The 72,089-nt window shown below is 38.2% G+C and overlaps 4 gene segments (V, D, J or C); all 4 read left to right on the top strand.

Moving 5' to 3' along the window:
• The first annotated feature begins 17,579 nt into the window (after window positions 1–17,579).
• On the top strand, window positions 17,580–18,306 carry LOC131405312 (T cell receptor alpha variable 3-like). The segment is given in 2 exon segments: window positions 17,580–17,818; window positions 17,909–18,306. Coding segments are annotated over 2 exon segments (366 nt in total).
• Window positions 18,307–26,055: 7,749 nt separating this feature from the next.
• Window positions 26,056–26,872, top strand: LOC131405486 (T cell receptor alpha variable 4-like). The segment is given in 2 exon segments: window positions 26,056–26,135; window positions 26,577–26,872. Coding segments are annotated over 2 exon segments (336 nt in total).
• A 16,923-nt stretch (window positions 26,873–43,795) lies between these two features.
• On the top strand, window positions 43,796–44,338 carry LOC131405484 (T cell receptor alpha variable 5-like). The segment is given in 2 exon segments: window positions 43,796–43,910; window positions 44,040–44,338. Coding segments are annotated over 2 exon segments (351 nt in total).
• Window positions 44,339–51,972: 7,634 nt separating this feature from the next.
• On the top strand, window positions 51,973–52,275 carry LOC131405483 (T cell receptor alpha variable 6-like). The segment is given in 1 exon segment: window positions 51,973–52,275. A coding segment is annotated over 1 exon segment (303 nt).
• Window positions 52,276–72,089: the final 19,814 nt, after the last annotated feature.

The following is a 72,089-nucleotide window of genomic DNA, read 5'->3' as shown; positions in this document are numbered from 1 at the left end:
ATGCAGAGTTATCATGTGATCCAGCAAGTTTACTCCTAGGTACATATCCAAGAGAAATGAAAACATATGTCCACACAAAAACGTATCCATGAATATTTATAAGCAAAAAGCGGAAACAAACATAATTCCATCAACTGATAAACTGGAAAATAAAATATGGTACATCCATTCAATGGAATATTATTGGGCAATAAAAAATAATGAAGTACTGATACATGCAACAACATGGATGAGCCTTGAACACATAATGGTAAATGAAAAAAGCCAGCGCCAAGAGGCCATATATTGTATCATTCCTTTCATATGAAATGTCCAGAATGAGAAATCTATAGATACTGCTATGGTCTGAATGTTTGTGTCTCTTAAAAATTCATAAATTGAATCTTAATCCCCAAAGGTGATGGTATTAAGAGGTGGGACCTTTGGGATTAATGATCGTATAAAAGAAGCTCCCAAGAGATTCCTGCCCCTTCCACCATGTGAGGACACAGCAGGAAGGCACCGTCTATGAACCAGAATGTGGGCCTTCACTAGACGTCAAATCTGCTGGTGCTGATCTTGGACTTCCCAGTCTCTAGAACTGTGAGAAGCAAATTTCTGTTGTTTATAAGCTACCCAGTATGTGATAATTTGTTATAGCAGACCGAATGAACTAAGACAGAAACAAAGTAGATTCGTGGTTGCCCAGAAGGAGTTTCACAGGGGGACATGACGAGTGACTGCTAATGGGTATGGGTTCCTTTTTGAGATTATGTAATGTTCTAGAATTGATTGTGGCGATGGTTTCACAATTCTGTGAATATACCAAAAATCATTGAACACTTTTACTATTGTAACTTTAAATGGGTGAATTGCATGGTAGCTTCACCTCAATGAAGCTGTTATATAAAAACAAACAAACAAAAACAAAAAGTACCACAGTATTTATTTTCTTTAGACTCAGTCTGGATTCTCCATACCATCTGAACATGGCAGTAATGAACTGCCATTATGATACTGCCATTAGATAAAAAGTTGTAATGTTGGTCTGACTTTTGTGTTATATAACTAGATAACATAATGACTCTTACCTTTTGTATTTCTTTTAGCAATCTTAATATTTCTTTCATTTATATATTTACACCAGCCTTGAATTACTGTTGTTACTTTATAATCTGACACATTAATAGATGCATGTTGAATACACACTAAATCAATTATGACTACATGACCACCATGCCATAGATTGTCATATTACTCATTACCAGGCTTTCCCTACTCTAGATTCATGATTTTTGTTTTTGAGGATGAGGAGTGAGAATTGGTTTATCTGAATTTTTCCCACAGGTCTAATGTTGCATTTACCTTCACTGCTGGAAACTTTTGTTCAAAATGTTTTCCAGAAAATTAGAAGCTTTTATTCAGAATAATTTTGAAAGTTATTTCATATAACTTCTCCCAGGAAATATTAATTAATACATTCATCCAACACATTATTATTAAGTGCCTAGTCTCTGCAAAATTCCATGCTAAACAATGAACAACATGGGCTTTGGGAACTGCCTTTAAACACGGGACGTGCAAGACACTAAGGAAAATAAAATGAATTTTATTGAAGGAGATTTTAGAACTATTTCTGTGAGAAAAACGTCACAAGAATCGTTCTAAAATCCTCAAGTGACTGCACATAATTCAATCTTTAATCTTAGAATATTGTGGAGGGAAGCTTTTCACTGAGCCTTCCCGCTACAGGGAGGTAGCATATTTGAGACATTTATCTTGAGACCTGAAACAGAAACCTTGAAAGATTACTGACTGACTTGGTTCCTGGTTCTAAGTAAAGGAATTCATAAGTACAGTCACAAGAGGGGGCTGTTAGAGCTGCAAGCAGATGCTCCTTCTGGGGTGAGGGAGAGGTTATCATTGTTGTGCAATGAATTTACTTTCATCCCTTTCCTAAGCATGTTCCTCATAATCTCACCTTGAGTGTATGCACAGCTTCAAGGACATGGGTAAGCCTCTTCCCAAATACAGAACAAAGAGCTGACCCCTCATGGGAAGAAAAGAGAGAGATGATTAATAGTTTCATTTTAAATGGCCAATATTTGTTCCTATAGAGGAGTAATAAGCTTAGTTATTGTAGCAGAAAAGGAGGAATAATTTTAATTCTATTTTATCCCATTTTATTAATAATAAACACTTTCGGGAATAACCAGAGAAATTCCTTTATGTGTATTTCCACCTCTCTTGGAAAATGGCTTCATTTCATTTTGCTTTCCAAATCTTCTCTTCCCCTCTCTTCCTCCTCTTCTTTTCTCCTTATTCTCTTCAATGCATGCTACCCCTAGGCATGGGCATGGAGATGAGAAAATGTGTCTTAAAATGGGCTCAAATGGAAGAGGAATAAGCACCATCCAAGTTATTGGGTCCTGAATCAAGACCAGAGGCATCCAACAGTGCCCATCTAAAGATGCTTAAAACATCATTCCAAGTCTTTAATACACTTTGAATTAATTTTTGAGTATGGTTAAGGTAATGGACTACTTTCATTCTTTTGCATGTCGCTGTCCAGTTTTCCCAACACCATTTATTGAATAGACTATCCATTCTCCATTATATGTTCTTGGATCCCTTGTCAAAAATTAGCTGTCCATAGATGTGTGGGTTTATTTCTGGGCTCTCAATTCTGTTCCATTGATCTGTGTGTCTGTTTTCGTGCTCGTACCATGCTGTTTTGAATACTACAGCTTTGTAGTATATTTTGAAATCAGGGAGTGTGATATTTCCAGTGTTGTTCTATTTTCTCAGGATACTTTTGGCCTTTCAGGGTCTTTTGATGTTCCATATAAATTTTAGGATTCTTTATCCTACTTCTGTGAAAAATGTCATTGAGACTTTGATAGGGATTGCACTGAATCTGTAGATTGCTTTAGGAAGCATGGACATTTTAACTATGTTAAATCTTCCAATCTGTGAGCACAGAATATCTTTCCATTTCTCTGTTTTCTTCAATTAATTTCTTTCAACAATGTTTTATAGTTTTGAGTGTACAGGTGTTTCACCTCTTTGGTTAAATTTATTCCTAAGTATTTTATTCTTTTTTTTTTGCAATTGTAAATGGACGTGTATTCTTAATTTCTCTTTCTGCTATTTTGTTGTTAGTGTATAGAAACACAACTGATTTTTGTATGTTGATTTTGTATCCTGCAATTTTAGTGTATCCATTTATTATCTCTAATAGTTTTTTATGAATTCTTTAGGGCTTTCTATATATATAACCATGTCATCCACAAAGCGTGACAGGTTTACTTCTTTTTTTCCAATTTGGATAGATTTTATTTCTTTTTCTTCCCTGATTGCTCTGGCTAGGACATCTAATTCTATGTTAAATAAGAGTGGTGAAAGTGAGCATCCTTGCCTGGTTCCTGTTCTTAAATGGATAGCTTGCAACTTTTCACCATTGAATACGATATTAGATGTAGGTTTGTCATATATGGCCTTCATTATGTTGAAGCATTTTCCTTCTATACCAATTTTATTGAGATTTTTTAATCATAAATGGATGTTGGATCTTGTTTAATGCTTTCTCTGCATCTATTAAGATTATCATATGATTTTTATTCTTCATTTTGTTAATATGGTGTATAATTCTGATTGATTTGCAGATGTTGAACCATCCCTCCATTCCTAAGAAATCTCGCTTTATCATGGTGTATGATTTTTTTTTTAAATTTTTTGTTTATTGCAGTAACATTGGTTTATGACATTGTAAAACTTTCAGGTGTACATCATTGTACTTCTATTTCTGCATAGATTACATCGTGTTCACCACCAAAATACTAATTACAACCCATCACCACACACATGTACCGAATTATCCCTTTCACCCTCCTCCCTCCCCCCTTCCCCTCTGGTAACTACCATATGATCCAGCTATTCCACTATTGGGTATTTATCCAAAGAACTTGAAAACACCAGTTTGTAAAGGTACATGCACCCCTGTGTTCATTGCAGCGTTATTCACAATAGCCAAGACTTGGAAGCAACCTAAGCGCCCATCAAGGGACGAATGGATAAAGAAGCTGTGGTATATATACACAATGGAATACTACTCAGCCATAAGAAACGATGAAATCCAGCCATTTGTGACAACATGGATGGACATGGTGTATGATATTTTTAATGTATTGTTGTATTCAATTTGCTAGTATTTTGCTGAGGATTTTCACATCTACATTCAACAGCTATATTGGCCTGTAATTTTCTTTTTTTCTGTTGTCCTTGTCTGGTTTTGGTATCAGGATAATGTTAGCTTTGAAGAATGAGTTAAAAAGCATCTCATCCTCTTCAATATTTTGGGATAATTTGAGAAAGATACATATTATTTTTTCTTTGAATGTATGGTAGAATTCACCAGAGAAGCCATCTCATCCTGGACTTTTATTTCTTGGGAGGTTTTTATTACTGTTTCAATCACTTTATGTGTGATTGGTTTATTCAGATTATCTATTTCTTCTTGATTCAATTTTGGGAGGTTGTATGAGTCTAAGAGTTTATCCATTTCTTCTAGGTTATTCAATTTGTTGGCATATAGCTTTTCATAGTATTCTCCTATAATCCTTTGTATTTCTGTGGTATCCATTGTAATTTCTCCTCTTTCATTTCTGATTTTATTTATGTGAGTCTTTTTTTTTTTTTTTCTTAATGAGTCTGGCTAAAAATGACAAACATCAATTTCATTTATCTTCTCAGGAAACTAGCTCTTAGTTTCATTGATCCTTTCTATTGTTCTTTTAGTCTCTATTTTGTTAATTTAGGTTGTGATTTTTATTATTTCTTTCCTTCCACTGACTTTGGGCTTTATTTGTTCTTCTTTTTCTAGTTCTTTTAGTATAGTGTAAGATTGCTTATTTGAGATTTTTCTTGTTTCTTGAGGTAGGCCTGTATTGCTTTAAAATTCCCTCTTAGTACCAGTTTGCTGCAGCCCATAAGAGTTGGTATGTTGTGTTTTCATTTTCGTTTGTCTCTAGGTATTTTTTTATTTCTCTGTTGATCCAATGGTTGTTCAGGAGAATGTTGTTTAGTCTCCACATATTTGTTGCATTCCCAGCTTTTTTCTTGTCGTTGATTTCTACTTTAATACCATGGTTATTGGAAAAGATGCTTGATGTAATTTCAATCTCCTTAAATTTATTTAGGCTTGCTTTGTTTCCCAACATCTGATCTGCCTTTGAGAATGTCTCATGTGCACTTGAGAAGATTGTGTATTCCACTGTCTTTGGATAGAATGTTCTCTATATATATATCTATTAAGTACATCTGGCCTAGTATTTCATTTAAGTCTACTGTTTCCTTGTTGACTTTCTATCTGGATGCTCTATCCATTGATGTAACAGGGTGTTAGGTGCCCTACTGTTATTGTGTTGCTGTCAATTTCTCATTTAAGGACTGTTAATAGTTGCTTTATTTACTTTGGTGCTCTTGTGTTAGGTGCATATATATTAATGCGTTATGTCTTCTTTTTAGAATGTCTTTTTTATGATTCAATGCATTGAATCCTCACTACCTACCTCTTCAGTAGAGTCTATGAGCTACTTAATATTTTTTAACATATTATTTTTCTGGTTAAACTAGCCAGAGTGAGTTTTATTGAATTGCATCTAAAACTCTGAATGATTAAAGGGGGATCTTCATAAGGTATATTACTTGATAAAGACAACATAATAAAAGCAGTACAGTCATGTTTAATAAACAACTAGATCAATGAAACAAAATATAAAACTCAGGAAAAGACTAAGTCTGTAGATAACTTTATGTGTAATAGAGGTAGTACCACAAATCCATGGGGGAAAGGTGGATTATTTAGCAGATAGTCCTTGGAAAACTGTCCTGGCCTATGGAGAAAAATAAAGTTGCATATATAAATGCAAATTTCAGATGAATTAAAACCTGAACATAAAATAAAAACCTATAAAGATAATAAAATACAATGTGAGAAAATACATTTGTGGCCTTGGGGTGGGGGAATGATTTCTAAGTCAAGATCCCTGAAACTCAAATCACAAGCTGAAAAAAAAAAGTGATAACTTTGACTCCATAAACATGAAGGATTTCCATTTAAAAAAAAGGACACCATAGACAAAGTTAACAGATTAGAGGTATACTGCAGGGAGGTATTTGTGATGTTGAACACATTCAGGAATCAATATATGAGAAACTCCTGCAATTCACTGAGCAAAAGAGTAGAGACTTAATTTAAAAATGGGCAAATCATTTGAATAGGTAATATGTAACATCAGAAATTAAAACATGAATGGCTCAATTTCACTAATAATCAGAGCAATACAAATTAAAATGAGACTTCATGATCAGCATGTTGGTATAATTTAGATAGTTTTATAATTTTTACAATACCAAGTGTTGTTGAGGATTTGGAGAGTCTGGAACGCTCATGCACTGCTGCTAGGAGTGTAAATGGCTATTGCTACTTTGAATGATTAACTGGTGAAATTGAGTATATGTATATACTATGATTGGACAATCCTTGCTGGAAACATACCCCAAAGATATTCCCACATAGTTCATAAGGGAGAATATAAAAATATGTTCATCACTGTGTTGATGGAAAATAGAAGGAGCCTCTGAGTCACTAGGTATTGCATAAGTAAATGTGGAGAAAGCACATGCTAAAATACTGTGCAGTAGTTAGAAACTTGGAATCAGAACTACATAACCAGTAATCTAAGAAGCTTTAAGTTATCTAAAGCTGTATACCATTTGGCATCAGGAAGAAGTTGCTTGAACACTTAATCAGCTTATATGTATAATTGTATTCCCTTTGTGTTTCCTTTCATGTTTCAGTTGTCAGAAATTTCAGAGCTCAAATTATTCAGAGTAGCTATATTAGTCCTTCCACTGAATGAATCTGTGCCCACTTGTCTTTGATTTTTCCATCCTAATTTTACATCCATAATGGAATTCTGCACTTTATTTGGAAGACTTTTGGGGTCATAAATATAAATAAAATGTCTCTGTTAGACCAAAACAATCATCTTATCATTATTAAGGAATCTGTCAGTAAAAAAAGAGAAAATATTAAGGAATAAACTAGTTTATCCTGACCTAGGACACTATTGAAAAAGGAAAGGAAATGAATCAAGCAACCATTTTAGGACAAGAAAGAAAAATATTTCACTCCATGGAAGTATATGTTTAAATAACTACTCACCTGAAGGAAGAACATCTTTCGGTAACTAGAAGGATTTCCAAGAAGGCAGTTATTTCCTCTGGATAGGCCTTCATATCCCTGTGTAAACTGAATGAGGATGAGGAATTTGAACGAAAGCAAAGGGCATGAAATCTCTTCAAGACGTGAGAAGCTACCAAGACTGTCTCAGGTTGTGAGTGGAAGTGATTTTCCATCAGTTCCCATGTTGCCACTAGGTGGCAGTAGTGCACATCAAAACTCTTCACTCCATAGACATTGAATTGCCTTGAACCTTGTTTACTCTTTTTTCAAATAAAATCACAAGAAAATCTATATAAAACAATAAAACCCAGAGAGAGAATGATTAAGCCCTCCATTAATAACAGAAGATACAGCCTCAGGGTACAAAATGAGGATAGGTACCACCCAAAAGAGATCATCTCCAAATGCAACTTTTTAGTCTTCCTTGTTCCAGTTTCTTTTGGTTACAGAAAAACATAACTGAGATTTTATTTCCATACTTGTTCCAGAGACCACCTCGGATGCAAGCAGCCAAATTTTGCTGATATGTTTACATAGAAATTTTTGTGCCTTAAAAAAACCCATCTCTCATCTACGACAGTTACTAAGATTTCTTGCTCATTATTTTTAACATGTTAATGTGTCATCATTTAACATATGATAAGCTCACTTTTTGTGGGAATACATAACTTTAATTTGAACGATGAAGCAGTCTCCCAGCAATTGTGTGAGTCCTTCTAACAACCTTAGAGAAGGGATCAAGCTTCTTGAATGATTAAATTTTTACAGTGTGGTGACGTCAGAAAGGACACGTTCCCTTTAAGACTACCTTCACAGAACAAAGCACGGTTGAAGTCACTATTAAGCAGCCTCACAACTGTAGTCACTCTGCTGTAGCTCACGGATTCTGGCTGTGATGTCAGTGACACAAACAAGAAAATGTAAAATAGGTGGCCTTAAATCAGCTTCCTGGTGAGCATCGTAGTTACAGCTAAGGCCTGAGACTGGCTGCATTTTGTCCATGGCTTTACAGAGCACTCTGGAAGCAGTGTGGCTGGGGCTCCTCCTCAGTGTCTCTGAAAGGGTGAGTAGGCTTCTTCACCATCTGGTCTTGGAAAAGCATATGCCATTGTTTTAAAATTTAGACTCATTTTTTTTTTTGAAAAACAAAAAAGCCAGATTTATTAATATTGATTGTACCTAAGGGGTGATCAGCAAGCCAAATAGCAGCATAAAATCACGATCTTCTTTATTTGTTTCCTGCAGCTACAGAGAGCAAGGACCAAGTATTTCAGCCTTTCACCGTGGTATCTTCAGAGGGAACTGTGGTGGAAATCTCCTGTAATCACTCTACATCCAGTGCTTACAACTTCTTCTGGTACCTTCACTTCCCAGGATGTGCACCAAGACTCCTTGTTAAGGGCTGGATACAAATATATATTGGTATATGTTTGTACCACTTCTTTAGGCAGGTTCTATTCTGGATTATTGCTTGTTTAAAAGTTTGTTAGTATTATCTTTTTAACTAAATGAAATATTTGAGAAGGTGAACCTGAACATGTGTGCTTCTACTTTAAGAGACCTGCACAATGCCACGTATGCCATTGTTGCTCAATAAAGAGTGAACAAGTGTGTAGCCCTCTCATTGCCTTGACAAGCAAGAAAAGAGACAGAAAATTCCATTACTAGGAAGTTCTTTTCAGTTCACTGAGGAGTACATGTGTGGTGTATTGAAAACCTTACCTTCTACATTAGTGTTTTGATTCTATTGTTTAAATTGTCAATAACCAGACTTCCTACCAGATATTTTCCAGCTCACACGTGGAACACTAAAGGCATTATTACCCAAAAGGGAAAGTGGAAAAATAATAAAATAAAAGGAGAGGAAAATGCAGTTGATGGGACAGGAATTACAAAGAAGAGTGGCAGTGATAGCTCCACCTTAAAGGTAGCTTGAAGCTCTCGGTTCAATGGTGACAAGGAGAGAGAAATCTACAGCAGAGTACAATTCCCTGTACTCTCAAATCCTGGGAGTTTGTATGTATATAAATATTGTCATCTCTCTTTATGGTTTACTTCCCATAAAAAAAATAAAATAAAAAATTCCTAGGTGAAAAAGCTATTGTAGGGATCCTGAGAATAAAGATGGAGGGCAGAGCTGGAGATCTTATCTAAGAGGCCAATGCAGATGGCATGGAGCTGTCCGAGGTCTCTCTCTGGATTGGTCTGCTCTGTCAGCTGCTGATTGTGTCGCATTGATGGTAAAGTTTCCTTGGGGGCAGCATCTAGGTGCACCCAGGCTCCTCAAATGTCTGAGGACCTCCTCAGAAGGCTATGTGCATCTGTCATTGGCTCCATGAGAGATTTAAGAGCCCAACTCACTCTCAGGGAAGGGCTTATTTTGCCTTGCTTCTATGGGCCCTGCCTTCTCTAACCTCACTGCTTTTTTGAGAGGGGTGCCGCGGAGTACCATGGCAGGGGTGTCATGGAGAGTACCATGGGGTATTCTTCTGCACCTTTTGAGAATCAGGGCACCAGAGAATGGGTGGGATTGGAATGCTGTGTTGCTTTCATTTTCTTCCAAGGGTTAGTGTTATGGGTTGAGTTGTGTCCAACTGAAAAAGATACGTTGAAGTTGTAGACCCCAGTACCTCAGAATGTGACCTTATTTGGAAATAGGATCTTGAGGTCATAAAGTTAAAATGAAGTCATTAGGATGGGCCTTAATCCAATATGACTGATGTCCTGAGAAAAAGGGGGGGTATTTGGACACAGAGACAGACAAGTATAGAAGGAAGACACTGTGAAGAGACACAGGGAGAAGATGGCCATGTGACTGGAGTGATCCATCGATAAGCCAAGGAACACCAAGGATGGCCCACAAACACCAGAAACTCAAGGGAGCAAGGAAGGATTCTCTCCTAGAGCTGTCAGAGAAAGCTTTGCCCTGCTGACAGCTTGATTTTGGACTTATAGCTTCTAGAACTGTAAGACAATAAATTTCTGTTGTTTTAAGCTACCCAGCTTTTATTACTCTGGTCTCCTTGCTTCAGAAATCTCTAGACCAGAGATGAACCTCAATTTCCATGTTAAAGAACACCCTGTACTCCACGGGATACAGGGAGTTATTTTGAGAGCTCCACCACCTCTCTCTGTTTGGCTCCATTGACAGCAATGGGACATAAAGAGAAAGTGGCAAAGGAAGGTGTTTCGAAATATTTTGAACTCCAGGATTCAAGTAGCTTTATAGTTCATAAAGAGTTCTAAGGGAAAAGAGCAAAACTGAAAATCATATCCTTGAAGCTCTGTTAACTGCTTGGATTGCAGAAAATGAAGTGAACAGTCGGGACCAGGCCATTAAGGCAGCATTGCAGCAGCACTGTGGAAGGCCCGGGTCCCATGAATCACATCCTTCAGGGCTTTGTCATGTTATATATATAGAAAAAGAAAACAAAACCAACAAATCTAAGTAGTAGTACTCTCTGCTCAGAAAAACTCCCATATTATAAACCCAATGAAAATTTCCTGCTTTTCTTTCTGCCAGCACACCCCATTATCCCTTTGAGTCATTTAATAAATATACTCTCTAACCCTCATGATCTGTTGGCATTCTCCCCTGTATGACTCACATCAGTTTGTTTGTTTGTTTATTTATTTACTTATTTATTTTTTTGGTAAGGAAGATTAGCCTTGAGCTAGCATCTGTTGCCAATCCTCTTCTTTTTCCTAACATTCGTGCCCATCTTCCTCCACTTTGTATGTGGGATGTCTGCCACAGCATGGCTTGATAAGCCGGTCATAGTTCTGCTCCCCGGATCTGAACCTGCAAACCCTGAGCCACCGAAGCGGAGATCATGAACTTAACCACTACGCCACCAGGCCGGCCCCATCATATCAATTTATTTTTTCTTCCTGAAATGCCCTCTTCCTCCTCATGAGATCAGAGAAAATATGTATATGCATCTGTGCCCCCTGTTTCTGGCACAGAGCTTTTAAAACCCTTGTAATTTCTTAAGTGATAAGAGTACTAGGAGCATCTTTTTTTCTCATATTTGGTCTTTGACCCTGGTTCCTGGCACAGAGGTCCTAACTCCCTTGCAATTTCCTGGGTGATAGCAGTGTCTTTTGTTCTAACAAGGCAACTCCTGGTGGGCTCCTGGCTGGGGGCTGGTTGACAGAAAGATGAAGTCATCATTAGAAGCTTGAAATTTTCAACCCCACCCCCAATTATCCAGACAGAGGAGAAGGGCTGGAAATGGAGTTAATGATCAATCATGCCTACACGATGAGACCTTCATAACAATCCCAAAAGTATGGGGTTCAGAGAGCTTCTGGGTTGGTGAACAGCTGGAGGTGCTGGGAGAGTGGAGCACCAGGGGAGGGTGAGGAAGCTCCTCTGTCCCTTCCTACATACTTTGCCCTATGTGTCTCTTCCATGTGGTTGTTCATCTGTATCTTGTATCATATGTTTTTGTAATAAACCAGTAAATTTAAGTAAACTGTTTCTCTGAGTTCTGTGAGCCACTCTAGGCAATTAATGAAACCCAAGGAGGGCGTCATGGGAACCTCCAATTTATAACTGATTGGTCAAAAGCACAGCAACAACCTGCACTTGTGATTGGCATCTGAAGTTAGGGGGGGACAGTTTTTTGGGACTGAGTCCTTAACCTGTGGGATGATGCTCTCTCCAAGTAGCTAGCGTCAGAATTAAGCTAAATTGTAGGACACCCTGTTGGTGTTGCAGAATTGCCTGGTATGGGGAAAAAACCCTGCACATCTTGTGTCACAAGGGTTGTGAGTGTGATAGTAGTGTGAGAGTAAAGGAGAAACACAGGAGGAGGACTGAAGTTTTTTCTTCTCCTTCCCCATATTCCGAGTCAGGCTCAAACCCCATACTACCTGTACTGAGGGCCGTGTCCCTTCTCTGTGCTACTGCAGTACAATGATTTCCAATTAATTGTGTATTCCTATCAGCAAAATATGTACTCTTCCAATATATGCATATTTATATGCTTGTAGATTATTACCATGCATGTGACAAACAAAAATAGAAATTAGGACAAACAAAAATAGGTTGAGATAAATACAAATACTAATTCACATGGTTTTCGTCTTGCACTCAAGAGGAACATCTTGCAAAGCACATCCCTGTCCCTACTATAGAATGAACTAGAATAATTCTGTCTTTCACTAATTGGTTAAATTCTTTACGTTTTCTGAGAGCCTTTCTTTTCTCATTTGGGTAGAACATCCCTAACGATTTCTCCATTGCTACAATCCTAGCATATTTTACTTTAGTTTGTTAATGGTTTATCTCCTGAATAAGTGAGATAAATCATCTACCAAAATGGGTGGTAAGTTCTCAAGGCCAAGGACTATATCTTGTTCTTCTGCTAATTTCTCAATGAAAATGGTATCTTGCATATAACAGATACTCAATAGTAATTTGTGAGGATCACCAACTTGCAAGGTTTTCTCCTGGAATTATCAGGATGCCAAGGCAGTTCCTAGATGAATCCCTAGAAGAAGGGATGTCCGTGAAGGCAGTTCATTAGTGATGAATGAAGGGAAACAGAGCTCTTACTCCATTGATTGACGTCCAGCGTGTAAAATGGCTTCTTATTACACGGATTTCTGCTAGCTCTGTGTACTTATTTAAAGTTTCAATCATTTGAAAAACATTTATTGAACACCTGTGATTTGCTGTCACATGATTTTTCCCTTTGCTCTTGTCTCAGTAAGAGAAAATAAAACAAACAAACAAAAAATCAACCTCAGAGCTTCTCTATAAAACAGAAAGACACTAAACTGAAAAATAAAGCTTGAATCTCAGGAAGTGAAATTCTAAAAGGCAATCTAGACCCTCTGTCCACGAGATGCTTAGATCCCGTAACAGAGTCACCAAGGGAATTACTAGTGTTTTCTTGACAGCTTCTTGAAATAGAGTCCTTGCTGTCCCCATATTGTCTATTCAAACTTCAGGCAGCTGTGAATTAAAAAGCAATTATCTTTATATTGAGGCAGCACCTGTGTTCCAGCGGCTCCTACACCTTTGGGAACCTAGAGTAGTTCACATATCTCCTTTACACATTTTGGATCAGATCTGACATTCCCATACTACAGATTTATGTTTTTCTAACCACTTATTATATGTGTGCCACAATTTTGATTTCCCCGTCTATTGTTCACTTCAAACAGTTTCCAGTTGGCTTATATTTATCTAAAAAATGTAATTCCTAGAAATTAACAACACACCTCAGATGCAGCTTGGCCTATTATTAAACAGCAAGGTAACAATGAGGAAACTGGGTCTGGGTGAAGGAAGGTATTTGGCTCAGAGAAACTGGAAAATCTCTTCAGTCCATGGAGATATTAAGGGCATTGATTTATGGTCTCCTTTATTGGAGGTAGGATAGCAGAATGATAAATCATGGATTTCCCTTTTTTCTTTTGAGAGTTCCCTAATTTATGTGGAAAAAGTATGATTTTCTTAGTTGTACTGTGTTCTTTGTCAGGGTATTATATAAAAAGTCATGATTTTCTTCCTTGCTCCAAAAACTTTATTTTGTGCTGATTTTTCTAAAATGAATATAATCTACATTTCAGAGTCTGATGTTTGCAAAGAGCTTTGTCATTATTTTTCATGAGTCGTGATGTCTCCTGGGAAATCAGGGACATTTACAGAGTTCTGACGTTTATAAACAGTTTATTGGGAAGGGCAGGAGGCAGTCTTACAGAAGTACTTGGAGTCTCACATTGAAGCTCCTTGACATCATTGTGGCCACATCTTCCACATCTTCAGTGTTGTTGTGTTTTGATGTCCATGTCTCAATGGTAGTCACAGAAGAAGGAGTGAAGAGAGGCACCTCTTGGAGGGCAGGGACCCTGGAGGAGAGCAGGGACTTCCACCTGCAGCATTTTGGGAATATTCCCTGGTGGCTGACACATCTCACATTTGACTGATCTCCAAATAGACAGCACTGCACTCAGGCGACAACGGGTTGTCAAAACAGTTCACATCAATTTTCTGTGAACTTGATGGTTCTTTCAATAGAAATTGGAGAGTTAGACAGAATAGAATGTGGTACATACTAGGCACATATAATAAGTTGGTAGGAAAAAAACGTCAAGTTTTCATCAGATTATCTGCACATAAACCTGTAATGGCATACAAATGAGAAAAGAGGTGCTGGAGAAGGGGGGTGATGATTTCATGTAAGAGGTGGTTTAGAAGCAATTATCTAGGGGCTGTTTTGGTTAAGTGGCACATACATGTGGGGTCAGCATTTGGGATACATTCAGTTACAAGATGACCTCTAAAGCTCTACTTGGCCCATTCAAAGTCTGTGATTGTATACTTTTGTTGATAATCAGGCTACTTTCCAGTATTATAAGGTTTTTAAAAAGTAAATGATTAAAATTGATATTCTCAGTGTGATATAGTGAAAAGAATGCCTTTGAAGTCAGAAGACTTAACAATCTTCATTCTATTTCTTTAGGTTTGACTTGAGCAAATTATTTAATTTTCCTAAACTCTGGTGTCCTCATCTCTAAAATGTGGAATATTAGGAAGAGTAAATGTGACAAGGAATGAAAAGGGCTTAACATTATGCTCACAGTAGATATTTGATTCTTCATTAATCCCATACATCAAAGCACATACGCAGAATAGATATTGAACCTATGTTGTTAAACTCTGAAAGCTCAGTTGATGCTCTAGGAATCCTTTGAGTATGCTGGATATTCTGTGGAGGTCCTTGAATTCTTCCCTACCTCCTCGCGAGTTAAAGACAAATTCTTTAACTGGAAGCAAACACGGAGACTGAATTTTTCTGCTTTTCAAGGGGAAGAGTAAGGCTTCTGCATCAGTCTCGTCATTGAAAATTGATGCCTATAAGTTCTAACCATAGCATAAATTCAGAGGAAGACTCTCCTCTTTTCATAACTAAGCAACCTCAATTAATACGGTCAGTTCCTCCCATGAACACCCTTTGAGGGGAACTAGTAAACAATCAGTCACTTCTAGTATAAGACTAAAAATGTCTCTCCTAAAGTTTTACTTCATTTGTAGCTCTTGAGATTAATTATTAAATGGTTGAAGGCAAACAATACCTGAGCCACTTGCACTATCTAGGCATAATCTTGTGTGCTGTGTGTGCTGCATCTGTAGAGGATAGAAGAAGTAGAGAATGAGAAATTGCCTGGAAAATTTAATTAAGGCACTAAAGTCTATACTGGACTATTGTTTTAATTTGACTTATTTGTCTTTCTACATTGATCAAAAGACAGTATAGATACACCCATATGTACATTTAGGACAGACATGCATCTTTTCCTGAATGGCAAGGCAGCAGTAAACCCCAGTGTCAGGGGCCTGGATGTTCAGTTTCCCCTTCAGGTCTCCTCTCCATCCTGCTCTATGCCCAGCAGGCTGACTTCTATCCACTGCATCCACTGGTCTTCCTTATCCTTTTGCTTCTGGTTGGATTTGGACCAGTGAGAGGCATTGACAGAAGAAAGCGGTCAAGATATTTGCATTCCAGGATCCTTTCTTTTCTGTACTGAAGTCCACAGGTCCTGTTGGGTGGTAATGTTGTTCAGTTACAGGTCTCTCCAGGCTAGGATAATTAATTCCTCCTCCGCCCTTTCTGGCCTAGGAGTGGTAAATCTTCTTTACCACTGGCTGTTGCTAGCCCCCAGGTGCTTCACCTTCTCTTGTAGACTTCCCTTAATTCTGCCCACAAATTTAAAATATTCCTTTCATTCAGCTTTTTTCCAATCATCCTCTTCAGATGATGGCCAGAACCCTCAAAGTACAACATTAACACTCGTCTTGGGCTCTAGGCAGATAGAGAAGAAATTTATTATATGTTCCCACTCATCACAGGTGTTTTGGGGCTTGAAGTTTAGTACTTAAAGATAATTTATGTATTCCAAAGAAAGACATTATCATAGGGTCAAAGTTTCAATTATTATAGTATGAGATCCTTAGCAAAGCTTGCAGAAGCAGCTATGTTCTGCTTTTTTTCTGATTCAAAGTGAGGAGATTTTCTATCTTTCTTCCAAAATATATGGTTAATTTGGACGTTATTTAAAGGAAAAATAAGGCAAATCAGAGGAACAATGTCTTTACATTGATACTTGCTTCTTTCCTTTAAATTCAAATCTATTGAAGAATCACTCTGCCACTATTGTGGCATTTTCTAGCACAAAACTTATACCTGTCCTCCTCTAAAAATGAGCCCTTTGTCACCATAATACTACCTCAAAATTAGTTAACCATCAATTTTTTACTTAATATGGACTTCGTTTGAATTCTTTCTTTTTTTTTGGAGGAGAAGATTTGCCTTAAGCTAACATCTGTTGTCAATCTTCCTACTTTTTATTTCTTTCCCCCACAAAACCACAGTACATAGTCGTGTATAGCTGTAAGTTGTTCTGGCTCTTCTATGTGAGATGCCACCACAGCATGGCTACTGACAGATGAGTAGTTCCATGCCCGGGGACCAAACCTGGGTTGCTGAAGCAGAACACACTAAACTTGAACCGCTAAACAATCAGGGCTGGCTCTGAATTCTTTTTTAAGTAACTTATCTATGTGGCAAATATCTATTTCTGCAACTCCTTTACAGAGGATTTTTTTTTTTTTTTGCTTTATAATCTACTGTTTAACAGGGCAAATTTGCCAGGAGATGTTTATAATACCATCCCTTCCTTTCTCTCTCTCAAAATGTTTCAAGAGAAGTTTCAAGTTCTTTTTATATGAATCTTTAACTGAAGATCATTGTGGGGAAGGGTCCCAACAGGCCCAACCTAGAGAGAAACCTGAGTTATCTTTTGGTCAAAGAGGTTTACACGGAAGCCAGCTATAAATTATTTCTAAAGAGAAGAACAAGGTTCTCATTCTTTCTTATCATTTCTCTTTTCTTGTCTTACTCTTTTCTCTTATTTTGCCTTTTATCATCTCTCATTTTTATTTTTCTTTCTCTCTTCACCAAAATTATGCTTTCCCTTCTTTTTTCTATTTATTTTCACATCCTATAAAAAAATTCTATTTCCCTACTTTCTGTCTCTGTGCTATCTTAAAAGAGCACAAATCAGTTAAAGCTTAATCCACTCAACATGTATTTTTTCTACTTTGATTCTCAAACTCCTGTTTCTTCTCCTTGGCATCAAATTTCTCCTCTGTCCCTCATGGAAAATGTAAACATGCAGAGGTCTGGTCCTGTGACAGGACCTGGAAGCACTGGCTACTTGACAGTAAAGTCACGCAGTTCTGTGTGTGGCCTCTAGGGGGTGTTGCAGCGTGAGGCTTGTCCCGGGTGCAGGAGGAGCAGCAGTCTTGCTCCCCACAGAGCTCTGAGGAGCCTGAACCAAGAGCTTGCTCAACAGAGAGGAGACACAGCTGCCAGGAAGCACCAGGTTCCCTGAAGAAGGGCCATTTCTAAAAATACCTGCTGACACAGGAGTGCTGGTCCCTCTTTGAGAACCCAGTCTCTGGGCTGGGGCCATATCTCCAGCTGAGGTGGGCTGGAAAGGAGCCCCCAGACAGCTCAGCTTAAGCCATGGCCTCTGCACGCATCTCAATGCTTGCAATTCTCTTCACACTGAGTGAGTAATATTCCCTTCCCATTTTCCACGTGTATTATTCACTTATGTTTTTTTTAGCAGCATCACTGATGCAGGTGGATTAATTTACAGGTGGGCTGAGAGCTCAGTCGGTGACTCAGCCAGAAGATCAGGTCACTGTGACCGAAGGGGATCCAATGACTGTGAAGTGCACCTATTCAATTTCTGGGAGCCCTTATCTCTTTTGGTACGTCCAGTTTCCCAACCAAGGCCTCCAGTTCCTTCTGAAATACTTTACAGGGGACAGCCTGGTTAAAGGCAGCAATGGTTTTGTGGCTGAATTTAATAAGAGCCAAACCTCTTTCCACCTGAAGAAATCATCTGCCCTCGGGAGTGACTCTGCTGTGTACTTCTGTGCTGGGAGTGACACAGTGGTGGGGGCTGCAGGGTGAGCTGAACACAAACCCCTGAGAACAGTAAAAACCATTTCCCTGAAGCCTTTATGTCCCTCCACAAGAGGGTGGTGTGGTTCCAGGTCACATCACTTATTATAACTAAATTATAACTTAAAGTCACAGAATTTGTTCATTTGATAAATATTTATTGAATCTTTATGTGCCAGGTACTGTGTTAAGCACTGATCATAAAAAGGTGAAAGAAGCAATCCTTGATCTCTATGTGCCAAGCGTGATCCCAAACATTCATGAACCCGTTAAATTCTCACAGCTATTGTCATGAACTTCACTTTACAGATGAAGGAACTAAGGCACAGAGAATTAATTATCTCACTCAAGTCACAAAACTATTAAATGGCAAATTGAAACCCCAGGCAGTCTTCCTCTCGGGTGCATGGTCTACCCACTCCACTTCCCTGCCAGCCTATAGGCTTGCAGAGGGATGAGACTGTGGTTTCAGTGACGGTGTAGCCCTAACTCCTGAAATGGTCCCTGCCAAAAAAAGTGTGCTTGTAGGAAGGAACAGTAAACTAACAACTTAAAACGGTTTGGTAAGTGTTAAGATACAGGATTACACACAATCCCATGTGAGATGAGGAAGTAGAGGTAGCTTTGCTGTGAAGGGAGGGGAGAGAGAGAGAATGCATAATGGCAGGAGAATTTGAATCAAGGGAGGATTTAAACATGGAGTTCTAAATGTGGCTGCTTACAGCTCCTATGCCCACATCTTCTTATGCACACCCTTGAGAGGGACTGGATTTGATGCTCCTCCTCCTCCTGCCTCACTCCTCCCTTCCTTTCCTCTCCATGTTTCTCTCTCTCCCTCCCTCCCTTCTTCTCTGTCTCTCCCTCCAATTTAGAATATCCTGGGAAGGGATCTGGTTGACTCAATGTGGGTCAGGTGCTCTTCCCTGGACTAACCTGTGGTGGCCGTGGGTGTGGGCTGCTAGGATTAGCCCAGTTTGACTTGAGCATTTGGCCAATTAATGGTGGCTGGGGAGATGATTCTGCAAGAAGTTACAGTTTCGTTGTGAACCACACGATTCAAAGGAGTATGTCCCCAAACATTAATTTTTAAGTAAAGACTTAGATTTATTTATTTTTTCCAAATGGGTAGCCAATAGTAGGAATACCACTTATTGAAAAATTCACTTGCCCCATAGATTTGGAATGCTACATTTACAATATACTAAATTTCCGTATATACCCAGATCTATTTTTGAACTCTCTATTCTTGTAGTTCTGTGGTGGAATGTGCTGCTTCGGGGAGAGTCACCTTCCAGCCTCTGGCTTACCTCTTATGGTCTACTCCCCTTATTTTCCTGTCCCTAAGTCCATCACTTACCAGAGGGGCTTTACATACAAAGATGTGGACACCTTAGTCTACATGCCTAAGATCCCTGCAAACATCCATCTCTTGGCCACTCCTTGGGCCTAGGGTTTATGTGCACTGGTGGGAAAATGGGCCATGGAAGAGGCCCATGCTGATTGTAAAAGTGGATCTGGGGACATGTGTGCAGGGAATTTAGGGATCTTGGGCACCCAGAGCACAATCTAGAAAAGGTATTTAGACTCCAGAGGGCCATGCCCCCTGGCCCTGTCGACTTCTTATAGGGAGTAGGGTGAAAACAGCTGGAGAAAGGCCAGGGTGGAGCCTTTTAAAGTGCACAACTATACCAGGGACATTGCTTGCTCAGGTCTAACAGTGGCAGTGTTGTATACCATTATTGCCCCAAATATACTTGTGTTCATAAAACCATGGGCCCTATTTTAGATTTAAATATATAGTTGACATACCTCTAGGTAAGCCCTCAGTCTCCATCACTGTTTCACTCCAAAGGGAGTTCATGCCTAAGAGGATATTCTTAGCATTCTACACCGTCAACCTTGTTCCATAGTCTGTTTCTGCCTTCAGCTCATTCATTCATTTACCTGTTCATATAACAATTATTTGTAGCATTCCCACTATGTGCCAGGCATTGTTCTTGGGAGCACAATGGTGAACAAAAGCTTCCCATCCAGTCATTGCTCAGACTTGAAGAGTGTTGATACCATTTCCCTACCCAAATGGAACTATTTGTTAGTCAAAGACACACACCTCTCAAGAATATTTCCTTCTCAGGAAGACTTTCTAAGGTCAGACTATCCCTCAAAAGTTTGTTTTCGTCATGTGGTGTGGTGTGATGGGAGTCGTGTAGGGAAATGGGAATCTATATTTTCCCCATTTTTTGAAGTATCTGGGAGGGAGCAACTGTGTTTCTTTAGAAGTTCTGTTTTGTCATTTGGTCCTGGTGATTGGCTTGTTTTACTTTGAGGAGGAAAGTTAACCTGGTGTTCTTTTTTGCCTATGCTTATTGGAAAATATTCCTTATAACTAGGTACACTTAGGCAAAACTAGATATTCAGTAGAGTTTCTCTTCATAATAATAATTTTTTTATCCCCTCTTTTATCTCACTTCAAGAACTCTGTGGAAAGAGGACTAAATTAAGAATTAAAAAGTGTCAGTTGTGTTTCCTGACTCTTCTTCTAGGTAACTATGTGCCATTGGATAAGACATTTTTACTCTAGGTGCCTCATCTCCTAATTCATAAAAGTGAGATAATTGGAAGGATTGTTGTGAGGATTGTATATGTAAAACTATGTCTTAGATTCTAAATAAAAGTGGGCATTGAGGACAGCACAGCAACCAGATACTTAGGTCACTGCTGTAGACTGAATGTTTATGTCCCCCTAAAATTCATATGCTGAATCCTAATCCCCAGTGTGATGGCATTTGGAGGAGGGGCCTTTGGGAGCTGATTAGGTCATGAGAGTGGAGCCCTCATGAATGGGATTAGTGTCCTCATAAAAGGGCCTCCAGAGAGCTCCCTTACCCCTTCCTCCACGTGAGGACACAGCAGGAAGATGGTGGTCTATGAACCAGCAAGTGGACTCTCACCAGACACTGAATCTGCTGGGACCTTAATCTTGGACTTTCCAACCTCCAGAACTGTGAGAAATAAATGTTTGTTGTTTAAGCCACCCAGTCTATGGTATTTTTATTATAGCAGCCTGAGTGGACTAAGATAGTCATCAACACTAAGAGCTCCCATATCTGCTCTGAGCCGCTTATATTTAGACTGAACATGAGAAGGAAATAAACTGCCATCTTGTTTAAGCTACTTTACTTTGGCCTTTGTCACATCAGTTGGACCTGTATTCTAATACCATCTTCTATACCTGAAAACCTGTTGTTAGGAAAGAAGCTATTATCTATTTACATTGTGGTTAAATTGCATTTAAAAAACAAGATTTTTTAACATTAATTGTGGAATCACAGTTTTTGTCCCTAACATGTAATTTTAAGCACATTAGAGAAGATAGGGGTAGAGAAACATTTTTGGGGGCAGAAAAGTTGTCGTGGTTTTCCTGAGAACATTGGGTGTAGACAGCCACCTGCTCCATCCACGTGAGAACTTGCCCTTGCCAGGATGCTAGGGGGACACCTCCCCTCAGGAGGAACCACTCTGCACAGAACCATCTTATGCTCCATCCAGTCTTCCCTCCTCTGATCTTTCCCTGATTGCATAGTGGGTTTCACTGGGTTCTTTGGAAGAATCAAGAAGCACCTCAAATTAAATGGTGCAGAGCTTAGCTCTTCATCTTTTCCCCTTCTCAAAACAAAAGGAAACAAAGCAAGACAAGACATACTCACTCTTTCTTTTTTTGTTTTCTGTATCAAACAATGGCACCACCATCTACCCAAGTGCCATCCACCCTCTTGACTCCAGGTCTGTCCAGATGCTGTTCCTCCTGCCTTCCTACTTCCTACTTCTTCCTACTTGGCCCAGTCTTTACCAGGTTCGTTCCTCCTCTTCCCTTAGGTTTCAGTTCAAGTGTCACCCCTGCTGGGAAATCTTCCTGGAATCCCAGAACCAAAGCAGTTTCACTTCCTGTATGTTCCTATAGTACTCAGTACTTTCCCTATCACAGCAGTTATCAGGGACTATTGCTGCTTTTGAAAATCTCTTCCTTGTCACTAGACTGCTGGGTCATTCTCATCTTTGAATGTCCAGTGTCTAGCTCAGTGCCTGACCCAGCTAGGGACTCCACAAACGTTGTTTGATTGCGTAAATTGATACTTATCAAGAGTCTTAAAATGTTCTTAATCTTTAATCCAGGAAATCCCCTTTGTAGAAGCTATTCTAAAGAAATAATTGAAAGTTTAGACAAAGGCTTATGTACAAAGGTGTTTATCATAGTATTTTTTCTAAAATTCAAATATTTAACATTAGGAAAATTGGTAAATAAATTATAGTACATCTCTATCGTGGAATATTTTAAGGCCATTAGAATTGAAATTTTGTGTATATTTATTGATAAGCAAAAATGTTTGGGAAATAACGTTAAGTTAAACAAAACGCAGTGTACCCAAATGTGTGTGTGTGTGTATGCGTGTGCACATGCATGCAATCCAGTTTAGTTAAAAATATTTATGCATAGATAAAGCACTGAAAAGAAATATATCTAAATATTATTCAATGATATATCTGGGATATGATATTATACATGATTTCTATTTTTTGTACTTTTTCATGTCTTCCAAATTCTGTATTTGGAATTCATTATTTGAATAACCAGAAAAAAATACTTAAAAAAATTTAAAATAGTCCTTTGGTTGGTGGCTCTTGCTATAGGGCATGTTTTTCTTTCTTAACCTCAGGAACTTTCTAAAATTTAAAAATGGTTTTAATTTTTTTTTTTATATATATACACACGCACAACAAAGAACGTTAATATATCTGATACACTCCTGTGTTTACCCAGATCTTGTGACCACGGAAAATGTTTTTCAAAGGAGCACATTAATATATGATATATGATATATGATATATAATATATGATATACAATATATAATATATAATTATTGGCACCACATATTAGTTTGCTGGGGGCTACCATAACAAAAGACTACTAACTGGGTGGCTTAAACAACAGAAATGTATTGTCTAACAGTTCTGGAGGCTTGAAGTCCAAGATCAAGGTATCAGCAGGACTGCATCCTTCCGGGATCTGTGAAGGAAAGATCTCCTCCAGGCCTCTCTCCTTGGCTCATAGATGGCCTTTTTGTTCCCGTGTCTCTTTTATTTATTTATTTATTTTAATTTTTTGTTTATTGCAGTAACAGTGGTTTATAACATTGTAAAAATTTCAGGTGTACATCATTATACTTCTATTTCTGCGTAGATTACATCATGTTCACCACCAAAATACTAATTACAACCCATCACCACACACATGTACCAAATTATCCCTTTCACCCTCCTCCCTCCCCCCTTCTCTTCTGGTAACCACCAATCCAGTCTCTGTCCCTATGTGTTTGTTTATTGTTGTTATTATCTACTACTTAATGAAGGAAATCTTACGGTATTTGACCTTCTCCCTCTGACTTCTTTCACTTTGCTTTATACCCTCAATGTCCATCCATGTTGTCACAAATGGCTGGATTTCATCATTTCTTATGGCTGAGTAGTATTCCATTGTGTATATATACCACATCTTCTTTATCCATTCGTCCCTTGATGGAAGCAACCGTGTCTCTTCACATTGTTTTCCCTTTATTCGTGTCGGTCTCTGTGTCCAAATTTCCCTTTTTTATAAGAACACCAGTTATATTGGATTAAAGTTCCCCAAGTAACCTCATTTTAACTTGATTACTTCTGTAAAGACTTGTCTCTAAATTCTGAGGTACCAGGGATTAGGACTCCAACATATCTTTTTGGGAGGCAGGAGGAGAGACACAATTCAACCTGTAACACCACAACTATTAATGATTGCTTTCATTCCAAAGGCTGAGACATAGAAAAACTTTTGGCGTTTCTTCCACTTAGTTGCTTGATATCTAATAATATTCTCCTAAGTGAGATAATAGATGGTGATACAGAAACATCAAATTTCATTTGTTGTTCTGAAAAGGTAAGATCATTCTGATCTTGTGGTATTTCCTGTTAAACATAGTTTGTGTCTGTATAGAACACCATGTTTTAGAAAGAACTTTCTTATGTTCATTTAATTGATCACATAATCTCTCTTACAGAGGTGAAGAAACTGTGCCTTTCAGAGGGTAAGTGATTTTCATAAAATTGCGCAACTAACAAGTCCAGAGAATTGCTTACAATCCATTTTGTCTAACTCCTCATTCAGTGTTTGTTCCATCCCGTAAAATAAACTCCATACTTCACATGATGAAGCCAAACTACCTGATACTGCATTTAAAAAAGAAATGTAATATTCCATAAGTTACAGGGTGTGAGACTTATTGACTTTTGTGAAACAAGTATATTTACCACAAGGGGTCGCTGTTGCAGTGAGTTGGGTAAAGCATAATCTTTTTATGTTTTATTTCTGTAGAAAGCATCCTAGCATCTTCATCTCCCTCATAAATACTTCCTTTCTCCTCCACTTGACACTGAGGGAAAGCTGGTTGTTTATTCCATGCCTTGTGACATCTACTCTGTCAAATTATTACTAGATACCATCAGCTCTCACTGATCCTTTGCGTGGGAAGACAAAAAAAGGCTCACTCACAATACCTTATGTAATTCTAGACCTGGAAGAGGCACCTCTTAAATATTTTCTTGTGATTTTCCATTCCTATATTATTGAACAAAGAACTCAAACAACACACTACTATCTTTTCCATGTTAATGTGAGTATCTAACATGTTTTGATTACTGCACATGGCTGACTCAATGAACATTATGGTGTCTTTGGATTTGACTGTTTTCCTGAATGGCTGTTATTAAAATAATTTTCCGTGTTATTGTTATTGAGTTTATATTGGATATTTCTTGAAGGAAGAGTGAATCAAATTTAAAAAAAAAATCATATATGTACTCCTACATAACTGCTTTCTACTGACCATGGTAAACTGCCAGTGATTCAGATCAGAAGGAAGGGGATGGGAAGGAACTACAATTTACTGTTTACTAAATGCCAATAGGCTGACTCTGAAGTAGGTAATATTGTTCCTGTTTTACGGATGAAGAAACTGAGGCTCAGAGGAGTGAGTTGCCCAAAGTCACAAGATGGCAGAGCTGGGATTTGGGTTTAGGTCTGTCTGACTGTGAACTTGTGCCTTTTCTTCTTCTTCGCCTCACTTCTTCCCTGGTTAGGGGAATGATTCCACCTCAAATGTCCTTCCCTAGGTGGTCAGTAGGGACTAGTGAAGGGTCTGCTCCCCTTTTTAACGTTTGTTAAGTGAGATCCAAGAAGCCGATGTTAGATGTGGACTGAGAGAGATTATAAAAGGACACCAGGGTGTCAGGGGATGAAAGGTCCAGTTCAGAAGGTCTCATTTGCTCTTTTGTGGAGTAAGATTAGGATTCTCTGTTTCATCTGGCTACATGTGGGTCAATGGGGGATTTCTGGGCATAAAGTACCAGGTCAGAGGGGTTATTCTCAGAGCTCCGTGAGTCTCAGACTGACCAAAGTAGATGATCATCTTCTGGGACTGTGGAAAAGTGATGGGAATAAGGAGCCTGATGGAGTCTACCTTTCATGTATTTGCTTCATTCAGACCAAGTCTATAAAGGGCTAGAGCTTGGCAAAGATCTAAAAGGAAATCGAGGCTGCTACACTGTTGTGCTGAAAGTTTTTGCCCCCTACTCTTCCTGAGTGCTCAGGTGAACCTTGAGGGGAAACCCATTCTGAGGAGTCGCCGCCCTGCTATTGGCTGGCTCCTGGGGACAGCCCCAGTGAGAGCTGCTGGTGTGGGCTCTGGCAGGAGCTGCTATGTCTCTTTCTTCCCTGGTTCGTATCCTGGTCCAGGCTCAGACTCAGCAACAGAGCCTAGATCCTGGGTCCTGGTTTACACCTAGAATATGAGGCAGGTGACAATATTGACAGTGCTCCTGATCTTGGGTGAGTTATTTGGGGATTAAGAAGAATGGGATCTGGCCTGGACAGGGATTTGGAACCTCGCCTGCTACCGTTGCTCTTTATCCAAGATGTTGAGGGCTGGCTTTGAGATCTTGTTTTCTCCAGGCAGTTATGTGCATTATGTGAGGGATATCTCAGGGCAATAAAGATGTTCTGGGTTACTGAGCCCCAGATCCATCTATAGGAGGGAGAAATTAGAGCTGTCCCCCTGTACATGTGTTCCTGGGATTCCTTGAAATAAATATTTTAAAAAAATGTGTCCCAAAACACAAATAAGAAGTAAATTGGATGTGTCTGTATATGGTGGGGAAGTAGGGTGGGGGGTGGATTTGACTGTGAGAGAGAAGCTGGAGGGAGCTGAGTTGGACCTTCCATTCACCTCAGTTTCAGGATAGGACTAGTTTTGTGTTTTTATTCCCACAGGTACTTTGAGCCTTGCTAAGACCACCCAGCCCCTCCTCACTGACGCATATGAAGGACAAGAGGTGAACATACCCTGTAACCACACCGACATTGCTACAAGTGACTATATCTTCTGGTACCGACAGTTCCCCAACAAGGGACCACAACTTATTATTCGAGGATTTAAGACAAACGAGACAAATGAAGTGGCGTCTCTGTTCATCCCTGCAGACAGAAAGTCCAGCACTCTGAGCCTGCCCCAGGCTGCCCTGAGAGACACTGCTGTGTACTACTGCATCGTGAGTGATACACAGTGAGACAGACAGGGCTGCACCTGTGCGGTATCCCCATGGGGTGGGCACCACAGCCCAGGGGGAAGCTGAAAAGTAGTGCTTTCTAAAATGCTTGTTTTATTTTCAGAAGGTATTAGCAAATCCATGTGTTCTTTTACTATTTAAAATGTTTTTGATATTATTTATTTCTAAATAGGTATTCCACTTACATGATCTAAAATTCAAAAACTATAAAAAGGCATACGGTGCAATGTCTCCATGTCACCATTGTCCCTGAGCTGCCCAATTCTTCAAAATGAGGCAATCTTGATATTGATACTATTGTTGCTTAGCTCACTGGTGTCCCTCATCGTTTGTGTACACACATGCACACACACATTATGCACGCACACACGTTATGCACACACACATTATGCACACACACACTACACATGCTTACGTGCACACTGCACACGGTCAATGTGAACACATGTTTCTCAGCTTTTGAAGAATTTAGCCCAAGTGTCAGATTATTTTTCATTGTTGTACAAATTTTGAGCATTTCTTTGGCTATTTTCAAGCACCTACAAGATGGTTTCCAAGTCTCCTTGGAGTTTAGAACTCTCACTCTCTCTCTCTGTTCTCCCTCTTTCTCTTTCCTTTCGTCACATTCCCCTGTTGTGGATGGTATGGCAAGGAGAATGCAGATGATGGTAGAGGAGGGGATGGAGAGAGTTTTTGTTTCTGATCGGTGTGATAGACTATATTTGCAGTATCTGAAGAAACAGAGGTTCTGGGTCATTATCACTTTTCAGAGTTGGGTCCTTTGGGAGCCCAAAGGAGACAGGAATAATGGCAAAGTTCCTGGCAATCTTGCTAGTGCTCCTGTGGCTTCATCAGGACTATGAGGGTATTATTGTTGTTCTTATTGTTATTATTTTGATGGGAGGTTGTCTTTGATTTTGGGAACAGGGAAAGCAATATTTGATATTTTCCTTTCAGACTGATAGGGCTAGACCATGGGATGGGAGGGTGTTTCCCCTCAGATCTAGCTCATCTTTGGTTTAGGTGGGGAGTAGTATTACGGAAAAACAAATAATCCTGGAGCATTAGGGCCCATAAACTCATCTCCTTTGGCTGATGTCTTTCTAAACTGGGATGAGGAGCCTGCTGAAGGTGGAGCAGAGTGCTGAGTCACTGAATGTTCAGGACAGAGCCAGCTCTTCTCTCAACTGCACTTAAGAAGACCGCTGTTTCCAGTACTTCATGGGGTACAGATAGTGTCCTGGAAAAAGCCTAGGGTTTCTGATTCCCAGACTCTCAAATGGAGAAAATGAGGAAAGGAGATTCACAGCATTTGAACAAAGACGAGATATACACCTCCCTGCACATCACAGATTTAAAGCCTGGAGATTCAGACACCTACATCTGCGTAGCAAGTTCACAGTGATCCCTAAGTCCTTGGAGCCTCTGCCCAAACCAACGGTGGAGGGTACAGCCACACTCCTGACATGAGAGTTGAGAGGGTGGGGTAGAGGGGAATCTCTGTAATATTTTTATCTACTTATGATAATAAATACTCATATCTGAGAGGCATGTGTGTTTATCTAAGGAAGACATTGGACTACTCTATCCAAAGGAATTTCCACATAAAGGAAATTGTAGGTGGAATACTGGTGTGGGTAAATGTTCAAAATGTTCTCTATCCTCATTGGAGTTTCATCCCACTCTTGTTCATGGTATCTCAGTTGGAGGATGTCTTCGTTGTAGTCCAGAGGAAAAGAGCTCTGTCTTAAAGATGGGGGCACCAGGAGTACAGTCCACGTTCTTTCAAGGAGTCACTGACAATGGGGAAACAACACAACTAGGTTTAATTTTAGGTTCTGGTTTTACAAACAGGAATCTGCATGTTGAGCACTTTGAATGACAGCCACTGAGGGACGGTAGAAAGAACACTGGGATTAGAAGCAGTAAATTCTAATTCTAGTTGTATTTCATCTTTGCTACTTGTCCTTGGGTAGCAGAACAGAGTGGAAAAAGAATAAGCTTCGGAGTCAGGCTTTCGTGGGTTTGAATTTGAGATCTGATACTCTTAAGAGTTTGACTTTTGTTAAATAGTTATGGGATCTGAGCTTCAATAACTCCTCTATAAAATAGGGATCATAATACTATCTTACAGCATTACTATGAGGTTAAAATAACATTACACCAAAGGTCCTGCACTTAAACAGCACTTATCAGACAAATGCTATCAATGTCCTGCATTATCACTTCTGATAAAGAAGTTGTTAAGCTTGATCTGCCAACTCTACAAAGCTATTTGAAGGACGACATAATATCTTGTGTGTTCAGACTCTTCATAAATGGAAGAAGAACTAAATAAATATAAGAACTTTTTTGGGAGATAAAAATTTTGGTCTTATTTCTGTACAAAAAAATCCATAAATTTATCAGCTGTTTCTCTGTATAAAAATCACATGAGTTTTTTGCCAAATGATCCCCAGGGCAAGGCTTTCAAGGTTCAAGTAGATAAATGATGGCTCATGGAATGATTGATGGCTCTGGGTTCCCAGGAGTGGATGGGCAACTCTCTGCCTCTAGGCTAAAGACAGCCTGTAAGAAGGAATTATTACAAAATGTGCAGAGCTTTGTGGAATTACAGAGATCAGGATGAGTTTTCCTCTGGGTTTCCAGCAATCAACAGTTTACGAAGACTGATAGCTCTATTCTTATTTAGTGATAAGATTTCCATCATAGTAATCAGAAGCAGAAGTATTTATCAAGTACTCATTAGAGTAGGGCTCTAGCTTAGATCACACCACAACGCTGAGCACATTACAGGCACATACCCTGCCTTATTCGGATGTATTCTCAGACTCACATGTGCACACACACAAGTGTGTGTTTGTGTGTACATGTGTGTGTGATTTTAAAAGTATAGAATATGTTTGATCATTCCAAATGGTCTCTGCACATGGTATCTCCAACATGGTAGTTGAATTTTTTACATGGCAGCTCCTAAGAGTGCAAAAGGAGAACTGCTCTCTTAAGCCTAAGCTCAGGACTGGGACAGCATCACTCTTCCTGAATTCTATTGGCTATAAGAATCACGGGGCCAGCCCAGATTCATGAGGAGGGGACTATACAAGGTTGTGATTCATCAAGAGTCTCCAAAGTAACAGAGTATTACAATAGTCATTATAGAAAATCTAGAAGACAATGATAAATAAAGTAGAGAAATAAAAATGCCCCCATATATCAATATCCTTAGATAACCATAATTTACATTTTAGTATATATATTTTTGGAATTGTTCCATAAAATATAAGAAAAGTAATTATATATAAGTAATAAATTGACTATGTGTGAGATAAGAATTAGAGACCCTGTAATCCAATACTTTGAAAAATATTGGTGATTGTCTTTTTAAGGTTAGATCACATCCTCTGGATGAGTTGATTCTTAAAGTTGAAAATCAATAATTGGGTAGGTATAATGCTATAACCACACATGAACAGTATTCTGTAATTACGTATTCTTTCTTGTACAGATTTACCTTTTTCATGGAGCTTCTAGTTGCCTCTTTTTCCCCATACTTTTTATCTTAATATCAACCTCTTTTCAAATTCCTGGATATAATTTATTCTATCAAATTCCATGTCTTCCTAGAGACCATTATTCTCCTCTTCCAATATGATCCGGTTGTTTAGTTACATTTCTTTGAGACTGTTAATTAGAATTTATGAAAAGTTTTTTTCTGTTTACTGAATTATCTCTGTGTTTTTTAGGGTCATTTTACATTTATCTTGACATTCATTGTTCATATTGCAGACTTTCTCTAAATTTATGCTGATCCTTGGCTTACTTTATTATTTAAGAATGAAGTAATTAAGAAAAGCTAATTGGTGGCCCATGTAGGTGGCAAGGGCTTGTAAGCAGGCAGGATTTGCCTGAAAGCAATTGGGTAAAAAGGCAGCTATTTTTCTGAAAACTCTAAATACCAGCATGCTGAAGTGTTTGCTCTGAGAGTACTCATACCCATTCCAGTGTAATTTCACTTCTTTTTACATTTTACTAATTTTTTTTTAGAAGTTTATCTTTCTTGCCTGGCAGGTAAAGCTTGGATACAGAACATTCATCATTTATGTATGTCAAAATGTGTGGGAAGGACAGAAGCTTTCAACTGAATGAATTATTAAAGTTTTGATTTAAACAAGATGAGGCTTGGGGTGACATCAGCAAAATGGTGTCATAAGAATTTCTACCACTCATCTCCCCCAGAAACATATTTGAACAATTATCTGCCTACATAAGGGCCTTTACCAGAGCCAAGGATTACAGGTGAGGGATTACAGTAATTGGGTGAAGCACAGAAAAAAGAAAAGATGCATTGAGGAGGGTAAGGAAAGATAGATTCACATTACCCTCATCAATCCTTCCCCAAGCCCAGGCAGCCCAGTGTGGAGAGAGACAGCTTCCCTGTGGAAGGAGAGTGAAGTGAATGCCTGAATTCACTGCACCTCGGAGCTGGCCTGTCCCAGCACCAGATGGACTCTCAAAGCCCTAGGTGGTTCCTGAGGGCTCCTGCTAACCTAGGCCTCCCCTGCTCATCCCTGCATTGGCCAGCTCCAGTGGCTGCAGGCACCTCCTGCAGCCCCAGGTAGCTCCTGTGGCACCAGGTTCCCCGAGGACCTCTGTGAACCAAGGCCCTTGATGTACACTAGTATCTGCCAGCTCCTGTGGCCCCAGGTGGCTCCTGTGGCACCAGGTTCCCAGTGGACTCCTGCAAACCCAGGCCCGCTGGCTCACCTTGGCACCTACCAGCTCCAGTGACCACAGGCAGCTCCCAGTGCTCCAGGAAGCCTTCTTGGCTCCAGGTTCCCAGAAGGCCTCTGTGAACTGAGACCCTTGATCCGCACCAGTATCTGCCAGCTCCTGTGGCCCCAGGTAGCTCCTATTGCCCCAACCTCACATAGGCTCCTTGTGGGGTCCTATGAACCTAGCCTCCCAGCTCACCCAAGCACCAGCCAGCTCTCATGGCCCTGGGCAGCTCCTGTGTCCCCAAGCTCCCAACTGGCACCTGCAAACCCAGAATCCTGACTGGGCCCAGTGCCAGGCTGACTACTTCAGACCCAATCTTTTGATCCACTCCAACAGTAAGCCTGCCCCCACACACCCCACCAGATGGCCCATCCAGGATCTCTGACTGGTAAATTTGACTGCCAAAGCCAGTCTGTAAAGCCTGGTGAATTTGACTGCCAAAGCCAGTCTGTAAAGCCTGGAAGAGATTCCTACTTCTTTAAATGTGCAGACGCCAATGCAAGGACACAAGGATCAAGAATAATCAATGACCATGAATAACCAACCAAGAATTTATGTTTAAATAAGAATTAACATGAATACTTCTAAAACTCATCCAAAACCTGTGGTTTCTGGGAGGCAACACTCCCAAACTCGTTTTATGAGGCCAGGATGACTCTGATACCAAAAACAGATAAGCACACTATGAGAAAAGAAAACTATGGAACAATATCCCTAATGAATATAGATGCAAAAATTCTCAACAAAATAACAAGTAAACATAATACAACACATTAAAAGGATCATATACCATGATCAAGTGGAAATTACCCCTTGGATGCAAGGATGGTTCAACATGTGCAAATCAATCAATTTGATACACCACATCAATAGAATGAAAGATAAAATCACACGATTACCTCGACAGTTGCAGAAAAAGCAAGTGACAAAATATAGCATCCTTTCATGATACAAACTCTCCGCAAATTGACTATAGAAAGAACATACCTCAACATAATGAAGGCTGTACGTGACAAACCCATAGCAATTGTCATACTCAACTTTAGAAGATTGAAAGCTTTTCCTCTAGGATCAGGAACAAGACAAAGGTGCTCAGTCTCACCACTCCTGTGTAACATAGTACTGAAAGTCCTAGCCACAGCAATTAGGCAAGAAAAAGATATAAAAGACATCCAAATTGGAAAGGAAGAAGTAAAATTGTGTCTGTTTTCAGATGATTTGATCTTTTATATAGAAAATCCTAAAGACTCCATCAAAAACCTGTTAGACTAATAAAAAAAAATTAGTAAAGTTGCAGGATATAAAATCAACATATATAACTCATTTGCATTTCTATACACTGACAATGAACTAACTGAAAATAAATAAAGAAAACAAGCTCATTTAAAAATTCATCAAAAATATTAAAATAAATATGAACAAATTTAATAAAGGAGGTAAAAGATCACTACACTGAAAATTACAAGACATTGATGAAAAAAATGAGGAAGACAAATAAATGGAAATGTATCCCATGTTCATGGATCAGAAGAATTAATATTGTTAAGATGTCCATACTACCCAAAGCAATCTGCAGAGTCATTAAAATCTCCATCGAAATTCCAATGGTATTTTTCATAGAGATGGAAAAAACAATCCTAAAGTTTGCATGGAACTACGAAAGACCCAAATAGCAAAAGCAATCTTGAAGAAGAACAAAGTTGGAAGCATCACAGTTTCTCATGTCAAACTACAGTTCAAAGCTATAGTGATCAAAGTGGTATGGTACTGGCATAAAAACAGACACATAGACCAATAGAACAGAATTGAGAGCCAAGAAATAAACCTTCACATATACAGCCAACTAATATTTGACAAGGGAGCCAAGAATACTCAATGGGGAAAGGATAGTCTCTTCAATAAATGGTGTTGGAAAAACTGGACAGCCACATGTAAAAGAATGAAACTGGACCCCTATCTTACAACATATACAAAAATCAACTCAAAATGGATTAAAGGCTTGAACATAATACCTGAAACCATAAAGCTCCTAGAAGACAATAAAAGGGGTAGATCCTTGACATCTGTGGGGGCAGTGATGTTTTTTTTTGATTTGACACCAAAAACAAAGGCAATACAAACAAAAATAAACAAATAGGAGTACATCAAACTAAAAAGCTTCTGTACAGCAAATGAAATCATCAACAGAATGAAAAGTTAACCTACTGAATGGCAGAAAATATATGCAAAATATATATCCAATAAGGGTATATTGTATATCTAAAATACTTAGATATGTACTTGTATATCTAAAATATACAAGTAACTCATAGAACTCAATAGCAAAAACATACCCAATTGGATTAACAAATGGGCAGAGGATCTGAATAGACATTTTTCCAAAGAAGATATACAAATGGGCAACAGGTACACGAAAAGATGCTCAATGTCACTAATCATCAGGGAAGTGCAAATTGAAACTACAATGAGATGTCACCTCACACCCATTAGAATGTCAAAAGACAAGAGATAACAAGTGTTAATGAGGCTGTGGAGCAAAGGGAACACTTGTACTCTGTTGATGGGAATATAAACTAGTATAGTCACTATAGAAAACTTAATGAACATTTCTCAAAAAATTAAAAATCAAATTACCATATGATCCAGAAATCCCACATCTAGGTTTATATCTGAAGGAAATGAAATCAGCATCTCAGAGATATCTACACTCCCGTGTTCACTGCAGCATTATTCACAATAACAAAGACATGGAAACACCTAAATGCCCATGGATGCATGAGTGGATAAAGAAAATGATATATATATACATATATATATGAATATATATATGTATATATATATGAATATATATATTTAATATATGCTAAATGAAATAATTCAGAGAAAGACATACTGCATGTTTTCATTTATATGTATAATCTAAAAAAAGCTGAACTCAAAGTAGAGAGTAGAATAGTGGTTGTCAGAGGGTGCGGGTGGTGGGTGAGAATTGGGAAGATGTCTGTCAAAGGGTGCAAACATCCGGCTATGAGATGAATAAAGTCTGGGGATCTAATGTACCGGATGATGCCTATAATTAACAGTACTGTATTATACGTGTTAGTTATTAATAGAGTAGATCTTAAAAGTTATCTCCACAAAATATGGTAATTATGTGTGGGGATGGAGGTGTTAACTAACCTTACTGTGAAAATCATTTCACAATACATACATGCATCAAATCATCAAGTTGTACATCTTAAACTTACATATGTTATATTTCAATAATATCTCAATAAAGCTGGAAAAAAGTAAAGGGAATAGCAAGCAAAAAAAAAAGTAGATAGGATGAGGCTTTTAATACCAGAGGGGAAGGGGGGAGGGAGGAGGGTGAAAAGGATAATTCGGTACATGTGTGTGGTGATGGGTTGTAATTAGTATTTGGGTGGTGAACATGATGTAATCTATGCAGAAATGGAAGTATAATGATGTACACCTGAAATTTTTACGTTATAAACCACTGTTACTGCAATAAACAAAAAATTAAAAAAAATACATGAAAATTAGACGGTTTTAATACTTGAAATTGATTGTAAAAGCTATGGGATCCGCCGAGATACTAGAGAAGAGAGTGAGAGGAAAATTGGACAGGGAGTGATGGAGAAAATTAAGCTATGTTCTGCTTTTCCCCCATTGAGTCTAGTCCATTTAATAAACCAGTTTACTAATAAATAAGAAATATAAGTATACTTCTTCTGATCAAAGATGGTAGACTGACCATGAAGTTTTTTCACCTCACACTCCCAAGACTACAGATTGAAGGGCTCTCTGTGCGAGCAAGCATCCAGCTGCTGTAGCCTGGCTTCCCTCTGCAGGGTTCTTTCCCCAGCAAACCAAGCGAGGCTCAGTCTCACTGCTGCTCTCTCCTCCCTTTGCCAACAGAGGTGGTCTTGACAGGCCTCTTCCCACAGATCTTTCCAGGCAAGAGTCAGATATCAGTCTCTGTCTCCACCGACTCCAGGGGACACATATCAGATTCTCCTAGCAACCGTCTTCTGCTCTTTTCTGTTTGCAGGGCAGGACAGGCGTCTCCTGCAAAGTTTCTGCATTGCAGAAAGCTTTCAGGTGAGCAGAAATATGTCTCAGTCTCACCTTCTGGCAAGTACTTCCCAGTTTTCTGAGAGATTCTGGTGTTACCCCTACTTAGCTTGAAGGAGCGGACAAACGTTCTCAGGAGGAAGACAGAGGAAATGCCACAGAGCCCTGTCTAGGAATACTTTGCAAAGAATTCTGTCTCTCTGCATCTCTCGACTTCTCTCATAGGCAGGGGGCAGATGAAGGGCTTAGGGTTTCAGGACAAATTTATCACTCTCACCAAGTCCTGTTGAATATGTCTAACTGCTCAACTTAGATTTTTGTAGGAACCTATCCATATTGTCCTCAGCCTTTGTTGAAATGATCAAAAACAGAAAAACTCCTCATTGTCTAATTAAATTTAGTTAATATCCATTCATTCCCCACAATGAAAGCAGACTTTGCAGCTCATTTATACTATACTTGATGGTCTTATTACTATTTACTTCTGAGTTTTAAACAAGAAGCATCTACCTGCAACTGCTGGTCCACCGCGGCAGTCAGTGCTCATTCTCCTCTGTATAAGACGGAGCTGCTGATGCTCCTACTCGGCCCTTCCTGCTCTTTCTCTCCCCTGTCCCCACGTTGTACCTTTACGTTCTTTTGATTATAAATGTTTTTATTCTTTGTTTTCCTGGATGTTGGTTTATAAAATTAAGGAACAATAAATGTCATTATATTATTACGACTGGATATTTTGTTATTTTGTTACTCCACACAAGGCAACGTGGAGGGAACATTTCCAACTCTGAAGGCCAATGTCATAGCCAAATAAAAATGTTCCCAGCATCATCAGTTGGTTTTTCTTTTCCTAAATTCTCTACATCACTTAAAATAATTTCACATGTATATCACCTCTTTCTTATGCATTTTTCCTCTCTGCAGTTTCTGATCACCTTTATTTTTACTTTGGGAAAAACAATATACTTTCATTATTTTTTGATTTTTTTATATTCTTTCAATCACTTATCTACTAAAAAGAACCTACCTTCTTCTTTTTTTATTTTTTTAATCTTTATTGGCCTAAAACTCCATTCCTTGATTATACCTTCTGCTAGAATGGCCTTGTCTTTTAGGAATTGATGATTTTGTGTGATATTCTAGGGGAGTGACTGGTATTTTTCTTTCTTACCTTTTTTCTTCTCTTAGCAACAGATAAGTAATTTTTTGCTTTAATTGTCATGATGCTCAGTTTCAACCTGCCAGCAGCTCCATATCCAAAACTGAGCCTGGGTCAGTTGACCTGATTCCCCTTGCCCTAAGGATTATTCTGATGCTTCTGTGTAATCTGTTATCCGCAATAACTCAGAAGACCACTGTACTCGTCCATTCAATTTTTCTGTGAAGTCTTTTAGTTTCTCTCTTCTTAAGTGTCTCCATACATAAGATGAACAGTATGGACCACAGAGGGTCACACACTCACTTATTAGGGAAGGACAGAATGTCAAAATACCCACAAATCACATCACGCCTCTGAAATCATAAGAACAAGAAAAATGGTGCATCTGTGGGGATTATGACTATACATGGTTTCAATTGAAGGGGAGGAACATTCCTGACAGCCGGTGTGAGAAGTTTGCCTTGCTGAGTCCCTCCCTAATGATGCCTGAAATAGAAAGGGTACTGCAAGGCTTATGAGAAGAGCTACTTCTGTTTGGCCTCCAGAGGGCGATGTTGTACAACCTTGTTCTTTTTGTGAGGAAGATGGGCCCTGAGCTAACATCTGCTAATCCTCCTCTTTTTTTTTGCTGAGGAAGACTGGCCCTGGGCTAATATCCATGCCCATCTTCCTCTACTTTATATGGGATGCTGCTACAGCATGGCTTGACAAGTGGTGTGTCGATGCGCACCCGAAATCCAAACTGCCGGGTTCCGCTGGTGGCCGGGCTGCCGCAGCGGAGCGCATGCACTTAACCGCTTGTGCCACCGGGCCGGCCCCTCAGATCTTTTTAAGGAGTTTGGATTTTATTCTAAGTATAATGTTGAAGCCATTGATTGAATGAAAGTCCCACGTTGACATGATCTGATTTTTGTTTTAATATTGTCACATTTACTGCTATGTAGTGAATGGGTTGTAGGGGGAAAACACAATAAGGATATCCGTTAGAAGACTGTTGCAACATTTCGGGTGAGGGGTGATAATAGCTTGGATTAAGGTTATGGCAGTGAATATTGAAATTTGTGAATGAATTCAAGATGTATTTGTCTCTTCCATAAGTTTTCTTAAAATTGAGATATAATTGACATATTGTGCAAGTTTATTTATTTATTTATTTTTATTTATTTTTTAAATTTTTTGTTTATTGCAGTAACATTGGTTTACAACATTGTAAAAATTTAAAGTATACAACATTTTGATTTGATACATAAATATTTTGTAGTATGATTACCACTGTAGTATTAGCTAGGTCATATTACATAATTATCATTTCTTTTTTGTGGTGCGAGCAGTTAAGATTTAGTCTCTCAGCAACTTTGAAGTTTATAATACAATATTGTTGACTATAATCACTATGCTGTGCATTAAACCTCCAGTACTTATTTATCTACTAGCTGTAAGTTGTGCACTTAAAATTTATTCCTAGGAATTTTATTCTTTTTGATGCAACTGTAATTGGGATTATTTTCTTAATTTCTTCTTCAGATGTTTTGTTGTTAGTGTATAGAAATAGAACTGATACTTGTATGTTGATTTTGTATCCCGCAAATTTACTGAATTCATTGATTAGCCCTAACAGTTCTTTGGTGGAGTCTTTAGGGTTTTCTATATACAAAATCATGTCATCTGCAAATAGAGATAGCTTTACTTCTTCTTCCTTTCCAATTTGAATGCCTTTTATTTCTTTTTCTTGCCTAATTGCTCTGTCTAGGGCTTCCAGTACTATGTTGAATGAGAGTGGTGAAAGTGGGCATCCTTGTCTTATTTCTGATCTTAGAGGAAAAGTTTTCATTTTTTTACTGTTGAGTATGATGTTAGCTATAGGTTTTCATGTATGACATTTATTATGTTGAAGTACATTTCCTTTATACCAATTTTCTTGAGAGTTTTTTCATGAATGAATGTTGTATTTTTGTCAAATTCTTTTTCCGCATCTGTTGAGATGATCATATGATTCTTATCCTTTATTCTGCTAATGTGATGTATCACGTTGATTTGCGCATCTTGAACCATCCTTGCCTCCAAGAGACAATTCTCGCTCAATCCTGGTGTATGATCCTTTTAATGTACTGTTGAATTTGGTTTGCTAATATTTTGTTGAGGATTTTTGCGTCTATGTTCATCAGGTATATTGGCCAGTAATTTTCTTTCCTTGTAGTGTCCCTGTTTGGTTTCGGTATCAGGGTAATAGTGATTATTAAAATAAGCCTCATAAAATGAATTTGAATGTGTTCCCTCCTCTTCTGTTTTTTGGAAGAGTTTGAGAAGGATTTGTATAAATTTTTATTTAAACGTTTGGTAGAATTCACTAGTGAAGCCACCTGGTCCTAGACTTTTGTTTGCTGGGAGGTTTTTGATTACTGATTCAATCTTCTTACTAGTAGTTGATCTGTTCATATTTTCTATTTCTTCCTGATTCAGTCTTGGTGGTATATTTCTAGTAATTTACCCATTTCATCTAGGTTGTCCAATTTGTTTGTGTATAACTGTTCATAGCAGTCTCTTATGATTCTTTGTATTTCTGTGGTATCAGTTGTAGTGTTTCCTCTTTTATTTCTAATTTTATTTATTTGAGCCCTCTATCTTTTTTTCTTGATGGGTCAAGCTAAAGGTTTATCTATTTTGTTTATCTTTTCAAAAAACCAGCAGTTAGTTTTGCTGATCTTATCTATTGTCTTTTTAGTCTCTATTTCATTTATTTCTGCTTTGATCTTTGTTATTTCCTTCCTTCTACTGACTTGGGGCTTAGTTTAATCTTCTTTTTCTAGTTCACTGAGGACATCTTCCTCGGTTTGTTCATTTTCCTTGACTCTCTGTGCTGATTTCTGTGCATTAGATGAAAGAGTCACATCTCTCACTCTTGAAGAGGTGGTGTTGTGTAGGAGATGAATCTTATCATTCAGCCCAGCCCTAGCTCTTGGTTATCTCTCAAACCTTTGTGATTGTCCAAGTAGCCTGTTTTGTTGTTAGTAGCCCCCAGTAGTTGAGGGTGTCCTAAGACCTGTCAGTGTCCCAGTGGGGAGGATCTCAGTCAGTACCTAGATGTGGGCTGTTAGAAGCCAGACACACACACAGGAGGTGCACAGACTCCTTTTGAGGAGATACCAGCAATCTGGAGCAGGTACAAGGGAGGGTGCAAATATGGTGCCTGCCAAATTCACTGGTCTCTGGAGGGGATTGCAGTTGGTCCCTAGATTTGTGTTAAATTAGGAACCTGCCCCTCAGACTGTAGTTTTTAAGATATACAAATAGGCCTCTCCAGGAAAGACTGGGGAAAAGGCATTTCAGTCTGCTGCCTCTGCACTAACCTCTGGGGGTGAGTCCTCATGAGCCCATTAAGAACTATTTCTTTGTTTTCTATGGTCTTGTGGGTCTCATGGACATAAGCCCTGTTGGCTTTCAGAGCTGGGTGTTTTGGGGACATGTCCCTCAGGTGGAAGTCTTAAAAGTCAGAGTGCTAGATGTTTGGTCCAAACTCTTCACTTCTCAGGGAGAAGCTGAGAGTTTTGAGTCTCCTCATAATTGTATGTTGCTGTGTTGGGAGTGGGGTTTATGGTGAAATTGTATGTCCACCTCTCCTACCCAATTCAATGTAGGTTTTTTCTCTTTCATGTGTAGGAGTCGCCCAGTTAGTTTCTAGATTTCTTTGAGAGGAAATTGTTCCATAGGAGGAGGTGAGTTCTGGATCCTCCTCTGTTGTCATACTGAACTAGAATCTCTATTCTATGGCAATGTTTCTGATAGGAAGGCAAGATTTAATGTAAAAAATCATAGAGTTGAGAATTTGCCCAAGAAATGTCCAAGGAATGTCCTAGGGTTATAGTAAATGTGTAGAACAGTGTGCCACAAGTGGATCACATTCACACCAGTATTTTCAATTCTAGATGCTATAGTTCAAAAATACAAATACGGAACTAAAAAATTCAAAAAAAAGTGCAGTGAAAATGCAACTAAGAAGAGAAAAAAAAGAAAAAGTAAACAAATGAGATTACATCAAACTAAAAACTTCTGCACGGCAAAGAAAACCATCAACAAAATGAAAAGACACCCTACCATTTGGGAGAAGGTATTTGCAAATCATATATCTGATAAGGGGTTAATATCCAAAATATGTAAAGAACTCATACAACTCAACAACCAGAAAAACAAACAACCTGATTAAAAAATGGGCAGAGGATCCGCACAGACATTTTTCCAAAGAGATATACAGATGGCCAACAGGCACATGAAAAGATGTTTGACATCACTGATTATTAGGGAAATGCAAATCAAAATTACAATGAAATATCACCTCCTGTTTGTCAGAATGGTTATTATTAAAAAGACAAGAGAGCTAGCCCCAGTGGCCTACTATTCAAGTTCAGCATGCTCCACTGTGGTGGCCTGGGTTTGGTTCCTGGGTGCAGACGTATACCACTGTTTTAGTGGTCATGCTGTGCTGGTGGCCCACATACTAAAAAATAGAGAAAGATTGGCACAGCTGTTATCTCAAGGTGTATCTTCCCTAGCAAAACAAAAATGATAATAATACAAGAAATAGGTATTGGAGAGGATGTGAAGAAAAGGGAACTCTCATACACTGCTAGTGGGAATGTAAATTGGTACAGCCACTATGGACAACAGTATGGAGAGTCTTCAAAAAATTGAAAATAGAACCGTATGATCCAGTTATTCCACTTCTGGGTATTTATCTGAAGAACATGAAAGCACTAATTCAAAAATATATATGCACCCCTATGTTCACTGCAGCATTATTTATAATAGCCAAGATTTGGAAACAACCTAAGTGCCCATTGATGGATGAATGGATAAAGAAGACGTGGTGTATATATGTAATGGAATGCCACTCAGCCATAAAAAAGATGAAATCTTGCCATTTGTGACAACATGGATGGACTTTGAGGGTATTATACTAAGTGAAACAGTTAGAGAAAGCCAAGTACTGCATGATTGGAATAACTCCTATGCAGAAGATAAATAAACATGTAGATACAGAGAACAGATTGGTGGTTACCAGAGGGGAAAAGGGTGGGCGGAGGATGAAAGGGATAAAGGGGCATATTTGTATGGTGTCAGATGGCAACTAGACTTTTGGTGGGGAACACAATATAGCCTATACGGAAGACAAAATATAATGATGTAAACCTGAAATTTATGTAATGTTATAAATCAATATTACCTCAATAAAAATTAAAAAAATTAAAGTGAAACTAAGAAATATCATGATAAAGAATCTGAGAATTATATTCTATGAAGAATGAAAAAATTTAAAATGAAAAACTTAAATGAATATGTTAAATGTATTTAAATCTACACACAGTGTATAATACACACATATCTTTCTATATTAGGAGTGCAATTCTACATAATCACAGTCTTGAGATATATAAGGTATGCCATATGGATGAGGGATTAGATTAATTGTCTGTATTGCGAGAAGATCTATCAGTTCAAATCAAAGGGAGGGGACTTGAACTTCTGACAATGAAGTAAATTAGATTTTCCTGAGTCCAGAGTAAATCTCATGATCAGTTTCCTGTGTGTGCTACTCTACTAACCAGCATTGGCTTTAGGCTTGCCTAGATTTACTCCTTCAAGAATGGATCAGAAAGATCCAAGAAATTAAAGTAGATGAGAAAGGATTTAGAGACAGAATTTAAAGGAATGAAAGACTTCTTACAGGATATCCAAACAACGATTTGAGCAGTAAATAATAAAATCTGGGAAAAAGTTTTTGGGTCTGGAATCTGAGTTGGCAGTGGCCCAGGCAACAAAAGGTGAAAATCTACCACAGATTATTATTCAATATCATATCTGAGGACAAACTACTCACTTTGACATCAGGAAATGAAAATATACCTAGAGGCGATGTACATTTGTTTACATTCAATCTGTACGCTGATATTTCCTGAGAGTTTCTACTCTTTTATGCTGACACTTTGTAATAATTCAGCCATATATCCGTAATCTCAGATGATCTGTTCTTCCAGAGGAACAGGTTTCAGAGTGTATGTCAGATTTCTCATCACAATCTGCACGCCAAACTCGTCCCTACGGTTGGACTAATATTAACCCATGGAAGACTTTCCCCCTCCTCTTATCCCTTAATCTATAGTTTAGTCAGTTTTACTAAAGAAACATTCATGATTTGACTCATGGCACTGTCAACTTCCTGGGAATGAGGAAATCAGGGGCAAGACCATGTTTGTTTGGGGTAGCAGAGCCTGCAATAGTGTGCACCTGACAGATTTGATGTGTTTATATTTGTATGTATGTATTTATTTACTCCAATCTTTATGCTTAAATGTTGCCTTTAGAAAGACTTTCCCTCTGTGAGAGTTGAACCAAGATGATTGATTTGGCTGATTAATTCTCAGGCCAATTAAAAAAGTTGGAGAAGGATGAGGAGGAAAGGATTTGCTCCTCAATTGCTTAGCAGACTCAATCATGGCATTTTCCTAATTTCAAGTAGACTAAGCCTTGTTGTTGAAAAAAATGTGGTAAACATCTAACTTCTTCAAATTTATTTAAAATGACTCAGTAGTGTGCTGAGAATAAGAGATGGAATTCTAACTCTTCATTTTAACTACGTTTGCTTTCTGCTAATCCACATAATTTCTGATTGGAGACACACTTGCTACTTAATTTATTTGATCTGTTGTTGTTTTGTGTGTCAAAGTTTCCCACAGACACAGGATAAAAGAGGCTTTGACCAGCTGGTTTATCAGTTGGGAATCTAACCACAAGATGGCAGAACATCTCTACCTCTGCAGAATATATGAAACGTTCCTTTTGGTTGACTAAGCGTAGGTTAAAGACAGAAGCAGATGCCTGTGTAGAAAGTTTAAGAAACCACTGTGCTTTGGAGGAAAGGAAGAGAACCTGGTAATAGAAGTAGCTCTCCTGGCTGAAGATTGCAGGTCCCAATTGCGAGAATAATGAAGACACTTAGTGGACCTTTGTTCCTGTTCTTGTGGCTGCAGCTGGACTGTGAGTTTGAGAGCTTTTGGAAACAGGGTGTTTTATCAAATGTTCGTTAGAAGTCTGAAGAGGATATTGGCCTTTCTAGATTGCCTGGAGAATGATGACGACTTTGTCTGACTTTTCTTTTTTGCACAGGTATGAGTAGAGGAGAAGTGGTGGAGCAGCATCCTTCTTTCCTGAGTGTCCGGGAGGGAGACAGCTTGGTTATCAACTGCACTTACACAGACAGCACCTCCACATACTTCTTCTGGTACAAGCAAGAACCCGGAACAGGTCTCCAGCTGCTTATATATACTCTTTCAACTGTGGACAAGAAACAAGAACAAAGACTCACTGTCCTATTGAATAATAAGGACAAACATCTCTCCCTGAACATTACAGACACCCTTCCTGGGGACTCAGCCACCTATTTCTGTGCAGCAAGAGCACAGTGATCCCCAGGCACCTGCAGCCTGTACCCAAACCTGAGACTGAAGCGGAAGCCTCACTACATTTTTTTTTTTTTTTTGCTATAGACCATCAAATCTGTATTGCATTGTAAATATATAGACATTCTAAACATCCTAAAAGAAGGTCAGTTTCAAAATGACCCAATAAGTGTTAGAATATTATGAATGAATGGTTAAGGGGAGTTAGTGATTTCTTAGTTAGGTATCTGGGCTTTGAGGTTGACTTTATGGACCATTCGGAGTTCTCTGCTACCAAGGCCATCTTAGTGTCTATCAGAGAATACTCTTCTTGGTAGAAAGACTCTTATCTTTTAATAATAACATAACATCAACTTTTTCTGCTTATAGAAATATTAACTGCATGTTATAGGAAAAAAAAACAGAATAGAAAGTTAAAATGTAATCCTATCATCCAGATAAATCATGGCTTACATTTGGTATACTTTCTTCATTAAAATCTTGTTAAAAATTAGGACCACACAGAACGTGAGGCCAGCCCAGCGGCATAGTGTTTAAGTTCACACACTCTGCTTTGGTGGCCCAGGGTTTGCCAGTTGGGATCCTGGGCGTGGACCTACCCACTGCTCATCAAGCCGTGTTGAAGCGGCATCCCAGATAGAGCAACTATGACATACAACTATCTACTGGGGCTTTGGGGAGATAAAAGGAAAAAAGGAGGAAGATTGGCAACAGATTTTAGCTGAAGGCCAATCTTACTCAAATAATAAAACAAAACTTCAAAAAAAAATTACGACCACACAGACTGGTATTCTGACTAACTTCCACCTAACATATATCCTGACCTGACCGTTTCACATTTGTCAAATCTTATAAAACCTTATTCTTAATAATTTCATTGGTGACTTTATGTGATCATTTTATTTCTTCTTTAATAATCCAGAAGGGATAGAAAAATTTTCCCTTCTTCCCTTCTAGATTCTCTGGCTGGCCTAAAAATTAAACTGACATAAGATAGATTAACAGGAGAAAAACAAATTTTGTACATGTGGGAACCCCATAAAAATACGAGAATCTCTGGTAGTCAGGTAACTGAGTCTTATATACCATCCTGAGCTAAGGAGAAGAGGGTAGGAGTCTGAGGCTTCAAGGGGAGGAAGACAATTCACAAGAAGATGAGAAGAGGAAATGTTTGGTAAACAAATGTTTGCCATGCCATGCAGATAAGTCTTTCAGATATAAAAAGTTATCTCTGGTAATAGCTCTTCCTGGCACAGGTTCACTATCTAAATTGTTTCAGGCACTTAGTGGGAAGGTAAAAATTGTTCCTGAGTCTGCTGGTCCCTGGTAGTCTTTAGCTGGAAATAATCCACATGCCAAAGTGGCACCTTCCGGGGTGGCATATTCTGCTCCCCCTAACCCCTTACATTTGTGGTAAAAGGCAATATTTTCCTGAACTCAGATGTTACCTTTTAAATAAGATTGTTTTTAAAATATAGTAATCAATAATAATAATAATAACAATTATAGTAATTATTAGTGCAAAAACAGTGAAAAAGCAAGGAATGGACTTGAATAAGAAAGAATTTGAATAAAACAAAAGACTAGTTCTAAATTAGTGGGAGAGAAAAGGATTATTCCTCAAATTGTGTTGTATCAGTTGTTTAAGTCAGAGGCTCTCAGACTTTCTCCTGAAGCATCCCTACAGAGCTGGGAGAATGAACATGACCTTTTCCTTCCTGTAATCTGGGTGATGGGGGCACTGTAGTCCAAAGTAGTCTGCTGTGAGTACAGTCTTATGTTCACTTTAAAAGAATTGAGTGATCATTTTTATTTTACTGCATAATATATCCATATTAATTTAAGTGCAACATAATCTTTTAAATAATTTGCTAGTTTGCTGGTTCTCCAATTTTTCAGTAATAATAGCCCTCCCAAATGATGTGTCACATTTATTTCATATTTTGTCTAGAGGGCAAGAGTACCTTAATTTGAGAAGCAGAAAATGGAATATTTGAAAAGCAAAATATGTTGCAAAATCACAAATTAAGAAGTATTGATTGAACAAATAAATTAAATACTTCATGTGATGAAATAAATTTCAGTGAGATTAATTAAATCACAAAGTTATTAGTAAAAATGTAAATGTAGGTTAATCAAGTAACTGAATGGGGAAAGACTTTCTAAACTTAAAAACAATAGAGTAAATCAAGGGAAAAAAATAGAAGATTTGATTACGTAAATACTAAAAGGTAAATCATTCTATGAAAAAAATGATCAAAATTATATTCAAATCACAGTTTACTGTTAATTTGCTGCTAATTTGACAACAGATTAATAATTTTTCTAAATAATTTTTATATGCACAAAAAGAAAAGCATTAATGTCCAAATAGGTAAATATACAGAAGATATGATGAGGCGATTTACATGGGAAAAAACAACGTGGTTCACAAATACATGGAAAATGTTTAACCTAGTGATATTCATAAAAATGTAATAAAATCACTTAAAAAACTCATTAGGAAATTGTAGGAATAATTCAACAGCAATTTAAAAAAAAGATAATTTGGACAGGATACAGTGATATAGACATACTCTATGAGAGAGTTAATTTGTAAGCTATTTTGGAAAGTACAGACATATCTTGGAGATAATGAAGGTTCCTTCCAGACCACCACAATACAGCGAATATTGCAATAAAGCGAGTCACAAATTTCTTGGTTTCCCAGTGCATATAAAAGTGATGTTTATGCTATACTGTAGTCTATTACGTTTGCAGTAGCATTATGTCTAAAAAAACAATGTACATACCTTAATTAAAAAATACTTTATTGATAAAAATGCTAACCATCATCTGGGCCTTCAGTGAGTTGTAATCTTTTGGCTGATGGAGGGTCTTGCCTCAATGTTGATGGCTGCTGGGTGGCCGTGGCAATTTCTTAAAATAAGACAACAATGAAGTTTGTTGCATCAATTGACTCTTCCTTTCATGAATGGTTTCTCGGTAGCATGTAAAGCTGTTTGATAGCATTTTACTGACAGTAGAACTTCTTTCAAAATTGGAGTCAATCCTCTCAAACCCTGCTGCTGCTTTATCAACTAAGTTTATGTAACATTCTAAATCCTTTGTTGTCATTTCAACAATCTTTACAGCGTCTTCCCCAGGGGTAGATTCCATCTCAAGAAACCACTTTCTTTTCTCATCCATAAGAAGCAACTCCTCATCTGTTTTGAGATTGCAGTAGTTCAGTCACATCTTCAGGCTCCACTTCTAATTCTAGTTCTCTTGTTATTTCCACCACATTTGCAGTTACTTTCTCCACTGAAGTCTTGAACCCCTCAAAGTCATCCATGAGGGTTGGAATCAACTTCTTCCAAATTCTGTTAATGTTGATATTTTGACCTCTTCCTATGAATCATGAATGTTCTTAACGACATCTAGAATGGTGAATCTTTTCCAGAAGATTTGCAATGTTCTTTGCCCAGATCTATCAGAAGAATCACTGCCTATGACAGCTATAGCCTTATGAAATATATTTCTTAAATAATGACACTGGAAAGTGAAAATGACTCCTTGATCCATGGGGTACAGAATGGGTGTTGTGTTGTCAGGCATGAAAACAACATTAATCTTGTTGTACATCTCCATTGGAGCTCTTGGGTGACCACTTGCATTGTCAAGGGGCAGCAATATTTTGAAATAAATCTTTTTTATGAGCAGTGGGTCTCAACAACGGGCTTAAAAATATTCATTAAACCATGTTGTAAATAGATGGGATGTCATGCAGGCTTTGTTGTTTAATTTATAGAGCACAAAGTACATTTAGCGTAATTATGAAGGGCCCTAGGATTTTTGGAATGGTAAATGAGCATTGGCTTCAACTTAAAGTCAGGAGGTGCATTAGCCCCTAATAAGAGAGTCAGCCTGTCTTTTGAAGCTTTGAAGCCAGGCATTGACTTCTCTCTAGCTATGAAAGTCCTAGATATCATCTTCTTCCAATATCAGGCTGTTTCATTTACATGGAAAATCTGTTGTGTATTGTAGCCAACTTCATTAATTATCATAGCTAGATATTCTAGATAACCTGCTGCAGCTTCTACATCAGCACTTGCTGCTTCACCTTGACTTTTATGTTATGGAGACAGCTTCTTTCCTAAAACCTCATGAACCAACATCTGCTACCTTCCAACTTTTCTTCTGCAGCTTCCTCACCTGTCTTAACCTTCATAGAAATGAAGAGAGTTAGGCCTCACCTTGGAATAGGCTTTGGCTTAAGGGTATGTTGTGGCTGGTTTGATCTTCTATCTAGACCACTAAAACTTTCAACATATTAGCAATAAGGCTGTTTCACTTTCTTATCATTCACCTACCCACTGGAGTAACAGTTTTAATTTTCTTCAAGAATTTTTCCTTTGCATTCACAACTTGGCTAATTGTTTGGTGCAAGAGGCCTAGCTTTCTGCCTATATCAGCTTCCAACATGCCTTCCTCACTAAGCTTAATTATTTCTAGCTTTTGATTTAAAGTGAGATACATGCAACTCCCCCTTTCACTTGAACACTTAGGGGCCATTGCAGGGTTATTCATTGGCCTAATGTCAATATTGTTGTGTCTCAGGAAATAGGGCGGCCTGAGGAGACGGAGAGAGGTGATGGAACATCCACTTGGTGGAGCACTCAGAACACACACAATATTTGTGGATTAAGTTTTCCTTCTTACATGGGCATGATTTGTGGTGCATCCAAACAATTATAATAGTAACATCAAAAAGATCACTTATCATAGATTACCATAACAAATATAATAATAATGAAAAAGTTAGAAATATTGTGAGAATTACCAAAATGTGACACAGAGACACGAAGAGTGCAAACACTGTTGGAAAAACGGCGCCGATAGACTTGCTCAAGGCAGGGTTGCCACACACCTTAAATTTGCAAAAAAAAAAACACAAACAATATCTGCAAAGCACAATAAAACAAAGTATACCTATAATTTAAAAAACGTGACTTAGTAATCTAAAAACATATCAATTGTCTTTGTTATAATTTTATGTAAGGAATCTGTCCTCAGGAAAACCCTCAATGAATAAAAAATAATTATTTACAAACATATTTGGAAAGTTACTTATACCACCCAAAAATTGAAAACCAAAATATCTAATCTTAAAGGGAAAGGTTTAATCACCAAAATGGAACATTATATAGAAAATAAATGGTATTTATAAAGAGAATCTATAATGATTATTTAAAAGTGGTAATTGAAATGAATCAAGATATTAACTTATGTGATTGCTACTTAGTAAAAATATAAACAGTACAAAGTTTGGAAAGTAATACACCGAGATATTGATAATGTATATCTTTGCTTGATAGGATAAGTAGGAATTTTTCTCTTTTCATTCCATTTCATCTGTTTTCCAAAATATGAATCTTTTTTTCTTTTTTGTGAGGAAGATCAACCCTGTGCTAACACCTGGCAATCCTCCTCTCTCTCTCTCTTTTTTTTTTTTTTGCTGAGGAAGACTGGCCCTGAGCTAACATCCATGCCCATCTTCCTCCACTTTATATGGGACGCTGCCACAGCATGGCTTGCCAAGTGGTGCGTCGGTGCACGCCCAGGATCCTAACCGGCGAACCCTGGGCCACCGCAGCGGAGCACGTGCACATAACCCCTTGTGCCACTGGGCTGGCCCCAAAAATATGAATCTTTTTTGATTTGAAGTCTCACTAATCCATCATTTTCTGCAAATTCTCTAAAGTTCCTCCTAGCCCTGAAGTTCAGTGGCCATGGTTCAGTCACTATACCTCATGATAAGAAGGCAGCAATGACCTCTTGACTGCTTGTTCAGTCTCCATTACATTTTTTTCCTGTATTAATACTTCACATTTATTGAGTTCTTCCTGTGTATGATGTACATACAAAGTGTTTTATGTACATTAGTCCCTCTATTCCTCTTAATAATATCCTGATGGTATCCCATTTTACAGACAAGGAGACTGGAACTTGAAGACATTAAATAGTTTTCTCAAGAGATCAGAGAGATTAAAGGGAACAGCTGGGTTTCAAAGCCAGATCAGTTTGAGGCTGGAACATAATCTCTTAAAGATTATTCTACAATGCCTACCAACTTACTTCTCCAAATTACTCTATGGACAAGCAGCCAGATTAAATGTATAGAATTTTCACAATATTACTCACTTGCTCAAAAGCCTCAGCAATTCTTTGCTAATAAATAACTTACAAATGAATTCAGGCATTCAAAATCTTCTGCTTTCTAGACCCAAACTTGCCTTCCAGTTTTATCTCTCATCATGTTCCAGCCCATTCTCTTCTTTCTTTCTTCTAGGCATTCATCCATCCATCTGTCTGTCCATCTATCCATCCATCTATCCTTTAGACCACAGAATGACCTAAATGTATGTGAGAGAATGACTACAATACATCCATATTGGCATTATATGTAGAATGCCAAAGTAGAAAAGAAGGAAGTTCTGATATACGACTATTGTATTATAAAGACAATTTACAGGGCCTCTCAGAAAGCATTCTGCATGACCTGGCAAACTTCACTGATTTGAGTTCTTGCTGGATTTAAACTGAGTATTTACTTACAACAGCCCAACAAGCCCAGCAGAAAGACCTTTTGATATCAAAGCAATAATTTCCCTACCTGCCGGGAGGCCAATAAGGGTGAAGAGAGGAGTTCCCGTCTCCGAATCTGAGTCAGTTTCCTAGAATTCTGCCATGCATTCTCCACGCCTGCGCCTGTGATTGACCTTATCGAGGGCTCATGACATCCTGTGGCAGCTGTTCTGGGAACAGCAGAGTAGTTTCACTGGGCAATGGAATGGAGACCTTGGGAAACTTGACCATTTATTCTGTTTTAAACATTAATACTGCAAATTCTGTTTTCACGTACTGATAATCAATTCTAGATTCTTCTAGACTTGCTACTTAAAGTGTGATCTGAGAACCAGCAGCACCAACGTCCCCAATAAACTTGTTAGAAATGTAGACTATCCATCCGACCCCAACCCAGACCTAATGAAACAGAATCTGCGTCTTAGCGCAATCCCTGGGTGACGTGTATGCACAGTAAATTTGAGAGACGCTGTTCTAGAACTCATTCCATTATTGCAAAAACCTTCTGAACACATGATGGCAGTGTTTCCTGTCCCTTCAGATCCTTTCTCAGCTTTGAAACAAAGTTCATTTTAAAGTTGGATTAGGCCAGTTGTATATGTAAAGGGCTAAACAGACTTGTCACTGATTGGCTGGGTAAGAAGCAGAGATTCCTTTGATAGAGGAAGACCAGTAACACTCACCAAACTAAAGAGAATGGCCTTTTGACTGAGGAAACTGAGTCCACATTTCAGGCCAGAGCTGGGAAGAGAATGGAGCCATTCCTGGGAATTGTTTTGGTGATTTTGTGTCTTCCAGTGGACTGTGAGTTAGAAGCTTCCGGGTGATGAGCTCAAAGAGATCCAGGGACACAGCCCACAGGATGGAGGGGAAAGGGCCAAGATCCATTCTGCTTCCTCTTTGGTTATTTCTGGGGTTGTGGGAAGAAAATATGACTCTTGAGAGTGTTGGAGTAATGACTAAACCTCTTGTTTCTGGCATTGTGTTTCTGCCTCGGGGTGAGCAGCCAAAAGATGGAACAGACTCCTCAGTCCCTGAGCATCCAGGAGGGTGAAAAGGCCATTCTGACCTGTAACTACACAAATTCTCCAGTGTCCTTACAGTGGTACCGACAAGATCTGGGAAAAGGCCTCATCTTCTTGTTACTAATACGTGAAAATGAGCGCGAGAAACAGACAGGAAGGCTGAGGGCCACCTTTGACACCACCATCAAACAGGGCTCCTTTCATATAACAGCCTCCCAGCCTGCAGACTCAGCCACCTACCTCTGTCCTGCAGACACACCGTGGGGCACTGCCACTCGCTTCCTGTACTGAAAGCCTGCTAACCACTCAATCAACAGAGCTGCTGGCTGTGCTGTCACCCGAAGTCTTACTACAGCTCCTGGTAAAATAAAGTGGGAGTTGTTTGAAAGGGGTAAACAGTGTGAGACAGAGCCCTGGATTGACCAGGAGCAGGCATCCATCTCACAGTCTCAGTACTGCTGATATGGACTGTATGACTTTAGCAACTTGTGTGATTTATAGGTCTCAGTTTCCTCATCTGAAAATGATGGACTTAAATATATGTGATTTCTCAGGTTTGTCTCAGGCCTGAAATTCACACAGAGTCTAATTTTTCAGACAGAAAAAAAATATACCCTGAAGAATGTCTGAGAGCAAGGAGAGAGGATTTGTGGTTGTTTTTTGTTGTTTAGATGGTTAATTCTGCCGAGTTTTTGTGACTAGGTCAGAATAGCAGGAAAAACATACAGGGTTAGGGGCCGGCCCCATGACTTAGCAGTTAAGTGCGCACGCTCCACTACTGGTGGCCCTGGTTCGGATCCCGGGCGCCCACGGACGCACCACTTCTCCGGCCATGCTGAGGCCGCGTCCCACATACAGCAAATAGAAGGATGTGTAATTATGACATACAACTATCTACTGGGGCTTTGGGGAAAAAAAAAAAAGAAGGAGGATTGGCAATAGATGTTAGCTCAGAGCCGGTCTTCCTCAGCAAAAAGAGGAGGATTAGCATGGGTGTTAGCTCAGGGCTGATCTTCCTCACAAAAACAAAAACAAAAACAAAAAAAACATATGGGATTAAACACATTTCTCTTAAACCTAAAAAATGTGTTCCTGTAGATAAAAAAAAAAAAATGATCCAAACATTTTGGAGACCCTTCTAAACTGAACACCAAATGGTGATGTTGATGATAAAGGGTAAAAAACTGAGCTGTATTCTTTGTTATTACTCATCTTGTGTGTGGATGACCATACTATATTGAGTAACATGTCATAAGTCATGAGCATCACCAAGATAGATTTCGAGCCTTTGCTTATGGTGTGTGTGGTATCAGTGAGCGTGCCTATGTATAACTCTTCAAAGGAGGGAGTTTACACCTTCTCGTGCTCAGCGTGGGTTCTGAGTTGAGGACTTCTCTATTTTTTTTTTTTTTTTTACCCTGCACTGCCATTTCTATTGAGGGGGAACAGAATATGCCACCCCAAAATAGGCCTTTTTGGCCTAAGGATTATTTTGAGCTGATTATTTTTAAGAAATAGCAGACACAGGAGAAGTTTTGAAAACTGAATAGAAGTTACCCTTTTTTAAGAGACATTTAATTTATAAGGGAAATATCCATTTGTAGCGGTGTCTCCCTCTCTGTACCAGGACTAGGAGGATGACTCTAAATCTTTAGAAATTCTTATCAATGGAGAAGGCATGGACTTAAATCTGCATAACCACCTTACCCTTGTTTTCTATGCTTTGCCTGATAACCTCCCATAACTGATCCCCCCAACCCCAACATCTTTTACCTTTTAGCTGGAGATGGTATTTAAGGTGATGGCTTGGGCCATTTCAGGGAGTTACTCAGTTTTAACGGGTATCTCCCATGTATACAGCAGGTATACATGTTATTAAACTTCTGTTGGTTTTTCTCCTGTTAATCTGTCTTTTATTGCAGGTGAGGGATCTCAGCCAAGAACCTAGAAGGGCAGAGGGAAAATTATTTTTCCTCCCTCACATTCATTTTCCCTGAAATTGATCTCCTCCTGTGATGGTGACTCTTTTAGCCCCAGGGATCTACAAGCTGAAGTGGGTGGGAAGAAAAAGTTTCTTCTTTCAGAATTACATCAGGCCATTTGGCCACAGTCAATACCACCCTCATTTTACAAGACTTGGCTTTCATTCACATAAAATGGCTGCTTGCCTGCCTATGTTAGATTTCATTATCAAATGACTCCCTTATCTTTTATTCCTCTTAGAAATTTCTCTTAGCTCTGGTCTACTGGTGGCGCTCCTAGGATTCCAGGGTTAATGCAGATATATTTTTACACAGTCTTTAATTCTTTTATTTTTATTTATTTATTTATTTATTTATTTATTTATTTATTTATGAGGAAGATCAGCCCTGAGCTAACATCCATGCCAATCCTCCTCTTTTTTGCTGAGGAAGACCGGCCCTGAGCTAACATCTATTGCCAATCCTCCTCCTTTTTTTCCCTTTTACTCCCCAAAGCCACAGTAGATAGTTGTACGTCATAGATGCACATCCTTCTAGTTGCTGTATGTGGGACACGGCTTCAACATGGCCGGAGAAGCAGTGCGTTGGTGCACGCCAGGATCCGAACCTGGGCCACCAGTAGCGGAGCATGCGCACTTAACCGTTAAGCCAGGGGGCCGGCCCCCTCTTTAATTCTTTTAAAACTTATTTATATGTTTATTTCACAATGCCTTCATCTGTCTACTCAGTTCCATGTGTAGATATGCAAGTCTATCAATATTCTCTTGATGACATGGTAGCCAGAATTGGGTACAATATTCCAGTCACGTTCTAAGCAGATGGCACTTGGATTTTACTCTATATCTGAATGTTATTACTATTATTATTATTATTATTATTGTTGGTTTGAAGCCACTGAATCTTCACAATTCTGCTTGAAGTAGACAAAGATAGTCTTTTTTTATTTTCATAGATGAAGCCCTGTGTCCCAAGCTGTTATTCTGTTTGTCTGACCTTATTTTTAATTTCGCCAGCCAAAGCAATTATCTCTGCACCCTACCATGTCCTCCTGATACGGAACCTCTTAATCTCCAGTTCGTGTGACCGATGCACAGCAAGCCAAACACTGAGACATCGGTGCTTGGAGATGGAGAAAGATTTATTCGTTGGTCAAAATAAGTAGGTGGGAGACTGGGTTCACTCAAGTCTGCCTCCCCAAGAACAGAAAGCAGGGGTGTTTTATAGAGCTAAGGGGCTTGGCAGGAGGAGATTTGGGGAAACAAATGTGCTACTCCCAATAAGCCCTTGGGCAATCTGATTTCTGGGCTTCAATGGCTGCCAGGACCTGCCATCCAATGATTGCAACCTCACCAAAGGCATTCTCTTTCTTCCGCAAAACAATCTCACAAATCCTCTGGAAAACAAGCTCACAAATCCTCGAGACCCCTGAGTCACCCCTCAAGTTAAACAGGAAAACAGCAAATTGGTTTAATATCTACAGTGATGCTCAGGTACCTGGCTTCACTCCTCTCAATCTGATGCATACTGCCAGTGAGGCCATGCAAAGCTCTGCCTAAGGAGGTTGACCTGATTATCTCTGCATAAAGAATGGCTCCACTGCTTTGACATAAAGGCTCTAATGGACTCCAAAGTCTGATAAACTCACTGTGTAATCAGTTTCTCTGTAAAGTAAATTACTCCTCTATTTTACAGGCCCCATTTTTCATTGAGGCAAGTATTAATATTACCTGCTACAGAGGGTGATATATCATATGTTAGCGAAGAAAGAGACATGTTCAGTGGAAGTTTTTGATACATCTCTAAATAGAAAGAAAGCACAGATGAGCTTCCTGTGGGGAGTCCAGATCCTCTGTCCTGTGTCTGGCCTCCAGAGGGCGATGTTGCACAAGCTAGAGATCCCTCTTTCTGTCTTGACCAGAACCTTTCCCTCAGCCCCTCCTTCATGCAGAGAGCCTGTTGAAGCACCTTCTCTGAGTTCTTTGAGGTCAGAGGCAAGTGAGAGTAACAGATCAGAAAGCACCCAAGATCACCTCAGCAGTTTTGTATTTTTACCTAAACAAGGGACTTCTCTAGCCCAGCCTTACTCACACCTCTTATTTCCAAGAGCTGGAATTTACAGCTACTCTCCTGCTTACTCAGGGGAGATCTTCCAGAATGAAGCCTGCAGCGTTCCCACTGCTCAGCCATGCTTCCGATGCTCATCTCAGTACTGGGGATGCTTTTTGCCCTGAGTGAGTAATATTTTATTATGGTCTCTAGTTCTACAGAAGTAACTGTTTTCCAACTCAAATTTTAGTAGAAATACTTTTCATAGCCAAGTCTGCACTGCCTTCACTCATATGACATTAATTTTTCAGGAGACGCCAGAGCTCAGTCAGTGACACAGCCTGATGTCCATCTTGTGGTCTCTGAAGGAGCCTCCTTGGTGATGAGGTGCAACTATTCCTATGGTAGAGCTCCTGATCTCTTCTGGTATGTCCAGTATCCCAGCCAAGGCCTCCAGTTTCTCCTCAAGTACTTTGGAGGGGACACCTTGGTTAAAGGCATCAGAGACTTTGAGGCTGAATTTAGGAAAAGTGAATCTTCCTTCAACCTGAGGAAATCCTCGGCCCATTGGAGTGACTCAGCTGTGTACTTCTGTGTTCTGAGTGACACAGTGCTGGAGACTGCAGGGGAGCTGAACACAAACTGTGAGACACTACAGAGGATAACTTCTCTGAAAGATTTTTGATTGTGACATAGTAGAAGCCATATTGTTCTTTTGTGTGTGTGTGTGAGGAAGATCAGCCCTGAGCTAACGTCCATGCCAACCCTCCTCTTTTTTTCTGAGGAAGACTGACCCTGGGCTAACATCTGTGTCTATCTTCCTCCATTTTATATGGGGCGCCGCCACAGCATGGCCTGATAAGGGGTGCAGTGGTGCGTGCCCGGGATCCGAACCCCTTGCCGCCAGCAGCTGAGTGCGTGTTCTTAACCGCTATGCCACGGGGCCAGCCTTGCCATATTGTTCTTTTACAGAGTATAAAGCTGCTCAGGGACTTGCTGAACCAGTGTGGGGCTGATATACTTCAAGAAGTTGGATATGAGAGTTGAGACATGGCACAGAGAAGTTTTACTTTTCATTCATCATTTTATCTTCCAATAATCCAAAACAAATGTGGACTCCTTTGATGACTTATCTCCTTCTTACAAAATTGCTGTCTTCCCAAATTGGTAATTTTAAGATAGTTTGCCTGGAATCCTTCTTCCTGGCTCCACTCTGTGCCAATAGTTTTCCCTCATTTTTAGGTGCACCATTTCAGAGGGAGGAGATGATTGGGATGGTGAATAGCTTAGAATATGGCGCGATCACACAGATTTTAGTAACCTATTAGGAATATTGCAGAAAGAGGGGTGAATAACTCAAAGTTTTTAGTGTTTCTTCAAGGATTATTAAGGAGAGATGCTATATCTAGATGTCAAAGTCCACTTATTTTAAATTAAAGCTTGTTTTATTTTTCCTAATCATAACAATAGATTCCTTTCCTTTTGATATCTTAAATTCTGCAAATCCACATCAGAAATCTTCAAAACTAGTGGGGTAGTGACTTTTGCCAATTTCTCCCAAATGCTGTCATTGTTTTCTTTTTGACTTTTATTCTATTTTCATATGATTTCACTGTTTGAATATAAGAAAGTGGTTCTAATCTGTGTGACATTTCTAAAATTATGTGTAAAGTTTAGCAATGTCTGGCCCCTGAAGATAAACTGATTAAGAATTGCAATGGGAATTAAAGGTCAAAGGGCGTGTGATAGATGTATGACTTGCCCATGACTAGGATAAAAACCTCCTCAAGAAGTCTTTGTATTCTTAAGCACCTGAGGCCTTGTAAGGATGACTTTGAAGGAAAGTAAGAGGAAAGATTGGAGGCGGGTTGGGCTTTTTATTTGCATACTTCCTGATGTTGTGATAAGTAAGAGATTAAGGCTATAGGAATTCAAAGATACAGAGAATAATAGTAGATTGTATTTAGTGATTTACCTTAGCCAAATGGGACACCAGTAGGGATCGACGTTATTTTTCATGTCATATTGATACGGCTATTTGTGTTATACGCTTTTGAGGGCTTTCCGGAAATAGGGTAAGAGACGTAAAACTATTCATAAGAAATTTATGCTTATTTAATATTTTTTGTTTTTCAGACTAACTCCCTACTATTTCTAAGAAGCTGAGTATCTTTATGAGATTTATGATCACCAACTCAATTCCATGACCCAAAGTGACCACAAGTCGGTACTTTATCAGGATGTATGAGAAGTAGAAATGCCAATTTCTTTCAATTCCAAACTGAAGCTGAGTATGAGGACATACAACTCCTGGAACAAGGACCTCACGTACCTGGGAAACATTTTCCACCCTCACACCATCCATCCTGTCTGAGATATCAAAGTTTGTTTTATTTACATAATCATTTTATAATTGTGAAAAACTTACATAATACATAAATATATTAAGGAGAAAGAATAAATCCTTAATTATCTTAAGATAATTCTATTTGCCCTATAAACAAATCGTAACATTTAAAAAATATTATATGATCTATATCTCGGCATACTAATAAATATAGTTAATTCAAATATAGTTTCAATTTTTTTAAAAATAAATAAAACATTACAGATAAAATTACCATCTCTTTTATTTTTCTCCTCAGTCTCTCTTTTCTCTTTCCCAAGACAAATTTATTCTGAACTTTGTTTCTCTAGTCCGTGTTTTTACATTCTAATACATGTATGTTTATCTCTAAACAATGTGTGATGTATTTTGTATTTTTAAAATTTACATGAATGCTGCCCTATTGTACATGTAATGGTAAAACTTGCTTTTATCATTAAAAATATTTTTGAAATATAGAAAAATTTATATGTATGTATATATTTCATTTTTTTAATGAAATATTATTTTAATTATTGCTATGCAGTATCCTATTTTAGAGATATATCATATGTCCCTTTTGATGGACAGTTGTGTTGTGCAACATCATCACTGATGGTCTTAGGCTCAACTAGACCATCAAATTTAAAGCTCAATAGGTCATGTAAGTATTGGCGTCCCTCACGCCAGGAGTGTTTTTAAGGGGAATCCCCTCAGCTGTCTACATAGGAATTCAGAGACTATCTTTCTGTAACTCCCTCTTCCCCTCTCACAACAAGTGCTCAGGTGTGAGGGAACAAGACCAAACAGGCCACCCAGACTTCGAAGTCCTGTATCCCAAATAGGAACCAATATCTCTTGCAACAGTTACAAAAATCACTGCCCCAAAGCTATGGCTTCCTACCAAGTGTTCACCATTCATTTCTAGTCCAGATGCAATTTACCAATCAGAGATCATTTTTACCATAACAATGCTCCCTAGTAATATGGCTGACGTTTTACCTTTACCAGGTTTCCACAGGAACAGAGGTAGAAAAGTAACTTGATTTTATCATGTAGAAGGAGAAAGGGTTTTAATCCTTTACTCAAGGAGTGTTTCTAATTTATCATTATTATAAAAATCCTACAAGGAATACAGTTATTTTTCCTTATATATAAGGTGCAGAATGTTCTGTTATACACCTAGAAGTGGCATTGATAGGTTATATGACTTACACTTTTAAAAACTTACTTGCTATTGCCAAATTGCTCCCCAAAATGTTCTTACCAATTTTCACCCTCATCAATAGCATAAAAGAACTCCTATTTCCTCCCATCCATGTACTTAATAGTCCGTCTATCATATCTCCTATTCCCTGGCTGTGTTTCTTGCATTTCCCAAATAAACTACTTATCTTCAAATCCTCTTTTCAAGGTTGGCTTTTGGAGGAACTGAATCTAAGCATTTTGGTACAGAAGTAGTTTTAACAAGCAAATACACTGGATGAGATTCTTGAATTAAATTATTCAAGGCCGGATGACAACAGGATCTCATTACCAGAGGTAAGTGGGCTTGGTGATAAGTCCTGACAAGTTGCAGCATCACAATTACTAATTGCTCGTGGTGAATTGGTGTGAGATTCAGGTATAAGTTGTTTCAGTAACTTATGTGATACCATTAGCATTTGAGAGGTATCGTGATGATGGTACTTTTGTGTACTATGGAGTTGGTTAGTAGTGGTTAGTTTCCAGCCAGGGAAAGCAAGAACAAAATGGAACCAGCCAACACCACCGTGTTTGTCTTTCACCATCTTTAACCAACAACGGGTCTTTAGAAGATAATGGTGGCTGCTTCCTATCTTATGAAACTCTTATGAAAATTCACTTTTATATTCAGAACCATAAAGAGAAGGGGATTTGGGGAAATGTAGTTTCCTATACAACCAAATTGACAATAGAGTAATCTAGTATAGAAAAATTGAGAACCACTATAAACAAAAAGAAAATATTAATGTTCTGTGATATCATAGTTTCCTAATCCATAGATTCCTCAAATTTTCTTTCATTTCATTCAGTAAGAATTACTCAAGAATTATTATGAGTATCTGACCAGATGGAATAGTCAGAGCTCCAACTTCAAGGGTAGAGGACTGTTATTATTACAAATGGGAGAACTTGGATGAGAAAAGTTAGGGATAGGATCAGAAGGCATGGAATTCAGAATTTCAAAAAATGTATTAACTGTGAAACTGTAGTCACAAACACATTAGAAGAGTCTCACTCTTTATCTCAGTGACAGAGCAAATTTCTTGTGTCATTTATTGCACACTCACTCAAAGGCATTTATTGAGCAATTTACTAAGTGCATGTGACACATCTTTAGAGCTCATAGTGATGTCTTAATACAGGCTTAAAACTTTCGTTTAATAATAGAAGACGACATATTTCTCATTAGCTTAATTCCTGCTTTTCATATGTGGCGGTTGTTTTCATATGCAGTCCCATTAGTTTGAAAAAAGTGACAAAAATTCTAAATGGCAATTTAGGAAACATTATAGTGGTCATAATCCACACACAGCTACTATCTGGTCTAATTATTACAGAGTTGTTCTGATTACAAAACATAGCTCTACTAGTTTCTCTAGGTTTAAATTGCATGTAGCTTAGCATACAAAAGGACTTAGTACATTAGTGTGCTGTCTTGTATATTGTCAACTGGGCATCTTCATCATCCTTTTTTATACACTCCATCACACTGCTGGGGAGAAACCCAAACTACATTTTCCACTATCCCTTTCTTTTATCATCTAGTTTAAATTCTGTAATTGGAAGCATTTGTGTGATATTAGGAAAGTGGAAGAGAAGGGGAGGCCATTATTCTTCTGTAGGGCCTGTGGGCAGACAGCTGAGATGACCAGCAGTGGCTTTGTTTGGAGCTTCTGAATTTCCTCCTAAGAATCATCTACTTTGGTGTTGCAGGCAGCTGGATTCATTATATTTCAGAATTTCTTGTAATCTGTCCTCATTTTTGCATTATCAGCTCTTCTAATGATTTTATGTCTAATTCCCTGTGTTAAATTTATTTCTACTTAAAAAATTTGGACTTGTTTCTGTTTCCTGACTGACTTCTGACTAATACATCTGGGTAAATCTAAGCCCCCTAAGCAGACCTTCTGAGCTCTTGAAGTCTGGTCATCTGAATAAAGTCTATTATTAGTTGGCAACTTGCTTAAGCAATTTTTGTTATTGATCACACAGTTCTAACATATTCCACTCAAACCCATTGTCACAATTCCTCAATGGTATTCATCTACTTACAATCTCATGGTGTGGACAATAGACTCCCTCAGAGGAATAGAGGGTTGTTACAACATAAGGGACAAGGTTGACCTCAAAGAGTAAAGGAAATCATGGAAAGTGAGACTGTTCACTCTGATTATTTTCACTTTGACTTCAGATAGCATAAGTTAGAGGCCTGGGCCAAAAGAACCAGGAAAAAGGAGGAAGACCTTGCTTGCTCACAGAGATTTGACACAGGATAGATGGGAGAAGGAAGAGAGAAAAGTGATCATGAACCTAAAGAGTATCCAGACCCAAATTTTCTACTCAAGTCTGGAGCTTGTTGTTACTTATACTTTGACCATGAAGCTACCTTCTCTGAATTCATGGAGAGTGAGTTTTCCAGGGAGCACACTGGAAAAGTCTTCCGTGTTCAAACTTAAATGTTAGCAGGGCTTGACAGACAAAAGGCATCATTTTCCCTAAGTTCGTCCTGTGAATATTCAGTTTTTTTTGTTACAAATTGAAAGGGCAAGAGTAAGGAGAGTAAGCAGTATTTGTTTTTGCTACTGTGACTTCAGTACTACCGTGAAAAGAGTATGGCTTTAAACTTCTGCGAGGTTTGGAGGCATTTTCCCATGCTGACCCCTGAAGTGCTTCACGGAGGCAAGACTGTCTTCTGAGTTCAGGTTCCCAAAGGTTATTTTGTAAATTTGTATAACACTGGCTACATCACAAACCATCCGAGATGTTTAGCTTCCCAGATCTTAATTCTGGAGATTATGATTTTGTAAGTAAATGAAGAGCTCTCCAAATATGTACTTGTAAGTTGATTATCAAGTAAATCTTATAAACAAAGAAGATTCACCCTTGCTATAAAATACTTCTGTACATCAGTAGATACGTCTCTACTAGTCCTAGAAGCTGAGACTGAGCCCCATTCTTTTATCTTTTGAAACAAATCCATATTATTCAAGTATCTCATGCTGTGGTGACAATAATTTTATTGAACTGTATTGGTCAATAATGTTGGAAGATGGACATGTGTAGAGTGTATATATGAGGCAAAATTTCCATTAAAAGTTTAGTATCAGAACATTTTGCCTGATGCACATAGGCCAATCAGATTATCTGAGAATTATTAAAATCCTAAAGGAGAATAAAATGATGCCAGGTACACAGGGATTCAAAAACTTTACCGTATTTCTTCAATATTGGGTTATATATTTTTCACTTTTTAATCAATATATATGTAATAAAGAATTTCCCTTTTTCTTTGGGAAGCTTTTATTAAATTGTGTTTCTTACAATTGATGTGTTGGATGTGAAGCAATACGGTATTTCAAGTAGCAGCAATTCCTCAACCAAAGATCATTCGTTGATTCTTTTATTTACGGACTGAAAAAATATTTGTTGGCCACCTGCTAAATGTTCAACATTGTTCTAGGTGTGCGTATAGAGTGGTGAAAAAAGTTTTTGTTTCTTCCATCCAAAATCTTCTATTAATGAGTAAGCACGTGTTATTGACATTCCTCTAATTCTTGCTAAAACTTAATTATATAGTGTTTCGATGGATTTCAAGGAGGACACAAATGGCTAAAAAAATAAAAAGCAAAATTGAATTCTTCTCAGAAATGTCATGGTATTTAGCTTCCATGTCAGGCAGCATACTGGGGAAAAAAAATAGGCTAATGAAAAATATCAACTATTCTTTAGATTTACAAAGGACCATCTTGACAGCTGACAGCTGTCATAACAATAGAGCCAGAGGTGAAGATATAGGACTGACTTTAAGAGGAGAACAGGTTAACATTCCTTCGAGTTTAGTATCCTGTCCACAAGGGGTACATCTTCCTAACACATATACATTTCCTGTGTAAATTTTGAGCTCAGGGGCTGTCCTGGTGGCACAGCGGTTAAGTTTGCGTGATGGACTTCGGTGGCCCAGCATTCACCTGTTCAAGAATAGTGCAGGAGAATGAAGATTTAGAATTTATCAGTGCTTGTCCAAAGATTTTTTTCTGTTATAAAAGTAGCCTCCTATTCTTCTGGTATCTTAAATTCTACAAATCTACTTCAGAAATTTACGGATGTAATCTCTTTTGCTGTTTCAAGCTACGGACATTTTTTCTCATTGCTTTTACCCTGTCCTTGTATGAGTTCACTATTGAAATATTAGAGATTGATTCTTATATGTTAACATTGTCATAATTAATCATGTAGTAATTGTAGTAATGCCAAACTCTGTCAGAAATATTGGTAAGATTTCAAGTAGATAGTAGGGGGTCTCTGGACCCAGTGTAAATTCATGACCCAGCACAAACTTTTTTGTGTGTAGAATGGAAATAACTGTATAAGAAGCTTTTACAGTCTTTGTGTTCTTGAAGACTTAGAGCATAATGAATACTCTGGAAAAAGAGGAGAAGGAGGAGGGAGAGCTTTCTAGCTGCTGTTTGGCTTACACTATAATGTGTAAGAAGATAGGTGCATAGAAGCCCTCAAAACACAGAGAGAGTAAGTAGATTGTGACCAAGTTAGCCGAGTGGTGGACCAGGAGATCAACAGTAATTTTTAGGACATAGTGATATGCTTATACGTAATAAATGTGTTTGAGCCATTGCTGGAAGGGTATAAGGAAAGTAAATGGGGTGTTAGAGGCAGAAAATTATGAATAAGAAATGTATTCTCATTTAATGTCCCTCTCCATCCCTCCCTTCCTTTCTATTTTTGGACCACACTCTCTTCTACCTCTGACTATTTTCGGGTGAGTCACTGTCATTGGCTCAACCACATTGCCCAAAGGAACTATGGTGGGCACTTTATGCAGATTGGTATGAGAAGGAGAACTACGTGTTTCTTTTGATTCTGTACTCACGCTGAGTTTGAAGAAAAATAAGTTCTACACCAAGGACCCCAAGCAGCTGGGAGATCACACCCCCACCTCCCCAACCCTAACTCTTCCTGAGAAATCCAAGTAGTTTTCCTTCCTTCCTCATTCCTTCCTTTCTTTCTTTTGTTTAATAATTCGTTACTTATTTATATAATTATATGATTTTTATGAGAAACTTTCTATAATAAAGAATTATATTAATAATAAAGCAAAAATCCTGAGTTATTTTATCAACAAAATTAATAATTCTGACTTTTCATGTAATTAACTTGTCTTACTACATATCCCACCACTCAGAAGCCGCTGGCCTAACTGAAAGGTGGAATAGCATACTGAAGACTGAGTTACAGTGCCAGTTGAGAGACAACCCCCTGATGGGATGGGGCTTTGTTTAATAAGATTCAGCATGTGCTTTGAATCAGAGACCGTTACTATATGTTGCTGTTTCCCACGAAGGCAGAATACATGGGTCGGAGAATCAAAAGGTGGACATGGGAGAGGCTCCTCTCACTATTACACCTAATAACCCACTAAAAGACTTGTAGATTCCCATCCTGGCCACTTTATACTACGTTGATTTGGAGATCTTAGTTCATAAAGGAAGAATTCTTCCCCCAGGGGACAAAAAAATGTGTCCACTCAATGGGTGATGAGACTACTTCCTGGACATTTTGGGCTCCTTAGCCATTGAATCAATATGGAAGAGAAAAGTCTATTGGCTGGAGTGATTGATCCTGATTAACAAGAGGATATGGGTTGCTTCTATACAATGGAAGCAAAGAATGCTATATTTGGAGCCTCTTAGTATTTCCATGCCCAAAGGCAAAGCTAATGAAAAACTGCAGCAACCCAAAACAAAACAGGACAATTGAGGACACAGATCTTTCTGGAAGAAAGGTTTGGGTCACTCAACCAAGCAAAGAACCCAGAACAGTGAAGGTTTTGGCTGGGAGCAGAGGAAATACAGAGGAGGGACAGATGAAGGCAGTCATAGATATCAATTCCAGCCTTGTGACTGATTACAGAAACAAAGATGATAGTACTTTTGCATATTTTCTGTTTGCTTGTTATATATGTGCTTATTTGTATATGCTAAACATTTTCTTCTTTTCTCCTTTCCATTTTTATTTTATACAAGTTAATGGAAACTAACTATACAATTTAGTCTATAAGTAACAGAATTTCCAGGACCCTGACTGAATTTGAAGAGTTAATAATATAATCAGTGATGGCACAATTGCAACTGTGCATCTCCTCATTTTGGGGAAATGGTGAGAAGATCTTCACTAGTAAGAGGGGTAGCTGTATCTGAAGGAGGTAGAAATAAAGAGCTGTTTTGTTGCTATATGTGTTCCAGATGTGTGTAGAATGTCACATATAGAAGCTGAGTAGTCAAAAATGTAGATCGATTTATTCTCTTAGCTCTAAATTCACCTTCTTCTTGTTTTGTGAAAATATATATGAGTCATTCAAGAATTTTCCTTTGCCAGTTGGCACAAGGTTGAACTTTGTCAGTAGAGAGTATAGGAAGAAAGGTTTTTCTTCCAGGTTTCTGTTTACCCTCTTGGCAGGATCCTGCAGATGGGAGGCTTCTCCAGCGACAAGCTCGTGCAGTGCACATGCACCAGGTTCCTGCAGTGCGATGGCCAGCAGCACCCAGAGGACAGCAACTTCCCCTAGCATCCTCATTTTTAGATATTTTGGAGAAGAGTGCCTCCAATGAGACACCTCCCCATGAACATCTTTTCCTGGCACCCTAGAGGATGGTTTTCTGGCAAGTTCTAGAGGGTGGATTTCCAGCAAGTTCCACTGGTACAGCACCACAGTGACTTCTCTGCCACCCAGTGAGCCACAACTGTGTCTTCTCCAACAAGATCTGGTTCTCAGCCGTGAAGTGGAGGTGGGGACCTTTTCCTTGCATGTTCTATCCCAGCCATGGGTGCAGTGGCTATCTAGACCTTATATCTGCTATTCCTGTAAAGGTCTCTTTTCTTACTAGCCATTCTCTTGTTACTCCAATCCTTTGTTATAGTTAATAATTCTTTATGTTAAGCTTTCCCTGTTCAATTTACTGTGCAATTTCTCTCTCCTGATTGGACTAAACTTATTAATTCCCCAAGAAACTCAAGCAGCTGGAGAGCATCCCCCATCTCCCCATTCCCAACTCTGACTGAGAAATCAAAGCAGATTTATATACTTATTTATTATTTTATTTATTTATTGTTTTACTTATTTATGTGATTATTATATAATTAAAAGAACCTTCTTATGATAAAAATTATATTAAGAGGAATTTGGTAACATTATATGAGGTATTATATCAATGAAGGTAACTTTGAGTTTTCACATTTTGTGCTTATTTGATGCAAAATTTCATTATACCACAGAGGAAAATTGTAATCAATTTTTAAAGATATTTTATTTTAGCTTAAAAGATGAGTGTTTATACACTAATGAGAATGTGCCTGAAAACTGTAATTCTAACTCATCTTTCTTACATGTAACTCCCTTAATATATCCTTATTTCCCACTTTTGATATTTAAAATGGGGTGCAGGGGCCAGCCGGATGGCGAAGTGGTTAAGTGCACGCTCCGCTTTTGCAGCCCGGGGTTCACAGGTTCTGATCCTGGGTGCACGCTGGCACACCGCTTGTCAAGCCATGCTGTTGTGGCATCCCATATAAAGTAGAGGAAGATGGGCATAGATGTTAGCCCAGGGCCAATCTTCCTCAGCAAAAAGAGGAGGATTGGTGACAGATGTTAGCTCAGGGCTAATCTCCCAAATAAATAAATAAATAAATAAATAAATAAATAAAATAAAATGGGGTGGGAAGGCAAAGATAATTTTAAAACAATATGAGGGCAGAATGCTTCTGTCACCTGAAAAGACTTCATGTGTCCCTCTCCAGTCAACCCACCTCCTGAAGACAATGGCTATTCTTCTTGCTATCATCATAGTTTTATTTTAACTGGTTTAGAACTTCAAATCAGTAGAACCAAATGACAGGTACTCTTTTGTGCCTGGTTTCTTTCACTCAACATAATTCAACCATGTTCTTTTGTGCATCAGTCATTCATTACTTTTTATTAGTGAGTATCCTATTACATGAATATATCACAATTTGTTAATCCATTGAGCTGTATCCACCACTGGCCAGATGCAGGATATTTAGGGATGAATCTTTGGTATCACGCATAAATGTGCAAGGTGCAGACTGCCCTAGATTCTTATATTCTGTTCATGCAAGAGCAAGGTGTGTCTATAATATATTTTAGCCAAAATACGTATCTTAAATATTTTTATTCAAAGACCAATATCTAACATTCATTATATTAGTTAACATGCCACTAATTTTTGCCAGTAAAAACCCAAGATCTAATATTTTCTATGCTATTTAGCAAAGTTTCAGGCATTGATCAAGATGTGGATAGCTGGATTGTAGTTTCCTCTCTTGTAGCCTTCTATTACAACGCAGGCTGACCACCCATGGAATTTGCTTTCTTGAGTAGGACAATTGACTCTCCTTAGAATTGAAGTTTAATTTAAATGACACACATACATGATATCTTAGTGTTTATGTTGAAAAAGTTTTAATGTAAATTATACATCCTAACACTTTGATATATTCATTCTTACTTTGTAAGTGATATATAGTTACTGTAAAAAATTTGTAGATAATTGTTGGGGCAACTTCTGAAGATCTATAAGCCATATAAATACAATCCTTTCTAATTAGTTATTCCAGAGATGTTTTAGTTTAAGTTTTGTAGACACTTTGTTATAAAAGAATATTAAAATATTGTAAAGCTTATTTAGTAACTTATGAAGAAAATTCCACTAGTTTATTATTTAATATCAAATACACAACACATTCAATACACATTACAATCTTTTTAACATATTAACAAAGTCATTAGGCTAATTAGACCTCCATATACAATTCCTATGGGGATATCTAAGACAAGGAAACTTTCATTTAGTAAACAAATGCACTAAAACGTGAGTATAAAAGATAGACTGTTAAAAGGTTTAACATTTGTTGTATGTCTAGTTATGACTTCAAATTGCTTTTTGTGAGATGTTTCATATAATAAGATATCAAAATTGACCCTTATATTAATTTTCTAGGGCTGCCGTAAATAAACACCATAGACTGGGTGGCTTAAACAACAGAAATTTTTTTCTCACACTCTGGACTCTAAGTCCAAGAGTAAGGTGTTGGCAGGTTAGTTCCTTAGAGGTCCCTCTCTTCTTCATTTGTAGATGTCCACCTTCTCACTGTGTCCCCACATGGCCTTTCATATATGCCATGAATATCTGTATCCAAATTTCCTCTTCTTATAAGTACACCAGTCATGTTGCATTAAGACCTACCCATATGACCTCATTTTACCTTAACACCTTTTTAAAGTCCCAGTCTCCAAATATACTCACATTCTGAGGTACTGAGGGTTTGGGCTTCAACATATGAATTTGGAGGGGCACAATCTAGTCAATACCAACACTCTAAGTAAATAAATGTGAAGTTCATAAACAAGACAGTTGAGACCTCCCTTGATTAAATTTTCCTCTACTTTCTGGTGCACAAAATGATTATACATTATTTTGATGAGGAGGTTTCACACCTTCTCTTAATGTATTTTTAGAGAACCTTGAAATATGAATTGGAAGTCATTCATAAAGGCTATTATTCACACTTGACTTCTTCATCCTCTACTGTATCGGATTATGGAATGTCCTGAATTTTAATTTTATCCTTTTCTGTAAGTAAATTTTAACTTCTTCTTGGTATTTCGTCTCTCTAGTTTTCCCTTTTTCCCATTCTCTTTTCTGTCTGAATATTAATTTTTTAAAACTTTTCTGCCTTTTCCATCTTTTTTTTATATAAGTTTTCACCTTTGCAGAAGTTAATCTGGTTCTCTAACTTGGTGTCTTTGAGACTCCTCTTTTACTGCCCCTTCAGCAGAGTTGACCTACCTTTGGGATATCTCTTTGGTGGGTGTGGTGGGTTAATGGTTGAGGGAGGAGACTTCAGTCTTTGCACAAAGGGGCAGCAGGAAAAATCCCATCCTATGTGCTCAGGTTTCTTGGTTGTTTTCTTTAGATTAGAAGAAATATAGTCTTCTTGAGATTTGTACAACATACCTAAGCTATGTTAAGCAATATTTTTCATTTTGATTCAATTAGATAATATCTCTTTATATATGTTTTGATTACTAATATATTTGGACTCATTTATTTTTTTTCAATTATAAGTGATTTTATTTCAATCTTTTATTCTTATACAAGAATAAGTGAGCATACATTACATATATTTGTTTTTATTCTATATGAATTATTTCTCTCTGATCATCTCTAGCTCTTCCTTGTCATTGTTTAGACTCATTTCTAATATGTTGGTTTTGTTAGGCATATTCTTGTTTTTTTTTTTTTTTTTCTAATCTGTCTTCTGTTGCATTGATAAAGTTTTCTTTTTTCTCTCTGCTGATTTACAAAATGTAAAATATATTTCTGTTCCTATGACAAATATCCTTAGATTTCATATATACCTAACCATGTATTTTTCTATGCCTGATGTTATTCTCTAACATTTCTTCTTATATATACCAGTTCTTCTCCTTGGTGTGTTTTTTCTCTTGCTGATTTGCTATCTTTAGAATTACCTCAGTGGCTGGTTGGAGCAGACTACACATCAGTTATATGTCAGGACATTAATTTCAGAGAGAGTTTATCCAATGATCTGATAAACTACAGTTCCAATGCACATCGAGAAAAATAATTAAAAAGAAAACATAGTAATCAGAACATGAATTCACTGCATTCTTCCTCAGAGCCTTTGTCCCTGATCTTCCTCTGCCTGGAGTGATTTTCACCTACTAGCCTCATGGTTCATCCCTTCACTTCTTCCCATTCTCTGCTCCTAGAGAAACATGCATGTATGAATAAAGAGGAATGCTCAAAAGGATTTATTGCAGTGTTGTATTTTATAGATAACAATATCAATTCTTAAGTCTTCATCAGTAGAGGAAAGGCTGTATGAACAGTAGTATATCCATAATATAGAACACAGTGGAGCAGAAGGACCTCCATGTATTAATATAATAACACCTAGAAGATTGAGTATCAAGTTTATAGAGCAAGTTCCAGAAAGGTGTGCACAATATGTATCACTTTGTGTTAAATGAAAACCTGAAAATAAAATGCTATATATTTTCTGTTGACTCATATATTTGGTATATATATGTAAATCAATAATAAAATACCTGGATGCATCAACTCCAAATTGGTGAGTGATGAAAAGGTCAAATTGGGAGTGGTAGTCAAAGGATTTTACTCCATATGTAAAGTTTTATTACTTTAGTAATTCATATATTCATGGATTCCTTCTAATTTTAAAATTAATAAAACATTATAAAAGCTGTCATAAAGCTTTATCCATATATTTTCCTCTATTTTTCTTAGCAAAAAGGGGGAAAAGAGAAAATGACACCTTTTTTAAAGATTTTGTCCAACAACCTCAAATATAAGTACTTCTCCCTCCTCTAGGATCAGACAACTTTTAGTTTACTCTCTTCTTAGGGCCCTGCCTTTTGACTCTATTATAGTTATGTATATTTTTGTCTTACCCTGTAGACTGTAAACTAGTATAATATCCTCTTTTATATATTCTTAAGACCTAGCAAATTACCCCATTTACACTAAAACTTCAACAAATGTTTATAGATTTCTTTTGAACTAAGTAAAAGAAATCAAATAGCACAAGATGAGAATTGCCAAATTATTTTCAGATATTAATTTCTGTGAAATGACATTTTAAAAATAGAAATTTGTTCATTTTTAATCCCCATTTAATCTAATCAGATATTTTGTTTTCTGACCATCTGCATTTCCTTCATCAGGAGACATGGAGTGAAAGTTGCTGGGTTGTGTGACTGCTGAGTTAGTGGGTCTGAAGTGGTCTTTGTTGATTCTTTCAGTCCACTAGGGGACACTCTAGGCTTAACAGGAAACGAATACTTTTCTGATGGTTCCAGAAGGTGGAACATAAGAAAGGAGACCAGAGAGCATGTGAGCCAGTCAAATTATAGACAGCAAAGGTGGAGAGAAGGGGAACAGTGTTCGTGTAAAGTTCATCTCAGGTTTTCAGTTCTGCCAATTTCTATAAACCTCATAAAGCTAGAGCCCATATCTCCATAAATCCTTTGTGAGGATGCTTCCCTGAGCAGAGGTACTGAATAGGAAAGTAACAGGGCATTGTAAGCACGGATGCTCAAGAGAAAACGTCTCCATTACCTACTTTCAATTTTTAAATTTTTATGACCAGTTCCCAAAATCCATGGACCTAGAAATTATTTCAATACCACAGATATCTTACCTTTTCATATATCTCCCCTGAGACTAGAAGGAATAAGAATAAAGAGGAGAGAAGAAGAAAAGATAAAAAGAAATAAGAAACTAATAGAAGGAGGAAAGAAAAAGGACAATATTTAACTTGACCAGCAGTGTATGGCCTAATCAGAATCAGCTGTGTGGGTCTGGACAGGAGAAGAGGAGAGCTGGAAA

The sequence above is a fragment of the Diceros bicornis genome, chromosome 5, assembly GCF_020826845.1.
Source record: "Diceros bicornis minor isolate mBicDic1 chromosome 5, mDicBic1.mat.cur, whole genome shotgun sequence".
Taxonomy (NCBI): domain Eukaryota; kingdom Metazoa; phylum Chordata; class Mammalia; order Perissodactyla; family Rhinocerotidae; genus Diceros; species Diceros bicornis.
This window is presented reverse-complemented; position numbering and strand designations above follow the sequence as displayed.